This window comes from Bombina bombina, chromosome 1, assembly GCF_027579735.1.
Source record: "Bombina bombina isolate aBomBom1 chromosome 1, aBomBom1.pri, whole genome shotgun sequence".
NCBI lineage: Eukaryota > Metazoa > Chordata > Amphibia > Anura > Bombinatoridae > Bombina > Bombina bombina.
In genome coordinates, this window is record NC_069499.1 from 1,554,208,191 (window position 1) to 1,554,280,279 (window position 72,089).

Genomic DNA, 72,089 nt, shown 5'->3' on the forward strand with positions numbered 1-72,089 from the left:
GCAGCGTAGAAACGCCTCTTTCTTTGTCTGGATTGTTGACAATCTTGACAGATGAAATCTCTCTCTTGGAGGAGAGTATTTGAAGTCCAGAAGGTATCCCTGAGATATTATCTCTAGCGCCCAGGGATCCTGAACATCTCTTGCCCACGCCTGGGCGAAGAGAGAAAGTCTGCCCCCCACTAGATCCGATCCCGGATCGGGGGCCCTCAATTCATGCTGTTTTAGGGGCAGCAGCAGGTTTCCTAGTCTGCTTGCCCTTGTTCCAGGACTGGTTAGGTTTCCAGCCTTGTCTGTAGCGAACAACAGCTCCTTCCTGTTTTGGTGCAGAGGAAGTTGATGCTGCTCCTGCTTTGAAATTACGAAAGGAACGAAAATTAGACTGTCTAGTCTTGGCTTTGTCCTGAGGCAGGGCATGGCCTTTACCTCCTGTAATGTCAGCGATAATCTCTTTCAACCCGGGCCCGAATAAGGTCTGCCCTTTGAAAGGTATATTAAGCAATTTAGACTTAGAAGTAACATCAGCTGACCAGGATTTTAGCCACAGCGCCCTGCGTGCCTGAATGGCGAATCCTGAATTCTTCGCCGTAAGTTTAGTAAGATGTACTACGGCCTCCGAAATGAATGAATTAGCTAGTTTAAGGACTCTAAGCCTGTCCGTAATGTCGTCCAGAGTAGCTGAACCAATGTTCTCTTCCAGAGACTCAATCCAGAATGCCGCTGCAGCCGTGATCGGCGCAATGCATGCAAGGGGTTGCAATATAAAACCTTGTTGAACAAACATTTTCTTAAGGTAACCCTCTAATTTTTTATCCATTGGATATGAAAAAGCACAGCTATCCTCCACCGGGATAGTGGTACGCTTAGCTAAGGTAGAAACTGCTCCCTCCACCTTAGGGACCGTTTGCCATAAGTCCCTTGTTGTGGCGTCTATTGGAAACATTTTTCTAAATATCGGAGGGGGTGAGAACGGCACACCGGGTCTATCCCACTCCTTAGTAACAATTTCAGTAAGTCTCTTAGGTATAGGAAAAACCTCAGTACTCGTCGGTACCCGCAAAATATTTATCCAACCTACACATTTTCTCTGGTATTGCAACTGTGTTACAATCATTCAGAGCTGCTAACACCTCCCCTAGTAATACACGGAGGTTTTCCAGTTTAAATTTAAAATTTGAAATATCTGAATCCAGTCTGTTTGGATCAGAACCGTCACCCACAGAATGAAGCTCTCCGTCCTCATGTTCTGCCACCTGTGACGCAGTGTCTGACATGGCCCTAATATTATCAGCGCACTCTGTTCTCACCCCAGAGTGATCACGCTTACCTCTTAGCTCTGGTAATTTAGCCAAAACCTCAGTCATAACAGTAGCCATATCCTGTAATGTGATTTGTAATGGCCGCCCAGATGTACTCGGCGCTACAATATCACGCACCTCCCTCTGAGCGGGAGATGTAGGTACTGACACGTGAGGCGAGTTAGTCGGCATAACTCTCCCCTCGTTGTTTGGTGAAATTTGTTCAATTTGTACAGATTGACTTTTATTTAAAGTAGCATCAATACAGTTAGTACATAAATTTCTATTGGGCTCCACTTTGGCATTGCAACAAATGACACAGGTATCATCCTCTGAATCAGACATGTTTAACACACTAGCAAATAAACTTGTAACTTGGAAATACAATTCAATTAGAATAATATTAAAACGTACTGTGCCTTTAAGAAGCACAGAAGATCTATGACAGTTGAAAATTAATAAATTGAAACAGTTATAGCCTCAATCCTTGTAAATAACACAACTTTACCAAAAAAACGGCCCCTCCCCCTCACACACAGCAGTGAGGGAGAACAGAAACTGTCAGAAAACAGATTAAGCAACTGCCAAGTGGAAAAATAGTGCCCAAACATTTATTCACTCAGTACCTCAGTAAATGAAAACGATTTTACATTCCAGCAAAAACGTTAAACATAATCTCTAGTTATTAAACAGCTTTATGTATTTCTTACAGTGTAATTCTAGTGAAGTACCATTCCCCAGAATACTGAAGTGTAAAGTATACATACATGACATTATATCGGTATGGCAGGATTTTCTCATCAATTCCATTGTCAGAAAATAAAAACTGCTACATACCTCTATGCAGATTCATCTGCCCGCTGTCCCCTGATCTGAAGTTTACCTCTCCTCAGATGGCCGAGAAACAGCAATATGATCTTAACTACTCCGGCTAAAATCATAACAAAAACTCTGGTAGATTCTTCTTCAAACTCTGCCAGAGAGATAATAACACACTCCGGTGCTATTTTAAAATAACAAACTTTTGATTGAAGATATAAAACTAAGTATAATCACCATAGTCCTCTCACACATCCTATCTAGTCGTTGGGTGCAAGAGAATGACTGGGAGTGACGTAGAGGGGAGGAGCTATATGCAGCTCTGCTGGGTGAATCCTCTTGCACTTCCTGTTGGGGAGGAGTAATATCCCAGAAGTAATGATGACCCGTGGACTGATCACACTTAACAGAAGAAACTGCGGTCTCTCTGGTATGAAGAGCGGAAATCTGTTTTACCGGCAGCTAAGGACAGGAATACAAAACTGCAGTCTCTCTCTGGTATGGAGAGCGGAAATCTGTTTTACTGGCAGCAAAGGACAGGAATACAAAACTGCGGTCTCTCTGGTATGGAGAGCGGAAATCTGTTTTACTGGCAGCTAAGGACAGGAACACAAAACTGCGGTCTCTCTGGTATGGAGAGCGGAAATCTGTTTTACTGGCAGCTAAGGACAGGTACACAAAACTGCGGTCTCTCTCTGGTATGAAGAACGGAAATCTGTTTTACTGGCAGCTAAGGACAGGTACACAAAACTGCGGTCTCTCTCTGGTATGAAGAGCAGAAATCTGTTTTACTGGCAGCTAAGGACAGGAACACAAAACTGCGGTCTCTCTCTGGTATGAAGAGCAGAAATCTGTTTTACTGGCAGCTAAGGACAGGAATACAAAACTGCGGTCTCTCTCTGGTATGAAGAGCGGATATCTGTTTTACTGGCAGCTAAGGACAGGAATACAAAACTGCGGTCTCTCTCTGGTATGGAGAGCAGAAATCTGTTTTACTGGCAGCTAAGGACAGGAACACAAAACTGCGGTCTCTCTCTGGTATGAAGAGCGGAAATCTGTTTTACTGGCAGCTAAGGACAGGAACACAAAACTGCGGTCTCTCTGGTATGGAGAGCGGAAATCTGTTTTACTGGCAGCTAAGGACAGGAATACAAAACTGCGGTCTCTCTCTGGTATGAAGAGCGGAAATCTGTTTTACTGGCAGCTAAGGACAGGAATACAAAACTGCGGTCTCTCTCTGGTATGGAGAGCGGAAATCTGTTTTACTGGCAGCTAAGGACAGGAATACAAAACTGCGGTCTCTCTCTGGTATGAAGAGCGAAAATCTGTTTTACTGGCAGCTAAGGACAGGAATACAAAACTGCGGTCTCTCTCTGGTATGAAGAGCGGAAATCTGTTTTACTGGCAGCTAAGGACAGGAATACAAAACTGCGGTCTCTCTGGTATGGAGAGCGGAAATCTGTTTCACTGGCAGCTAAGGACAGGAACACAAAACTGCGGTCTCTCTGGTATGAAGAGCGGATATCTGTTTTACTGGCAGCTAAGGACAGGAATACAAAACTGCAGTCTCTCTCTGGTATGGAGAGCGGAAATCTGTTTTACTGGCAGCTAAGGACAGGAATACAAAACTGCGGTCTCTCTGGTATGGAGAGCGGAAATCTGTTTTACTGGCAGCTAAGGACAGGAACACAAAACTGCGGTCTCTCTGGTATGGAGAGCGGAAATCTGTTTTACTGGCAGCTAAGGACAGGAATACAAAACTGCGGTCTCTCTGGTATGAAGAGCGGAAATCTGTTTTACTGGCAGCTAAGGACAGGAATACAAAACTGCGGTCTCTCTGGTATGGAGAGCGGAAATCTGTTTTACTGGCAGCTAAGGACAGGAACACAAAACTGCGGTCTCTCTGGTATGGAGAGCGGAAATCTGTTTTACTGGCAGCTAAGGACAGGTACACAAAACAGCGGTTTCTCTCTGGTATGAAGAGCAGAAATCTGTTTTACTGGCAGCTAAGGACAGGAATACAAAACTGCGGTCTCTCTCTGGTATGGAGAGCGGAAATCTGTTTTACTGGCAGCTAAGGACAGGAATACAAAACTGCGGTCTCTCTCTGGTATGGAGAGCAGAAATCTGTTTTACTGGCAGCTAAGGACAGGAATACAAAACTGCGGTCTCTCTCTGGTATGGAGAGCGGAAATCTGTTTTTCTGGCAGCTAAGGACAGGAATACAAAACTGCGGTCTCTCTCTGGTATGGAGAGCGGAAATCTGTTTTACCAGCAGCTTTGAGGGAGGGAAAACATCCCTTGTGTATAGAACAAAAGTCATAATTATGGTTATGTGTTTTGGACAGGCAAGGGGGTAAAAAGAAACACTGGACCCATTTATGCTGGCAAAAAGTAATGAATTGCTCTGACTGAAATACTGACAGCCAAGGGGATGTTATCACTGCTCTGTGTGGTGCAGGCACAGGAGGGCGAAATTACTAATCAATGTGTTTTACCGACAGCTTAAGGGGTAAAACTACTAGTAGAAGCTTTAGTAAACCATTGCTGAAAAAAACAAAACTAAACCTAATCAGGCTAATGAGTTAAAGGGACATAAAACCCAAAATCTTTCTATCATTCAGACAGAGCATTCAAGTTTAAACACCTTTCCAATGTACTTCTATATAATTTGCTTTGTTCACTTGTTATCCTTTGTTGAAAAGCATACATGGGTAGCTTCAGCTGCAATATGCTATTGGGAGCTTCTAATTGGTGGCTGCACATATATGCTTCCTTTCATTGGCTGACCTGTGTTCAGCTAACTCCCACTACTGTACTGCTGTTTCTTTAACAAAGGATACCAAGAGGATGAAACAAATTTGAGAATAGAATTAAAATATAAAGTTGTTTTGTTAAAAATTGTATGCCCTGGCGGAGCCAGCAGTGCACAGAAGAGGTCGCAGATCTTTAGAGCTCCTGCATAGTTTCAGCTAAATATGATTTAAAGCCAGATCTTTGACACACCTGAGAACCTATATTATAATGGGACTATTTCCACAACTTTATTTGCTGATCGGAAGCCACTAAACTTTGCTATTCTGCTATCTGTTGTGGGTTACACTTGAAAATCCTACTATCTATCTATAGAGCCGGCGGCCATTTTACCACGCTTGCAGACACGCAATCACTATGGCTGATATCCACAGGATATTTCTTGAGATCACCAAACTCCTGACCCACCACCACGGCAAGCTCGCTGCCGTTTTGGATGGAGCTGGGGAATCGGAGGAGATTTGCAGGATTCCGGTGGAATTGTCTCCGGACTTAGCCGAGGTGGACACTGATTGGGGGGATGCTCTGGGGCCCCGGCATTCCTCGTATGTCTCTAGTCTCGCATCTACTGGGTCCGGGACATATCGGGAGACGGAGGAAATCAGCAATGAACTCTTGCTTTCCAGCACGGTCCTACAACACCGCATGGGAGAGGATCTCACTCGCATAGCTAGTTTGGTAACTACCGAAAGTCAGGGTTCTCAAGGAAACATAAAGGTCCTTGATGCGATTAGCACTAACTGCCATCCTGTCACTCATGGTGTCTTTCTAAGAGGCCTAAAAATAAACAGCACATCACAACAGCTCTCTCTTACATGGGAACAGCGTACCTTGCTTCGCTCCTTCTGGGTTAACACCCCTGAGGCGAATGGTGCACTGCTTCACTTCTGCCCTAGGAAAGCCGGAATAGGTTAAGTACATCTAATCTAACATCATGGTCTTCCCATCGTACACAAAACTTTCAACATTTAGTCCGATGAGTCGACACCATTTTTGACTGACAAGGTTAAACTGTATAAGGCACAGCACGATATTGTGGCCATAATGAACAACGGCAAATTTGACAATGCCGAAAATTTAATATACAAGCAGGTTTGGGAACTACATTCATCCCTCTAAAGTTCACAATGCATTTTTATTGAGATGAAGCTGTGGAAAGCCCTCCTAAATAGATAATGTAACTATGAAGGTGAACTAACATTAAGATACCGTGGGACTGCATTCTTTTATTCACCTCTTGAACAGAGTGCTTGTTTTATGGTTACAGGACGGACTATGTTCTTATGTTTTTATGCTATCTGTTAAGTGGCAGGTTAATGGGTTTTATATAGTAAATAGTTTTATATGTTCTGTCAACCCATGCAATGTTAGGTAATTATCACTTGGGGCTGCTTGCTAGACATGGTATATTTCACACTCATCAATGGGTTAATAAACTCTGTAACCCACTCAGTTTAGAGAGCCAGTCGGAGCAGATTTTATTAATTTAGATGTTTCAAACGATGACATTTATGATTTTAGGGTTTTTGTGGTCAGCAACGCTACTCTCCCTATATGTTAGCATTTATAAGCTGGTTATTACCCCATGCACTACATATTAATGTTGTAGTTTATACGCTCCAAATGACAACACCTATGGCTTTAGGATCCTCTGTGATCAATAACATTGTTCTATTGGTATGTTGCTGTGTGCAGGTTGACTAGTTAATCTTTAGATTTCTAAAATAACTTGCATGTTGTGAAATATAATGCTAGACTGTGTGCTACCATTCTCAGTGCGTCATTGCCATAGATGTCAGTTTATACCATTCTCTATGCATGTATGACCACCTCCCCTTCACTCCCCCCCCCCCCCCATTTTCATATAATGTACCTTCCTGCTTGGAAGGGCTAGTTATGCGGTCTGTCTTATTTGTACCGCAACCTTTATCATTGAAAGTATTAATGTGACATTTCTCTATTTCATTTATACTGTAATGCTAGTACTATGTGACTATGGAAAAGTCCACAAGATATAAGAGATTCTCAAAATATTTTTGTATTGTAAAGCTGATTATGCATGGCTGCAGGGTGTTTCCCCAAAGTTTACAAGTATTCATGCTATATTATATATGTTCACAGAATGTTTCATGATGTAGGGGGACCTTTTAATTCTCTATGTCATGAAACTAGGAGTGCATATCAGCAAAATGTTTTACAGCAAAACTAAATCTGGAAAAGTGAGGTATTTGTTTTGTACGGGTAAAACTCTTTATGATATAATGGTTATGACTATATCTTTGTAAGTATCACGGATATGATGTTGTTCTTGCCCCGTTGCTCTACCTATATGTTAATATCCCTTTTGCAATGTGACATGTATGTTGTAACCTACTTTTAACCTCAATAAAAATATTAAATATAAAAAAAAAAAAATTGTATGCCCTTACTGAATCATGAAGGTAATCTTTTGGGTATTATGTCCCTTTAAAGTCTAGGAGATGTACAAATAATCTGGGCTTCATAGGATACAGAGACAAATCTTAATTTTTTTTTAAAAATGAGATAAGTGCTTACAAAACACCATGTGAGTTAGTGTATAGCAGCCTCATCCATGCAGAAAAACTATAAATAATAAAAATGATATGGGGGGGAGGGGAATGGATATAAGGTCAGTTTGAAATTTCTCTTAAATGTCTACACTCATAGTATTTATACACTTTAGTTCTGACAAATGGTATTACTTTTAAACCATACTTACATAAAACCCAAAATGTTTATTTCCTGCTTCAGGTAGAACATACAATTTTAAACAACTTTCCAATTTACTTTTATTATCAAAATTTGCTTCATTCTCTTGGTATTCTTTATTAAAGGAGCAGCAACGCATTACTGGGAGCTAGCTGAACACATCAGGAAGCCAATGATAAGAGGTATATATGTGCAGCTACCAATCAGCAGCTAGCACCTGAGTCTACCCAGGTATGCTTTTCAGCAAAGGATATCAAGAGAGCAAAGCAAATTAGCTAATAGAAGTAAATTGGATTTACAGTTTTTGGGTTTAATGTCCCTTTTAAAGAACTAACTATAAATACTGGTTGAGATTGAATACATATAAAATGCATTATGACCTTTTTGCTACAACTGTTCCTCAATAGCCACGCTCCACCCACACACCTTATTTGGAGAAGCCAATCAGGGTTGCTACCTGAAGAAGACCGGCTTGCCAGAGTATTTAGATCTTATGTAATCACTGCTGAGACCGATTAGGGGACAGTTTGTCATCTGCTCTTTCAGTTCTCAAAATTGCAAAACTCTTAACTTTCAGATTTAAATTACAGAAAAAGGGGGGAAAACAAAAGCATATTGAATTTGTTTTCGTTTTCTTGCTTCACTCAATAACAAAAGAAAAAAAAAAAAAAGTTATATCACAAAACGTTTACTGTCCTGTTTGGAAATGTGACACTGAAATCATTGCAAGAGGTTGTTAGAGTCACAGGTGAGGCAACTCCCTTTCCCATCTCATGTAAAGCCGACTCCCTTTCATATCTATTTATATAAACTTCCTCTCTGACCTATTGTTGGAACAAGGAACAGATCGGTACGGCTGTGCGGTTTTACCACCTGGGTGTACACAAGGCAGCAGTTAGGAGCTGGGCCCCAGTGCAGCTACAGTGAGGTATGACAGGCTGGGAAATCAGACTAAATGGGTGTGGTCGTTCTGCCTCTGCTAACTCAACTCACTGCATCCCAATTCTTGCACTATTTTGGGCTTCATTAAAGTAAATTTAGTTTGGCTGTGCACACAAGCTGACTCACGGTAGCTTAAAAAGGGACATGAAACATTTATTTACTTTCATGATTCAGATAGAACATTCCATTTAAAACAACTTTCCAATTTACTTATTTTTTTCTAATTTGATTTATTCTCTTGGTATCCTTTGTTGAAGGAGCAGTAAAGCACTGCTGGGAGCTAGCCAAGAGCCAATGAGAAGAGGCATAGATGTGCAACCACCAATCAGCAGCTTCTGAGTCTAGCTAGGTATACTTTTCAACAAAGGATACAAAGAAAACTAAATAAATTAAATACAAAGTAAATTGGAAAGTTGTTTAAAATTGCATGCGTTATCTGAATAATGAAAGAAATAAAATTGTGTTTCATATCCCTTTAATACCTTCAGTCCTAAAATAAAGCTTTTAAAAAACACACACACACAAAACCACCTGATTTAGAAATTAATGTAAACCTTGAACATAATACTATGCAAAATGTGCCTTTTATTTTTGTGCAGCACACGCAGTTAAATTAATTGTAAATCATCATTATGAGGCATTATCTTTATAAGTGTGAGAAGATAATGTGGACCTCAGAACCAATCCTGCCATTTGGCTCTGTGTCTAGACACCTACATACTGGAATGAAGTTGTATTAGCGGTACCCTTGGAGCGTACTGTATGGCCTGTAGCAGTGATGGCGAACTTGGCACTCCAGATGTTTCAGAACTACATTTCCCTTGATGCTTATGCACTCTGAAGTCCAAAAGAGCATCATGGGAAATGTAGTTCTGAAACATCTGGAGTGCCATGATTTGCCATCACTGGCCTATGGCATTAAAATTGCTAGTTTTAGCTTTTTATTTTACATTAATAAATGTTATTCTAATTATGACTTTAAAAAGGGACACTAAACCCACATTTTTTCTGTAATGATTCAGAGCGAACATGCAATTTTAAGCAACTTTCTAATTTACTCCTACTATCAATTTTTATTTGTTCTCTTTCCATCTTTATTTAAAAAGCAGAATTTAGAGCTTAAGAGCCGGCCCATTTTAGGTTCAGCACCCTGGATAGTGCTTGCTTATTGGTGGCTACATTTAGCAAACCAATAAGCTAGCATAACCCAGGTTCTCAACCACAAATGGGCTGGCTCTTAAGCTTCACATTGCTGCTTTTTAAATAAAGATAGCGAGATAAATAAAAAAAAATGATAATAGGAGTAAATGGGAAAGTTGCTTAAAATTGGATGTTCTAACTGAATCATAAAAAAAAAGAAAAATGTGGGTTTCGTGTCCCTTTAAAAGGGACAGTGTATTAATATTCTGATTATGACTTTAAAAGGGACAGTAATATAAAATGTCCTGCCCTTTAATTTGTTAATATTATACATTTTACCTGCTGAGTGTTTTAAATTGTTAAAAAAAGACACAGCTATATTCAACACATCCATTAGTTGCACGATCTAGTAAGCCATTTATATCCATTCCTAATTGACCTTAGCAGAAAAGGTAACTTAAGTTACAATATGGTGGCACCCACTGCTTTATGGAAATTAACTTTACCTTTATTTTTTCAATATTTAGATAACTAATTTTTTTAAATACATGTACAAATTAATTTTGGGCTAATTTTCCCTCTAAATAGATCATTCAAGCAATGATTTATTTAGTGTTTAAAGTCTCTTTAAGTGTTTGATATAGAAAAGCTATGCAAACATTGCCAACAGAAGAAATTTCACTCCCAGTGGGAGAAAAGGTAATAAAATAATAACTCAATTATTCAGGCTAAGTATACAGACAGAGATAACGAAGCTATAGAAAGTGATAGTATAAGGATATCTGATTTCCCTGGAAGCTCAGCCCATTTTAATACACTTTGGTATATCCCATATACAAAAATAAACCCAAAGGATCAATTTGCCATACACATTTATACTCTGCTGCTGGTATAACAATTAATTGGAAACACATTAAAAGACATGTTGCACTTTGATGGAAGTAAATTGTTTTACAATTTTGTGCTCTATATGAATCATGAAATTTAAATTTGACTTTAGTGTTCCTTTTTATGGGACACTTTTTACAGTACACTGGCCCTTTAAACTATTATTACTATTACAAAATAATATTAAATGCTGCCAGTATGATGATCATTGTATTGTAAAAGCATAGCTTGAAATCTGCCACCTAAAAAGAGTAGGATTTGCACAAAGCTCCAATAGACATCTAGAACTAGTACAGATATGAGAACACCAAGCACTGACACAAGAGGATAAAACAGATATTTAAATGCAGACACCACATCAGGAGAAAATAACTTTATTAAAAAGGACTTGTATTAAGCATCTATAATCAAGCCCTTTTTATCACCAAATTTAATTGCAAATTCTCCCTTTATTTCAACAACGCTGTAAGACCATATAAATTAGGTGCAACATCCAGTTGGGAAAGAACTCCTTACAAAAGATAAGGAAAGGCCACTAAGCACGAATTCTCATTGAAGAGCCAAGTATATGCAAGGCCGATACAGGCTAAATAATTATTAGATATGTGCGGAGGTTTTGGATCCCTCAGGAGGAGGAGGCTGCTTCTGTTATTTTCTGAGCCAAATTTATTCTTGTGAAACTGCAAAACATTAGACGACTCTGGATTTGCACAGATCTTAGTGTGTTGCAGTTTCACAACAATAATTTTGGCTTTGAAAACAGCCAATCGCCATTTCCGCATTTGGAGGTATCCGAAACCTCCAAAGCCACATATCTAATAATTACCAATTTCATAGATGGGATTCCAGCAAAATATACATTCATTTCATGTATATGGTGAAAAAAATATTGTACAAAGGAGATTAAAAAAATAAAAAAAAAATCTGATTTTAAATTTTGTTTCACTAAAATGCGTTTTTTTTATTGTTGTTGTGCTGGGAACGTCCCCCCTTTGGATATATAAGGTATATAGCTGGCAGTTATTTCTACACTGCTGCTAGTAAGTAATGGTGTTCGATAATTTTTTTGTACAACAAGGATGGTAGCCAATAGAATCTGTAGCACAAATATAAATAGTACTGATCGCCTACAGCCGAGCCCACAGCTAATGTCTCACTGGGCAATATATGAATCACAGGGGGAGATGAATGGAGGACAATGCAACCACTGATTTGAAGTAAATTAGCTGCGGAACCCAAAAATCCCCTTGATATATCCAGTCAAGCCACTCTTTGCCTTCTGTTCTAGCTTGTCCTCCAAGGATGGCAGCGTTACATGATTAAAGGCCAAGTCAAAAAAGAGAGGCTTGCAGGGTATAGGCTGGAAGTCCGGAGGGAAGCGCACCAGGCTGGCATGTTTACTCACGAGAGTTGGGTCCAGAGAAAACGAATCCAGGCGTTCACAGAGAGGCTAAGAGTGGACACAAGAAAACACGAATACTGAGCCCATTATATGGAATCTGACATTTCTAAGTTACTTAGTTTGGATACATATCTCTCTACCCTATAATAGTTTTGTTGTACTCCCCCTTTGTTTATAGCGCTGCGGAATCTGTTGGCGCTCTACAAATAACCGATAATAATAATAATACATGTGATATCTAAGACATTCTCCATTTAAAGAGATTCAGCTTTGAACAAGTGCTTGACAAAAGCCATAATTCTCTATATGGAGACAAGATAGGGTTCTGTTTAATAAAACAAAACAAGACATAATATAAATAGGTGAGGCACAGGTTTATGTTCCAAGGCCTTAAAAGGGACAGTCTACACCAGAATTTGTATCGTTTAAAAAGATAGATAATCCCTTTATTACCCATCCCCCAGTTTAGCATAACCAGCACTGTTATATTAATATACGTTTTACCTCTTTGATTATCTTGTATCCAAGCCTCTGCAGTCTGCCGCCTTATCTCAGTGATTTTGACAGACATACAGTATAGCCATCAGTGCAGACTCCTAAATAACTCCATGGGAGTGAGCACAATGTTATCTATATGACACACATGAGCTAGTACTGTCTAACTGTGAAAAACTTTCAAAATGCTCTGAGCTAAGAGGCGGTTTTCAACGGTTTAGAAATCAGTTTGAGCCTACGTAGGTTTAACTTTTGAAAAATAAAACCAAGGGAACAAATGAAAAATCGCATGCCCTATCCGAATCATGAAACTTTAATTATGACTAGATTGTCCCTTTAAAGTCTCAAAACTAAACCTCATAGGCAGAAGTGACAGCATAAAAAAAAACAGAACAGTCTAGAACCCTAAAGCTTACAATATTAATCCGACTATATAGACTGAATATCAATTTTGCTTGGAAATAATCTTACAAATTGTGCAAGAGATAGATCCATAGCTGGATTATCACAAAATGTGCCATTTCAAAAAGATTAAGTGATTTTTAAAATGTCTTAATTTGTTTGTAACAACTAAGCAGTAAATGTAACCTCTTATTCTAGCAACCAATTCATTTCCAATATTAGGATTCTAAAGCAGCTATAAAGTTGTGTACCCTTTGCCTTTAAAGCCATTACCTTATTATCTTTGACCTGGGCAGGAGAAACCTCTTCTGGTGTATCTCTGGAATCTGTTTGAGAAATAACAGACTAAGCACTACTGCGGTACAATCAGTTGAAGTAAGAAAGATCAGAAAAAGTTATTTAGGATAGCAATTTAAAAAGGATCATGAAGGAAAGTGGAGTAGAATGAAACAGAAGACACTTTTGGGCAGTGTACGTAGGTATTTACATGATTGTCTACCAACTTGTAACACTCACCCAGGATGGCAGCAGCCTGCAATGAATATTTCTCTGCATTCACCTGCATGATCAATTCCTGAACATCTGGCAGCTCCTAAAGGTATTAAGCAAAACACAGAGGGATTTATTGGTGTGTTGCATCAATTGAAGAATTGTCTCTAATGTGAAAAAACAAACAATCCTATATGGAAATAAAATAAAAAAAAGCCAGAAAACAATAAGATTGTAAAGGAGATGGGGGGGTATTTTGTTTTTTTGCCAAAGAGCAAAGTATATGGTGTCAGAATTATATGAAACCTATGAGGAAGGTTATAGCTGAAAAGAAGAGCCCATTGTTCCACGTTGCCTTTTATTCTAATTCAGTGTTTCTGGTTTTAACCTCTTAAGGACATATGACGGAATTTGAGCAAACAGAAAGCTGTGTCCTTAAAGGGTTAAAAGCAGATTGAATAAAGTTGATCTGTAAACATAATGGTCAACTCCTTTTGCCGAAGTATGACAAAAAGAAAAATTTATGCTTACCTGATAAATTTATTTCTTTTCTGACATGATGAGTCCACGGATCATCTAATTACTATTGGGAATATCACTCCTGCCCTGCAGGAGGCAGCAAAGAGCACCACAGCAAAGCTGTTAAATATCACCTCCCTTCCCTCCCAACCCAGTCATTCGACCGAAGTAAAGGAGAGAAAGGAAGCAACAAGGTCCAGAGGTGTCTGAAGTTTATAAGAACCAACAACCTGTCTACTCAAAAAACAGGGCGGGCCGTGGACTCAATGTGTCAAAAAAGAAATAAATCTATCAGGTAAGCATAAATTCTCTTTTTAATGACACAATGAGTCCACGGATCATCTAATTACTATTGGGAATCAATACCCAAGCTAGAGTACACAGATGATACGGGAGGGACAAGACAGGGAACCTAAACGGAAGGCACCACTGCTTGAAGAACCTTTCTCCCAAAAGCGGCATCAGCCGAGGCAAAAGTGTCAAATTTGTAGAACTTTGAAAAAGTGTATAGAGGACCAAGTAGCAGCCTTGCAAATCTGTTCCACAGAAGCCTCATTCTTGAATGCCCATGAGGAAGCAACAGCCCTCGTGGAATGAGCCGTAACTCTCTCTGGAGGCTGCTGCCCAGCAGTCTCATATGAAAAACGTATGCTACTCTTCAGTCATAAAGAGAGAGAAGTAGCCGTAGCTTTCAGTCCCTTACGTTTTCCTGAAAAAACCCACAAACAAGGCAGAAGACTGATGAAATTCTTTAGTCGCCTGCAGGTAAAACTTTAAGGCACGAACCACGTCCAAAAGCCTTTCCTTCTGAGGGGTAGGATTAGGACACAATGAAGGAACAACAATCTCCTGAATAATGTTCCGATTAGAAACAACTTTAGGAAGAAATCCTAATTTAGTACGTAACACTACCTTATCTGAATGAAATAACTCATACTGCAAAGCCTAGAGCTCTGACACTCTGCGAGCAGAAGAAATAGCAACAAGAAATAAAACTTTCCAAGATAACAACTTAATATCTAAGGAATGCATAGGCTCAAATGGAGCCCCTTGAAGAATGTTAAGAACTAAATTAAGACTCCATGGAGGAGTAACTGGCTTGAACACAGGCCTGATCCTGACCAAGGCCTTACAAAAAGATTGTACATCTGGAACATCTGCCAGACGTTTGTGTAGCAAAATAGAAAAGGCAGAAATTTAACCCTTTAGGGAACTTGTCGATAATCCTTTCTCCAAACCCTTTTGGGAGAAAAAACAAAATTCTACTAATCCTGACTCTACTCCAGGAGTAGCCCTTGGATTCACACCAATAGAGATATTTACGCCATATCTTATGGTAAATCTTTCTAGTTACAGGTTTACGAGCCTGAATCATGGTCTCTATGACCGAGTCAGAAAAGCCCCGCTTGGATAAAATTAAGCGTTCAATCTCCAAGCAATCAGTTTCAGAGAAACTAGATTTGGATGAAGGAAGGGTTCTTGAATTAGAAGGTCCTTCTTCAATGGAAGTCTCCAAGGTGGCAGAGACGACATGTCCACCAGATCTGCATACCAAATCCTGTGAGGTCAAGCCGTTGCAATGAGGATCACCGAGGCCCTTTCCTGCTTGACTCAAGCAATGACCTGAGGAAGAAGAGCAAACAAAGGAAATAGGTATGCTAGACTGAAGGTCCAAGGTACCGCCAGGGCATCTATCAGTACCACCTGAGGGTCCCTGGACCTCGACCCATACCTCAGGAGCTTGGCATTCTGCCGAGATGCCATGAGATCTAATTCCGGCTGACCCCATTTGAGAATCAGGCTGGAGAACACTTCCGGATGGAGCTCCCACTACCCCGGATGAAAGGTCTGCCTGCTCAGAAAGTCTGCCTCACAGAGTCCCAGTTATCCACACCCCTGGGATGTGGATCGCCAACAGACAGCAAGAATGGGCTTTCGCCCACTGAATTATTTTGGTTACCTCTGTCATCGCTAAGGAACTCCTCGTTCCTCCCTGATGATTGATGTAAGCCACTGAAGTTATGTTGTCCGACTGGAACCTGATAAACTGGACCCAGGCCCAAAGAGCATTGAAGATTGCTCTCAGGTCCAGAATGTTTATAGGTAGAACAGACTGACTGAGTCCAAACTCCCTGAGCCTTTAGGGAGCCCCAGACTGCTCCCCATCCTAGAAGGCTGGCGTCTGTTGTCACAATCACCCAAGATGGTCTGCGAAAGCAGGTTCCCTGGGAGAGATGATCCAGAGACAACCACCATTGAATAGAATCCCTTGACTCCTGCTCCAGTAGTATTCGAGGAGACAAGTCCGCATAATCTCCGTTCCATTGCTTGAGCATGTTTAACTGCAGAGGCCTGAGATGGAACCGAGCAAACGGGATGTCCATTGCCGCCACCATCAGCCGGATTACCTCCATGCACTGAGCCACTGATGGCCGAGTAGTGGACTCTAGAGCTAGACAAGTATCGATAATCTTTGATTTCCTGACTTCTGTCAGAAAAATCTTCATTGATAAGGAATCTATTATTGTTCCTAAACAAGATACCCTTGTGTTTGGAACTAAGGAGCTCTTTTCCAAATTTACCTTCCAACCGTGAGATCGCAGTAAGGATAACAAAATTTCCGTGTGAGATCTTGCTTGTAGGGATGGCGCCTGGACCAGGATGTCGTCCAGAAAGGGCGCCACGGCAATGCCCCGTAAACGAAGCACCGCCAACAGCGAACCCAGAACCATTGAGAAAATTCTGGGAGCTGTGGCAAGACCAAGGGGGAAGAGCCACGAATTGGAAGTGTTTGTCTAGAAAGGCAAACCATAGAAACTTGCGATGATCCTTGTGAATAGGAACATGCAGGTACGCGTCCTTTAAATCCACTGTTGTCATGAATTGACCCTCTTGGACCAAAGGAAGAATGGAACGAATAGTTTCCATCTTGAAGGACGGTACTCTGAGGAAATTGTTTAGACTCTTGAGATCCAAAATTGGTCTGAAGGTTCCCTCTTTCTTGGGAATCACGAACAGATTGGAATAAAATCCCCGACCCTGTTCCTGTATCGGAACAAGAACTATGACTCCCAGGTCAGAGAGGTCTCTTACACAGTGTAAGAATGCCTCTCTTGTTGTCTGGTTTACAGATAATCTTGAAAGCAGAAACCTGCCTCGGAAGAAAACTTTTGAACTCTAATTTGTATCCCTGGGACACTATGTCTACAGCCCAGGGTCCGGAACATCTCAAGCCCAAGCCTGAGCGAAGAAGGAAAGTCTGCCCCCTACAAGATCCGGTCCCGGATCAGGGGCAGACCCTTCATGCTATCTTTGATTCAATAGCAGGCTTCTTTGATTGTTTTCCCTTATTCCAAAACTGATTGGGTCTCCATGATGGTTAAGACTGTTCCTGTTTGGAAGAGGAAGAATTTCCCTTGAAATTTCGAAAGGAACGAAAATTACTCTGACGTCCCTTCTGTTTGTTTCTCTTACCCTGCGGGAGAAGATGACCCTTACCTCCCGTAATATCAGAAATTATTTTTGTCAAGCCCGGTCCAAACAAGGTCTTCCCCTTGTAAGAAATCTCTAAAAGCTTAGACGATACATCCGCAGACCAAGGCTTTAAACCATAAGGCTCTGCGAGCTTATACAGAGAAACCTGAAATCTTTGCTCCCAGCTTGATAACTTGAAGGGAAGCATCGGTAATAAAGGAATTAGCCAATTTAAGAGCTTTTATCCTATCCTGGATCTCCTCCAGGGGAGTGTCTGTCCTTATAGCATCAGACAACACATCAAACCAATATGCTGCTGCACTGGTGACGGTAGCAATGCACACAGCTGGTTGCCACTGTAAACCCTGGTGTATATACATCTTTTTGAGTAACCCAATTTTTTGTCCATAGGATCTTTAAAAGCACAACTATCCTCTGGGTATAGTATTTCTCCCAGCCAGAGTGGAAACCGCTCCTTCCACCTTGGGGACTGTTTGCCAAGCCTCCTTGACAGAGTCTGCTATAGGGAACACCTTTTTAAATATAGGAGATGGAGAAAAAGGGATACCCGGCGGTCTCTCCCACTCCTTAGTAATGATCTCAAAAGCTTGGTCTGGAACAGAAAAAACATCTATTGAGTAAGGGAACTACACATATTTGTTAAGCTTACTGAATTTCTTAGGATAAAAACGACCGTGGAGTAGTCGTCCAATGTAGCTAAAACCTCCATAAGTAGTAGACGGAGGTGTTCTAGCTTAAACCTGAAAGATACCACTTCAGTATCAGTAAGAGGGATTACACTGTCAGAATCTGAAATTTCACCTTCAGATGCTACCACGGTATCCTACTCAGGCTTCTGGGAGGGGGCATCCGCAATAGCAATAACTGCGCCAGAAACCTCGCTTACTGAATGTCTGATTTTCCTCTTACGCTTTCCCTGCAACATTGGAAAAGCAGACAACGCATCTGAAACTGCAGAAGACATAAGAGAAGCGATGTCTTGTAAAGTAACCCCAGCCGGAGTTATAGAGGAAGCGCAGGGCACTGCATGTGAGGGCGGTAAAACTTGGGACGCTTGAGGAGAAAGCTGCAGCATAAATGGAGCATTATCATTAGACTCCTGAACAGCATCCTCCTTTGAAAATGATGGCTCAGCAAAAAGTCTATTCCTATAACTTAAAGACCTCTTGATACATGAGGGACAGAAAGGGATTGGTGGTTCCACATTGGCATCAAAGCATAAAGAACAAGTGACAGCTTGCAAAGACTCTTGGTCCATCTTAACTCACAACTGTTAACAAAAATAAAGAATTTTAAAGCAATTTTAGAACTGAACAAAAACGTTACTGTCTCTTTAAATGTTAAAAAACTAACTTTTTTCCTTTTTAGCGTATGTATATACAGAAATACAAAAAAGCCCTGCAGATCACCTCTACACCTCAGCAGTACTTTGCTGAGGTGCCTACCTGTCTGAGGAAATCGACCCTCACTGCTTAGACAGGAGCCGTTCCCACTAACAGAACCGGAACTCTGCAGTCGCTAGTTGGCACGCATTCAATTCACCAGAGATGCGCAGATGAATATGCTAACAAGCGCTTCTTCTACCGCCTAGATGCGCAGCATAAAATGCTAACAAGCTTCTTCTTCAGACTATCAGGAAGAGGAAGAAAGAAAGGGCGCACAATGCTTTCCCCTAGTACCGCCCTTAGTGGGTGTCGCCAAATCCTGTCATCTCCCGGTCGTGCATATTATTAAAAACGCCGGGAGATGAGAACCACTATAAGCATTCTACATCCAGCCCCAGTGCCTGCGCTGTTACTGTCCCACATATACCTCCTGACAACGTAGGAGCGTTGTGCCATAAATAAAGTGTCCCATATCCCATGAGTCTTTTTATTGTCCCTTGTTGACACCAAGAGCCTAACTTTTTCCTTGTCCCCCAGATAATAAGTCAGCACTTACCTCCTCATCTGCCCGACAGTAAGGCAGCTCCCATTTTTAAGAGATCCTCTCCCTCCCATGGACCTGTGACAAAAGGAAAATGACTGAGTAAGATCCCTCAGTTTTTCAGAGTTAGGGCAGCATCAGTATGGGAGGCGCAGTGAGAATTATGTCCCACAAGTTCCCATCGCTCTAAAGCCACCACTGCTCTACTGAAGAGACTGATATGGACTACGGCTACACCCCAGGACAAAGCAGCACAATCCTGTACTACTTTAAAAATAATAAACTCTTGATTGAAGATCTTTTTCTAACACCTAATTTACCACCTCCTTGCACTTAAAGTAGGCAAAGAGAATGACTGTGTTGGGAGGGAAGGGAGGTGATATTTAACAGCTTTGCTGTGGTGCTCTTTGCCGCCTCCTGCAGTGCAGGAGTAATATTCCCAATAGTAATTAGATGATCCGTGGACTCATCGTGTCATTAAAAAAAACATTTTTAGGGAAGCGTCATGTTTTGTGGAAGGTAAATTATGGCATCCAGTCGATAGATGGGAAATAATGCTAAACTGAAGCACTTGTACAGTTATAGAAGCTGGGATTAAAAGCAAACTCAGGAGGTGAATTAATTCAGAAATATGATAAAAAGAAATCAATATTCCATAGAGCTTAAAGGGATAGGAAAGTCAAAATTAAACTTGCATGACTCAGATAGAGCAGGTCATTTTAAGACACTTAAATTCACTTCTATTTTCAAAATGTGCTTCATTCTCTTAGTACCCCTTTTTTAAAAATGAATACGCACATATCATACACTAGTGGGAGCTGCTGCTAATTGGTGCCTGCACACATTTGTCTCTTGTGATTGGCTAAATAGATATTTTCAGCTTCCTGTCACAGTAGTGCAATGCTGTTCCTTCAGCAATGGATAACAAGAGAATAAAGAAAATTTGATAATAGAAGTAAATTGGAAAGTTGTTTAAAATTGTATGTTCTATCTGAATCCTAAAAGAAAATTTTGGGGACAGGCCTTCTTCTAAGAGGCAGAAGAAGGCCCGGACCTGCTAAACTACTTAAGAACATTAATACGTAAATGACCAGAGGGATCAGCAACAGATTCAACTTTAAGAACAGCTTAACACTATTTAGACAAGGGACAGAATAACACACAACCTTCAAACTGTTCTTGGAACCCTTGGACTTGGCCTGGACTTCCTTTGCGTACTTTAGCACTCGATCATAGAGGACCAGAGCTTCACTCCATTTCTTTACAAGGACATAGGACTGAGCAATGAAGAAGCACCTGTGAAGAAAGAGCAGATCTAGGTATTCTGACCTACGTGCCTCTGCTTAGCAAAGATGGGCTCATCTCTGCAATATACCTGTATGCCTTGTATACCAAAGTCTTCATAACTATCTCCTTCTGGAAACTTTGATCGTCTTCTAGCCCAGGCAACTGAGTCAGTTCTGCCAGATTCTGCAGGAAAAGCCAAAATTATTTTTCACAAAATCCAACGACAAATTTTCTTACATCCCTTATTCTCTGCTAAATACTAAAGTCACTTGAATTTAAAAGGCTGCAGATGTCAATAGACTGCACGTTTTGTTACATCAAGGAACATATAAGTCAATGAATTATAACTAGTAACAAAACAAATTCAGAAGTGGCAGTGTCTGCAAATGCAGCTTCCTCCTTCATAGCAATAAGTCCTCTCGTGTTCTCACCTGTAAGATAATGTCGTAGAGGCGGATCAGGTCTTGCGGCCGTGGGCCCCTCTTTCCATCTTCTTCAGCTTGTGGCTGCTCGAGAAGAGCCTTCTGCAAAGAAGTGGCCATACTCTCATTGCGCTTGATGGCCATGGAAAGCTTGATATACGACAGGTAACTGTGAGGATGAATAGCAAGAGACTGTCCCTTTATGAAGAACATTCTATATTCTTAAAACCTCTATTCCAGTAGCAAGGTTCAATCCACTCACATCAGTGGTACAATGTGACAGGTATGTACGTAGCAACTACTTACCTATGCAGGTACTGTAAGTTAGACACTCTCCCGATCTCTCCATCTATAGTTGAATCTCTCTGCCTCTGCAAGTAAAGGGAAGGATATCAGGAACTTGTCTGCCTAAGGGGGTCTGTAACAGAACACTAAGCCCCTGGGAATGGTGGGAGTGGGAAAAACACTGCAGCAGCACCAACTATGTCAACTGGTTCCTAATTCACAAATGCAACATGATCTCTGCAGCAGTTAGAGAGTTAAGAAAACAGTAATGTTACCTGCTCTGCTTTTAGCTCTTCGCGAACACCCTGGAGCGCATCTCTGCATTCACTCAGTACAGACTCAAACAAGCGTTCCTTGGTCTCTGCATTCTCAGCCTGAAGGGGAAAGAAAATCATCAGTCAGGTGAACTGTAAAATCTGTAGAGCAATAGAGAGAGAGCAGGAGAGGAGATAAAGGTAGAAGTTGTACATATTAAAAAAAGGGACACGGTACTCAAAAATGATCCAAACAAAAGCACAACAACAGTTTGAAATATTCTCTTTTAGACATAAGAGGGAATAATTGAGTATCATGTCCCTTTAATAAAGTAAAAAAACAACAAGAAATTACAGCTATTTAACTTTGTTACAAAAGCAAATAAGGAAGTGATAGGGTTAAAACAGGAATCACAAGCTTGCGGTTCCTATGTGTCAGATAGAGATGTCAAACCCAGGGGAGACAAAGTTAATGAAAAAAAAAAAAATTGTGGCTAAAAACAAAACAAAATTGCAGGGCGCACCGGGTGCAACCTAGGAGTGTGCAGTCTGATTGTGCCATCTGTCCACAGATTTTAAAGGGCAGTGTCAGTTTGATGTGAGCCATGTGGGTGTATGCCAGAAAGCACAGATTCTTAAATAGGTACCACACCCAGACCTGTGTTTAACCTTCCCCAGCTGTTTGTATCTGACTCAACAGGACATTTACACAACAAGGGGCAGGTGTGAAAAGTTTGGCAGGAGATGCAGCCCATAAGCAGGACAATGGGAGCTGTAGGACTCATCAGCCAGTTGTACACCGACCCTAAAAGGTTTGACTGATTATATAAAACACATGCGTGACTGAGAATGTACGCTTTCTCCTCAAAGACCAAAACCTTACTATATTACCGCAGTTGTACAACACCCTTCCCCAGGTTACAAGTACATTAAAGGGCATATTTCATGATTCAGATACAGCATACAACTTTAAACAATTTATCTATAACTACTGAAATGGCCTACAAATTGGCATACAACGCAAACTTGTAATGCATGCAAGTGGATTTCATTTTTGAAGAGAGGGATTTCCTGCAGTCTGTGCAACATACACCATTATGAGCAAAAAAATAACGGTTTGCTTTGATAGCTAAAACCTTATGTAGATAGAGGAAATCAGAGCAAAGCATTTATGACTGACATTGAAAAGACTGCAGGTTTTATCTAGTATATCAGGTTTGCTGAGATTTTATGAGTTTAATAAATAGACTCTTGGAAGTTACCCAAGAACAAAGTTAAATCAGATAAAAGGTTATTACAGTTCAAGAGCACCCCCTGCCTGTTACCTGTGCAATGGCAGCCTCAGTATCTGCCAGCCCAAGCAGGAAAATCCGTACACGGTCTATCTTGATAGGCATCGTACGTCCTCGCCACTCCACCTCGCTCATAGTAGCAGCCTGCTTGGCCCTCGTCTGGGTGATCAGAGCCTATGACACACAAGAGAGATGTTAAATGAAAAAGAAGGAAATCTCAAAGATTTAGAACATTTTTAAAAGCTTTAAATACAAATCTCTATGAATACACACAAGTGAAATTCTAATCCACATCTTAGGAAAGATTAAGGCCTTTCTGGGTTATGCTACTAAATTAAACATCTCACGAACTTGTTGTGGGTGAAGGGAGAAGAATAATTTCTTCCCCTAAAATTGCATTATCCCAGGGTCTTATGACCCCTAATATGAAAGCTTAGATTATCTCTTTTTAACAAGAGATGTTCTGTCCCGCTGTATGGCACACAGTTGCCAGATGTAAGCTCTTGCAGGATAGATCCTGCATCCTTCACACACACAGTTATATATTTACCTCTAGTTTTTCAGCCAGCAGCCCTTCTGTGCCGCCAGTGCGGAGTCTCATCTGCATTAGCTCGTTCATGGCAGACTGGTCACCTGACAAAAAAAAAAAAGAAAAAAAAGTTTACTACAAGGTTCCTTTAACCCATCATACTGCATAACGTAGACCCTCCATACTGCTGGATTGGTGCTCTGTTACCATATGAAGGCAGATTGTTACAGGGTGACAGTCTGTGTCACTGTCTGTAAAGGTGGGTGGTCCAGCAACAAAGGTGGGAGTGCGAGGGACTCTACATTCCAGAAAAAAAATTGAAGGGAGGAGGTGCTGCACTACGGAAAAGGGGTGACATGGCAATGTGGGGAAACCCTATATAGCGATCGCCGGGAGGCAGGAGACACCACTAAACTACAGAAAAAAAAAAAAAAGAATATTAAAAAAAATTAAATAATAATAAAAAAGCCCTAAACTGCATACTGGTAGGAGGGTTATACCTATATTACTATACCATTTCCCTTATCAGCTAACTAATTTCAGAAGTGTGGCGAACAACTGCAATTAGCAGCCTTCTAATCTAATCAAAAACACAAAAATAAAATAAAATGGCAAAGCCATGTCATGTATGCCTGCTATTTCCAAACAAAGGGGATCCCAACGAAGCTTTTACAATTAGTTGTGTCAGGATTGCATTTGGCGGGAAAATGGTGGCATGAAAAATACCAAATGGGCCTAAATCATTACCTTGGGTTTTCTACTTAAAGTGAATGTCAATTTTGATGCTAAAGTACCCGGTTTTTAAAAATTTAATTAAAAACAGGGGCACTTTAATTCATAAAAATTTACATTTCACTCCTGTTGTGAAAAAAACAAAAAAAACTTACTTTTTAATCTTCACAGCAGCTCCAGCTTCCTCCGGTCGTTGCAAGCCATTTCCCCGGGGGAATCAGTGTCTAGTTCAACTCCGTGATTGGAGGAAGCCGGATTCCTCATTTTAGACCCAGGAAGAGGTTTTGCGACGGGCGGAGGAAGCTGGGGCTGCTGTGAAGATTAAAAGGTACGTTTTTTTTTTCTCAACAGGAGTGAAATGTAAATTTTGATGAATCAAAGTGCCCGTTTTTAATTGAATTTTTAAAAACTGGGCACTTTAGCATCAAAATTGACATTCACTTTAAAGGGACAGTCGACAGTCTGTTTAAAAAGAAAGATAATACTTTTACAACCCATTCCCCAGTTTTGCACTGACAACATAGTTATATAAATATACTTTTTACCTCTGTGATTACCTTTTATCTAAGCCTCTGTAGACCGCCCCCTTATTTCAGTTCTTTTGACAGACTTGCATTTAGCCAATTAGTGCTGACTCCTAGGTAACTCCACATGCGCACAATGTTATCTATATGGCACACATTAACTAACACCCTCTAGATGTGAAAAAAAAATGTAAAAATGCATTCAGATAAGAGGCGGCCTTCAAGGGCTAAGACATTAGCATATGAGCCTACCTAGGTTTAACTTTTAACTAAGAATACCAATAGAAGAAAGCAAAATTGATGATAAAATTAAATTAGAAAGTTGTTTAAAATGACATGCTCTATCTGAATCTGAAGCTTATTTTTGACTATACTATCCCTTTAAAAAAAATATAGTTTTGATAAGTAAAAAAATAAATAAACATGAAATTCCTGGTAGAGAAGGGGTTAAAAATAGAGAGCTCTCTAACAGCTATGAAACTTGTTGTTAGTCAAACGGTTTGAACAAATTTCTATAAACATTACAGTAACATTCATTCAGATGTTTGCAGGAATCTTCTACTTACCAATGTTGTAGGCGCAGTAGCGGATGTTGGGTGAGATTTCTTCCACTCTCTGGTTGTACAGCACAGCCAGCTCCTCTGTAAATGCACTTGCAAGTTTCTCGTAGATAGTCCTACAAAAAAGAATAGAGCAGTTATGTCCATGCATTGGAAAGAACGTGCGAGTCTGATGGCGCATAGGCCGGCCCATAGAGATACTCACTTGCACTTGTTGAAGGCATTCATAGCATCTTCCCACTGCTGCTGCTCAAATTGTAGCATCCCACTGAGGTAAGCCATATACGCCTGCAGAGAACAGACAAGAGCAAACCATAATAAATAGATCAGAGTGGCACCTACAAGCGCCGTTCAGAAATTTAAAGGGACCGTGTACTTGAAAATGTTTAAAAAGATAGATAATCCCTTTATTTACCATTCCCCAGTTTTGCATAACCAACACTGTTATATTTATATATTTTTTACCTCTGTGATTACCTTGTATCTAAGCCTCTGCAGACTGCCCCCTAAGCATACAATTTTAAACAGCTTCACAATTTATGTATAGTATGACATTTGCAAAACACTGGCATACAGGTGGGTTGAATTGCATGCATCTCATACCATTTTTGAGACCAGGGAGAGAAAAGAAGGGGAGGGGAGAAAAGGGAGGGAAAGAAGTTTCTCACCAAAGCTTTCACTGCAAAAATGCTGGCAGCTCTAAATTAAGCAAAAGTTTAAAGGAGCACTGCCTTAAAGAGCGAGCTTAATCAGCACACGTGCCTTGTCTTTGTAAAAGCCTGCACTTTATCGCACACTGTACTGTGTGCTGGCTTTTAGAGAGAGGATGGGGCAGATGTGCTGCCCCTCCCAAATCTGCTACCCTAGGCACCGGCCTTGTTGGCCTAGGCCATAATACGCCCCTGGAGGCGTGCAATTCACCCACACTCCCAGGTTGAGGCAAAGGGTAGGTGAATGCATTGGTCTGTCTCCAAGTTACACCTTAGTGTGCTCCTAAATCACCAACCCAATTGTTTAAATACAAATGCCCTCACACTACCACAGATCACTATTACATTTTATTGTCCATTCATAAACAAACAAATCCGTTTTGTTACTTGTATTCTCTGTCAAATTCCAGCAGTCTGTTCTCAACTTTTAATTCCTGAATCTCTCACTATTAGACTCACAAGCCCAGAAACTTTCAGCTACTTCAGGAATAAAGACAGTAGACTTAGAATTAATTCCTCCTAACCAACCCCAATGCCAGTCCTCTGCATGTCCCCACTCTAACTGAAACATTCTGTCAATTATTCTACTTCAACCTCTAATGCCACGCGCCTGTCCCCTATTCCTTCAGTACTACTTCCTACTCTTGTGCCACATCTGCCACCTCTCTAACTTCAATACTACTTCCTCCTCTCGTTCCAGTCCTGCCACCTCTCTTCCTTCAGTAATTCCTCCTCTCATGCCACGCCTGCCACCTCCAGTCAGTACTTCAACTATCTTCCTTCACTATTGCTTCCACCTCTTGTACCACACCTGCCAGTAGGATAGCCTTATGCTTATCCCAGACAATATTTAGTATCTAGGGTAGTCTTATGCTTATCCCAGGCATTAATTAGTAAGTAGGATAGCATTATGTTTATCCCAGGCATTAATTGGTACTGTATATAGTAAAGCCTTATGCTTATCCCAGGCATTAATTAGTATATAGGATAGCATTATGCTTATCCCAGGCATTAATTAGTATATAGGATAGCCTTATGCTTATCCCAGGCATTAATTAGTATATAGGATAGCCTTATGCTTATCTGAGGCATTAATTAGTGGCATGCCTGCCCCCTCATTCCTTCAATACTATTTCCACCGCTAATAATTTATCTCCAACCATAACTCCTCCAGCTATCACCACCAGCACACTCCCTAATCCCTTATCTTATCGAACCTGTCTAATGACCTGAGCTCACTGTATATTATGGTTTGGAGGCAGGAGCGTAAGGTTACTGGATGATAAAGAATCTAATATCACTGAATACGTTCTCCATACAATACTTTATTTGATCTAATTCAATCAGGATTTCTCCCCAGAAATTACACTAAAAACGTGGATAATATAATTGCAGCTGAAACAAAAGATCATTCTTTAAATATTCTTCTAGACCCCTCTGCATCATTTGATGAGACAGACCATCATTGCCCATAGTACATTCTCTCTTTAAGGATGTGAGCTAAAACTTGTATGATCTGCATCCTACAAACCCACTGAATATTTCAGTGATATATCCTCTGGCTCTCTGTACAAGAGCGGCAAGGCTCAGTCTGAACCATGAAAGTTTATTTCTGATGTTTGTGTCATTTCTAGATTGCCAAGTTCCCTTTTAACATCGTCTTTTCATCACAAACCTATGTAATATATAAAATTGGTTCCGGAGAGTGATTGCATTTAATGTCCTAAGGGTGACTGCGTTTGTATTTTTTTTGTTTAATATGTGTATCCTTTTAAGATTAATAAAAAGTATATAATCAAAAATAAGGTAGACATGCATAAATCAAGCATTTTTGTCTCCCACTAAGATTTGTAGCCCTTCTTTTTCAGTGATAAAATAAGATCAATATGGGTGTATGTATTGTTTTGGGTAATGGAGTTAAAAGTAACCAATTTGGTGGACATTCTGCATCTGAGGAAGTGTGCCACGAGCATTTATTATATTAATTGAATAAAGGCATTGTGGGATTTTTCTTAATAAAACCAGGGAGGGAGTTTCTCATATCTGTCCCTTTAATACTCTGACATGCTGTACAAGTCACAGCTCATTAGCTCTGCAGAATATGGTGGTCATAGGACAGATATATGAACTTGTTGTGAGTGAACAATATCAGTTTGTACATATTTTTAAATGTTAGTGCTTCTTTGTAGAAAAATAAAAATGTAAAGTTATCTTTACTGAAACAAACATCTGCCTCTAAAGAAACACATTTTATAAATGGCTATAAAATAAAGAAGGTGTGATTATTAACCTAAGAAAATCAGTATAGTATAATATAAAATAAAGAAGGTGTGATTATTAACCTAAGAAAATCAGTATAGTATAATATAAAATAAAGAAGGTGTGATTATTAACCTAAGAAAATCAGTATAGTATAATATAAAATAAAGAAGGTGTGATTATTAACCTAAGAAAATCAGTATAGTATAATATAAAATAAAGGTGTGATTATTAACCTAAGAAAATCAGTATAGTATAATATAAAATAAAGAAAAAAATAAGCAGAAAAAAGCAGCAATAGGAAATAGAATTAAATGAAGAGGAAATATGAAAATATTAAAAGCAGAAGACTGCAGCAAGTGAAAAACACTATAGGACCTTTTATCAATTTGCTAGTGAAGGAGGAGAAAGAAAAAAGGAAAAACAGACTCAACCCGTCTGTGCTGACTTCTGCAGAAAGGGAGAGAATTCACTAATGGCATAAAAACGTCAAATTAGAAATTCAAGGTAAATTTAAATATTTCTTTTTTTTTTTTTAGGATCCTCTCCCACCCCCAGGAAATTGTATTTGATTTCCGGTGCAGCATGTGTAGTAATTTGGGATTTCACTTATTACTGGAAGGGTAACAGGCAAACATAAATTAATTCCATAACTCCTTAGAGTGAAGGTCCATTTTGACCTTTTAATCCTGGCAGCCGCTCCAGCACTTCCTCTTCCCGTCACAAGCCGTCTTTGCGGGTCCAAAATGACAAATCCGTCTTGCTCCAATCACAGCGTTGCATCAGGCCAAGATTCCCCTGGGGGGGAAGCTGTGATTGGAGGAAGCCCGATTTGTTATTTCTGACGTCTGCAGAGGCTTCCAACGGCCGGGGGAAATCACTGGAGCGGCATTCAGGATTAAAAGTTACGTTTTTGAAGAAAACAGTGAAATTTCTTTCCTTCCTTCTTTCACTCATTTCTTTCCCTCCCCACTTTTCTCTTCTCTCTCTCCCTTCTTTCCGCTTCCTCCCTCCCCCCCTCCCCCTTCTTTTCTCTCCCTTCTGTCAGGGATAAAATGGTATGAGACGCATGCAATTCAACCCACCTGTATGCAAGTGTTTTGCTAGCCCATTTTCTTTTGAATTGTTATGAAAATTCAAACAAAATACATTTTATACCCTGACCCAAAAAAATATTAAGGGGAAAAAAAGGCCTTTTTTTTGGGGGGGGGGGGAGCAGAATTTTGAGTGCCTAGGGCAGCACAAAACCTAAATACGCCACTGCAGAAGAGGTTTAGATACAAGGTAATCACAGAGGTAAAACATATTAATACAACTGTGTTGGTTATGAAAAACTGGGGAATGGGTAATAAAGGGGTTATCTATCTTTTTAAACAATAACAATTTTGGAGTAGACTGTCCCTTTTATTAGGTTTCCTCTTCAGATATCAGGAATAACTAAAATTTTAAAAGAAAGTTAAATAGAGGGCACATTTAATTCACTGTCATTCTCATTAGTTTTAAAATTACCACCAGCTTAAAGGAACATGCATGTGGTGCATTACATATTATTAAACAAAAAAAAAAAAAGACGCAATCTATTTCCCTAGGCAATATGACTCAAGCAATATAGCAGCGGGATGTACTGTCCATATTTTACTTTGGAAAATAAAATTATAGCCCAGCACAACTGAACTGCAAAGGAAATATTTTTGTTTCTCCAAAATAAATGTGTTGATTAACATTGTTAACGCTCCAGATACATTTGAAGTGATGCATTCGACTGAATATCTCACTTGTCCCTATTTAGACAGATTTGTATAGCACATAGCAATTACCTGAGCTTCCAGCTTAGTCTTGGCATCCACACGGTCACTATCACACAGCTTCTCTAGATCCTCTGCATGTTTTACCGCCTTACGCAGACGACTGAGCAGGTGGAAGCGCTTACGAGGCTCAGTGTTGGCCTCCTGTTTGAGTTGCATTGCATAGCTCCAGGCTCTCTCTGCGTCCATCAAGATCACCAGCAGGTACCTAGTTAAATGGGACACAACATTATTGGAACGTGCATATATGTGAAATAATTGAAGTAAATTAAATAGAGGGCTTGACAAAAAATAAAAATAAAAAAAAAAATCCCAAAATTTAGGAGACAGCAATTTTGGCAGCTAGATGGCGTGTTTGTCACTGCATTACTTTACCTATTTGGGTAATCATAGGAGTTCAAATTGATGCATGGATAGAACATCAATTTAACCCTTTTATTACCCAGAATGCAGGTTAAAGAGACAGTCTAGTCAAAATTAAATTTTAAGATTCAGATAGGGCATGTAATTTTAAACAACATTCAAATATACTTTTATCATCAAATTTGATTTGTTCTCTTGGTATTCTTTGCTGAACGCTAATTTCTAAGCACTTGAAGCTGTCTCTTATCTCACTGCATTGTGACAGCTAGACATATTCATGTGTGCCATATAAATAACATTGTGCTGACTCCCATGGAGTTGATTATAAATATGCACCGATTGGTTAAAATGCAAGTCTGGCAAAAGCACTGATATAAGGGGGCAGTCTGCAGAGGCTTGGATACAAGGTAATTACAGAGGTAAATAATAATAATAATAATAATACAATAATCTTCTATGTCAGAGATCTCAAAGTTGAAAGTACATAAAGGCCTCAGTAGCAGCACCCTCTGCAGCCAACCTCTGTGCCAACAAAACCCATCAACCAATAGGCAAGCACCTAAACCCTGTTATAAAATAGATGCAAATGGTAGCACACAGCAGACACCTCAGGAAGCCAGAACATTAGCGTGAGAGAGGGGTGGCGCAGCAGTATCTGTTGGCAGGGCACTGGGGTGGTAGCTCTGTGTGAGCGACTGAGGTAAACATCACACAGCGGCCTCAGAGTCTACAAAATACAGCCTCTCCCCCCACAACAGAAAGGGATGGGCATAAGCGCAGGCGCCAGGTACATTTTGTAAGGATCAATTAGAAACTAGGTCCCTGAGATTCTTGAGCCCTGCTACACATTAAAGGGACCGTCAACTCCAGCATTTTTGTTGTTTTAAAAAGATAGATAATCCCTTAAAGGGACACTGAACACAATTTGTTTCTTTCATGATTAAGATAGAGCAACAATTTTAAGCAACTTTCTAATTTACTCCTATTATCAATTTTTCTTTTTTCTTGCTATCTTTATTTGAAAAAGAAAGCATCTAAGCTTCTTTTTTGGTTCAGGACTCAGGTTAGCACTTTTTTTATTGGTGGCTAAATTTAGCCACCAATCCGCAAGAACAACCCAGGTTGTTCAGCAAAAATGAGCCGGCATCTAAACTTAGATTCTTGCATTTCAAATAAAGATACTAAGAGAATGAAGAAAATGTGATAATAGGAGAAAATTAGAAAATTGCTTAAAATGTCATGCTCTGACTCACGAAAGAAAAAATTTGAGTTCAGTGTCCCTTTAATTACCCATTACCCAGTTTTGCATAACCAACAGTTATATTAATATACTTTTTACCTCTGTAATTACCTTGTATCTAAGCCTCTGCAGACTGGCCCCTTATTTCAGTTCATTTGACAGACTTGCATTTTAGCCAATCAATGCTCAATCCACGGTAAATTCACATGCGTGAGCTCAATGTTATCTATATGAAACACATGAACGTCCTCTAGTGGTGAAAAACTGTCAAAATGCATTTGGATTAGAGGCGGCCTTCAAGGTCTAAGAAATTAGCATATGAACCTCCTAGGTTTAGCTTTCAACTAAGAATACCAAATGAACAAAGCAAAATTGGTGATAAAAGGAAATTGGAAAGTTGTTTAAATTACATGCCCTATCTGAATCATGAAAGCTTATTTTGGACTTGACTGTCCCTTTAACAACCGACGACGTACAGGGTACGTCCTACAAAAAACGGTGGTTAACAACCAACAACGTACCCTGTACGTCGTCAAGGGTTTCAAGCTGTGGAAGCGATCCGATATTGAGACATCACTGCAATACCTTTTTTCACACACCAATGCAGAGAGAGCCACTCTGTGGCCCTCTCTGCATCAGCCAGCGATGGTGCCGACCGTTGGTGGGAGCCATTGCTGGGAGGCGGCCTATCGCTGGCGAACTTCCGGCCAGCAGTGTGTAATTACTCTCGGGTGCGCGTGTGCGATCTGCCCATATAAACACCTATGAAGTGGTGCGAGAGGGTGGTGGGAGAGGGAGGGGGGAAAGCTACACTACAGAAAAAGTGGGAATAACTTAAAAAAAAAAAAGCCCAATTTTATTGCAAAGTGGGTACTGGCAGACAGCTGCTAGTACCAAAAATGGTGGGATCTTACACTGCAGAAAATATCATTTAAAAAACAAAAAAAACTTTTTTTTTTATACTGGCAGACTTTCTGCCAGTACTAAGGATGGCGGTGACAATTGTGATGTGGGGAAGGGATGAGAGCTGTTTGAGAGTGGTCAGGGAGGAATCAAGGGGTGGGATGTGTCAGGTGGGAGGCTAATCTCTACATTAAAGCAAAATTAACCCTTCAAGCTTCCTACAAGTTACCTAATTAACCCCTTCACTGCTGGGCATAATATAAGAGTGGTACGCAGGAGCATTTAGCGGCCTTCTAATACCAAAAAGCAACGCCAAAGCCATATATGTCTGCTATTTCTGAACAAAGGGGATCCCAGAGAAGCATTTACAACCATTTGTGCCATAATTGCACAAGCTGTTTGTAAATAATTTCATTGAGAAACAAAAAGTTTGTGAAAAAGTTAGTAAAATTTTTTTTTTTTTTATTTCATCACATTTGGCGGTGAAATTGTGGCATGAAATATACCAAAATGGGCCTAGATCAATACTTTGGTTTGTCTACTAGAAAAAATATATACATATCAAGGGATATTCAGGGATTCCTGACAGATATCAGTGTTCCAATGTAACTAGCGCTAATTTTGAAAAAAAGTGGTTTGGAAATAGCAAAGTGCTACTTGTATTTATTGCCCTATAACTTGCAAAAAAAGCAAAGAACATGTAAACATTGGGTATTTCTAAACTCAGGACAAAATTTAGAAACTATTTAGCATGGGTGTTTTTTGGTGGTTGTAGATGTGCAACAGATTTTGGAGGTCAAAGTTAGAAAAAGTGTGGATTTTCTCATCATATTTTATAATGTTTTTATAGTAAATTATAAGATATGATGAAAATAATGGTATCTTTAGACAGTCCATTTAATAGCGAGAAAAACGGTATATAATGTGTGGGTACAGTAAATGAGTAAGAGGAAAATTACAGCTAAACACAAACACAGCAGAAATGTAAAAATAGTCCCAAACAGTCAGAAAATTGGAAAGTGCTGTGGTCCTTAAGGAGTTAAGTATTATTAAAAATGCACCTCTTAGAACAAAAATAGAACATTTGGGGATATAAAAATGAGCTTCTCTGAAAAATAAATGTAATTATTTAAAAAGGTAGAATATATAAACTTAATAAAACTGTATAATACAAATGGCTTCAATAGATCTCACCTGTTATCAGACAACATCTCCACCGTTATTTTTTTCCCAGTAAACTTATGCCTATTTCCCATCTTAAAATTCAATGTTTTTCTTAAACGTCTCATGCGGCGTGAGCAATATCCCCTGTTGGCAAAGAAGAAATGTAACAAAAAATTAATTCAATTAATCAAAATAAAAACAAACATTCATAAAATTTCTATATGAAGAAATGTCAAACAGCCAATATATTATCAGGCATCACTTTCAATTTTCTAAGAGCTCGGTTACCTTAGCTCTCCACATATCTATTGTGGGAATATCCTTTGCCCTCCAATGTCTAGCTATCAACATTTTTACGCTATTTGCAAGTATGCGGAATAGAGGGAGTAGGGATCTAAGCGGTAGCTTGATAGACCTGTTTAACAGCCAGATTAGGGGGTCTGGTGGTAAAGTCGTGTGTAGTATTTTTCCAGCTTCATCTATGATCTTGTACCAGAACTGATTTAATAGTGAGCACCACCACCACATATGGCCCATGCCGCTCCCCACATGTCCGCATCTCCAGCATTTATTATCAGTGTTGGGGTATAATCGGTGCATTTTCCTTGGGGTTAAGTACCAGCAGTGCAAAATTTTATAGTTAGTTTCTAGAACAGATGCTGAAACAGATTTCTTAGTGTTTAGAAACATATTAGCTGCCATTTGTGGAAGAATAATTGTACCTAGCTCTCTTTCCCACATCTCTATAGAATATGGGAGGTTTCCGGGCATAGGTTGAGTTAGGATTTTATATATGGCAGAGAGAGAGTGGCTTATTGGTGAATTTAGAAGATATAGTTTCTCAATTTTGGTTGGGGTGCGAGTCATATTATTCTTATTTTTGTGTGTGGATATGTAGTTATGTAGTAAGTAAACCAGTTGTTTGCCCAGTCATAACCTTTGTCTATCAGCTGGGCCTGGGTGCATATAGAGCCATTTGCAATGACATTGTATAGTAGTATGTCCTCAGTGGTCGGGGTGTTAGGTTTTAGTTTCGTTAGGGAATCTAGTGAGAAGTCTGTTATGTCTAAGTGAAGTCAAGGGGCTGGCGTTTGAGGACAAGCAAGGATGATGGCGAAGGGCCATGTCCCATTGGTTAAGGGTCTCTTTTGTAATTGCATTGGAGAGCATTTTAATTCTTTCAGTGAAGCTAGGATTCCAGCATACAGTAGCTAGCGGGAGTTCTGAATTTATCTGCTCTTCAAGCTGGACCCATCTCCTCCGCCCCCCGGCCGTCCTCCAGTCCAAAATTCTTTGCAGGAATATAGACATTCTGTATCTCTCCAAGTCAGGCAATCCTAAACCGCCATGCTCACGCGGTAATGTCATGGTGTTTTTGTTTATTCTTGGGGGTTTCTTTTGCCACACAAAAGTGTTAATTAATTTTTGTACTTGGAGGAGGTAGCCAGGAGGTAAGGGCACCGGTACTGTCCCCATAATATAGAGGAGTCTCGGGAAGATGTTCATTTTTATGGTATTAATTCTGCCCCACCAAGAGAGTGTTTTTGTGCCCCAGGATGAGAGATCTCGCATTATTGCTGTTTTGATAGGTAGATAATTAGCCTGAAATAAGTTGTCGGTAGATTTAGGGAGATAGACCCCCAGATACTTGTGCTTTTGGACACCATTTAAGGGGGCAGTGATTTTTAATTAGGTTTATGGAGCTTTCAGGGAGACCAAGGGCTAGAATTTCAGACATTCTGGTTAACTAGGAAATCTGTCATTTTATTAAACATGGAGAGTTCGAGTAATAATGGGGGAATAGATGTTACAGGGTCAGTCAATGTGAACAGGATGTCATCAGCAAATAGCGACACCTTGTACTCGTCCCCCCCCACCTCGACACCTTGAATTGCCGACGTTTTTCGAATCTTTGCTGCAAGGGTTTCAATAAATAGGGCAAACAACAAGGGAGAGAGGGGGCAGCCCTGGCGAGTACCGTTTTTGATTTCAATCGGAGAAGATAGTGTACCATTTACAAGTATACAGGCACTGGGTGCGGCATACAGGGCAAATATCCGTTTTAAGGTAATGGAGCTAAAACCAAAGGCCTCAAGGGAAGCTCTTAGGTAGGACCAATTAAAGGCAACCTCGACACTCCTCATTAAATGTTCCTGCAATTTAGTTTATATCGGAGAGACCACCCGAATGTTACGTGACAGGATCCGAGAACATTTATGTAACATTGATAAAGGCAACCTCGACACTCATTTATACAAGCATTTTAGGGAAACCCATAACAATAACCTACAACATTTTAAGTTTTGGGGGATCTGTATAGTCAAGGGAGACTGGAGGGGGGGGGATTTTGAGGCTAAACTCCTCAAAAAAGAATCGGAATTAATATACAAATTGGACACCCTCTATCCTAGAGGTTTAAATTCAGAGTTAGATATATCCCCCTTTTTAGTAGTATAATCCGTTAGAATTTACTTTACTATTCATTTGTAATATAGAGCACTGAAAAAACCTTGTAATAAATAATAGATCCATTTTAAGGCAATAATTAAAAGTAACAATGGAACAATAAGAAGCTTACTATATCAGTATAAGAGATAAATTATATACAAACTACAGTCTTAACTATAGTAAGATAGAATTTAGTACAGAATAGCAGTATTTCCTTGGAATATGGCGACTAGTATCTTGTTTTTGTTTATGTCATCTGTTCTAAAATAAATGGAATACCACCCTTTGGAATTACCACCCTGAGACAATAACAATTTTTATCTATTTTTTATAATCTACAATAATATTTAATTGATTTTTAAAAGACTTTTGTAAACTTATCAATCCTTAATCTTATTATCGCCAATGAAATATAATGAGAAGAGACGAAAATATGATTTATATAAGAATAAAATAATACATTACTGTGATTCCACCTTAAGAGACATTCACCTGAGAAATTCACCTTAAGAAATAATTACCAAACAACAGATTAACCAATGAGAAGTAAGCAACGACTTTTTAAATCGAAGTTCTGGCAGCAACTGATATCTTGAAAAAGCCCACATACACGGGTGAAACGCGTAGAAGTAAGAAGTTGCTTGTTTATCAGAACAAAACTCACTAGGTACCTAGTAATTGCCTGCGCGTATATCACGCTAAGAGCGGGTGCTCATTCCACCTCCAGTATTGCCTCTGGTTGCGATACCACTGACGAAGATCCAGACAATTCACAAGCAGGGAGCTGTGAGTATTGGAAGCCGTAGACAACAGTCAGTCAGGTTACCCACACGCAGGGAGCGGCGTGCCTTAGCCGGTCACTTCCCCACGGAGGGAGTGGTGAATCCTGTGCCGGAGATTAGGAGCTGCACCATACAAGGCTGCCCACACGTAAGGAGCGTGTTGCGATAAAAGACCACAGAATCTTGGACGGATCACAGCAGCATTTGGTTACAGCTGCTGCAACTATCTGTGAGTTAAAGCTACAAACATAACAAAGTATCTATAATAAGAAACATTTTGTCGTTTTACCCATTTTATTGATGTAATCACGGAGACAAGTCTCATACGTAATATACCCTAACAAATTAAAGGGATTCCATCTGCTGAAGATTTAATATGGACTATAGAGACGGTCTTTTATATCTGGAATAAATTGATTAAGGTTTTAAGCAATCAATTTTATTTTTAGGCACTTGTTATTATTATTTTTTATCAGGGTGGTATTCCATAAAGTAGAAGTTTTAGGAATCGTGCTTAATATTTTTTATGTGTCAGAAATTGTTTTTATGAATTTATGTATTGCACCGAATAGGGAATATTCCCACCAGTAAATGATTGATAAAATTTACACTGCCTTTGATGAATTTTTTCCTTTGATATAATCTAAATCAATTAGGTGTGTTAAGTATACCCAGCTTATAGCGCCCTCTCATTTACCTTATTGTAGGACCAATTAACACGGTCGAATGCCTTCTCGGCATCTGTAGAGATAAACGTGGTGGGGATATTTTTGTTCGTTACGTGCCAGATTAAGTGTATGTTACGTACCGTGTTGTCTCTCGCTTCTCGTCCCGGGACAAAACCGACCTGGTCGTTGTGAATGAGGGTGGGAAGAATTCGATTAAGACGGATCGTGATTATTTTCGCAAAAATCTTAAGGTCTGTATTGATAAGTGATATGGGATGATAATTAGTAACTAGGTCTGGGGATTTGTTCGGTTTGGAGATCACCGTTATATGTGCCTGGAGTGATGACGGTGGGAAAGCTCCAACGTCATCTATGCATTGGTAGTATTGAAGTAAATATGGGGACAGTATTTCTTTAAATTTTGTGAAGTAGGAGTTCCCAAATCCATCTGGGCCAGGGGATTTACCAGAGGGGAGAGATGAGATAGCAGCCAGTATCTCCTCTTTCGAGAATGGAGCGTCGAGCTCATCCTGTTGTTCTACAGATAGTTTAGGGAGAATGATATCGTTAAGGTAGGTTGCTATGTCTGTAAGGTGGGGGTCGCTAGAGTCTCGTCTAATATTGTATAAGGTATCGTAGTAGTCCCTAAAAGCCTGAATAATGTCTTTAGAAGTGGACTTCCTAGCTCCATTTGTGTCACGAATTTCCATTATGTATTGTTTATTGGTTCGTTTCTTAAGCTGACGGGCTAGCATTCTGCCTTGCTTATTTGCTCCTTCATAATAGATTTTCCTAAGGTATAAGGCTTTATTCTTGGCCTCTGAGCCCAGAAATACTCTAAGTTGGTCTCTTTTATGGGCTATACTGTCTGTCAGGGATGTATTTGTGGGGTGTATTTTGTGTAGGTCTTGCAGTTTGGCAATGTCTGTTAATAGAGAGTCGAGGTATATGTTCTGTTGTTTCCTTTTTGCGGCTTTAAGCGCTATTAGTTCCCCCTGAATAACGCATTTATGAGCGTTCCATATATGTTTTATATCTATATCAGGGGTGTCGTTCCTTTGGAAATAGTCAATAAGTGTCTTTTGTATCTGTATGAATGACTGGGGGTCTCTAAGGAGAGATTCATCAAATCTCCATTGTGTAGTGGAGGGGTCAGAGGGACGCCATTGAAATTGGCAACTAATAATAGCATGGTCTGACCACGTTATGGGATTTATTTTAGTTTGGGTGATGGAAGACAAACTAGATATGTCCGCAAAGAAATAGTCAATCCTTGTGTATAGTTGGTGAGGGAAGACAAACTAGATATGTCCGCAAATAAATAGTCAATCCTTGTGTATAGTTGGTGAGGGTTGGAGTAAAACGTAAAGTCTCTGTTATTTGGATGTTGTAGACGCCATGTGTTGTGAATTGCAAGGTGTGAGAGAGAGCGTTTAATTTGCTTTAATGTTTTGTTGGGGGTGGAGGATGAGCCTGTTGAGCAATCTAGTGTTGGGTCGAATGCTAGATTAAAGTCGCCCCCTAGAATTAAGACGCCTCTGGATACCTCTAGGATTTTATTGGTAAGCTGATTAAAAAATGGGGCTGGGTTCACATTTGGGGCGTATAAGCTCACTAATGTTATAGGTCTATGATAGAGGTATCCTACCAGGATCAAATATCTCCCTTCTCCATCCTTATGGGAGGAAAGATTGAAAGGTAAACCTCTCTTGATCAGTATCCCCACTCCACTATGTTTAGTAGTGTGAGAGGAGAAGTAGCTCTGCCCAAATTTTTGGAAACTAGACTTGGGTTCATGGCCTCTTTTAAAGTGGGTCTCTTGGATAAAGAGAATGTCTCCCCTGTGTCTCTTATAGTCCCGTAGTGCTAGTGATCTTTTTTGGGGACTATTGAGGCCTTTAGCATTGTGGGAGATGAACTTTATCTCAGTAAATGGGCTATTCATTAGTTTGGGAGCTAGGGATAGTAGCTAATATGTGAAGTTTAGTAGAGTTTTTCCCCCAATATGGAGATGGGGTTCCCGAGACTGGACATAGGGGTAGGAAATGAAAAAACACAACACCACCAATAACTGTTGCAGTAAGTGTACAAACCATGTTGTGGTACACCTTACAAAGGAGGGAGAATATCGCCTACCATACTCTTAGGGTATTTGGGAAAGCATATCACTCACACAAATTATTAAAGCAATTAATGTAAAATTATACAGTTAACTTGTGCTTTGGGTAGCTTAAAGGGACATAAAACCCAATTTTTTTTCTTTCATGATTTAGAAAGAACATAACATTTTAAACAACTAAAAAGATAGATAATAACTTTATTACCCAGTCCCCAGTTTTGCATAACCAACACTAACATTGTATTCATGCCTGTGGAGTTACTTACGAGAGGACACTGATTGACTAAAATGTAAGTCTGTCAAAAGAACTGAAATATGGGGCAGTTTGCAGAGGCTTAGATACAAGGTAATCACAGAGGTAAAAAGTATATTATAACTGTTGGTTATGGAGAACTGGGGAATGGTAAATAAAGAGAGATTATCTATATTTTTAAATAATAACAATTCTGGAGTTGACTGTCCCTTAAATGTATGTCATACAAGCCAATGCTGACCCTCTGAGAAGGTGTGGCGTTTAAATACCAGTGCACAGGCTATGTGCATATGCCGCAGAAGAACAGTAATACCAATTTACTAGAAGCATTTTTGCTAATGGAAATATACTGCAGAATGCTTCTATTTAAATCTAAAATTCACTCATGCACATTCTAATTTTGACCGTTCTATCCCTTTATAGAGTTTCGGGGGAAATGGGGGTCCAGATAAAATGCACTGAAGGGCTGTTCTGTGGCTCAGGTTATATAGGTGAGACGCACAGCAAAAAGCAGTAGTGTTGTGTGTAAGTTTTAACTTCCCCACATTTTATGGAGATGATAGTTATGTGTACACACAGAATACAGTGTGCAATAGTATTCTTATTCTCAATCAGAACTTATTTGATGCATAGATAGACCAATTTAATCCTTTGATTACCCAGAATGCAGGTTAAAGGGACAGTCTAGTCAAAATTAAAAATTTCATGATTCAGATAGGGCATGTAATTTTAAACAACTTTCCAATCTACCTTTATCATCAAATTTGCTTTGTTCTCTTGGTATTCTTTGCTGAACACTAATTTCTAAGCACTTGAAGTCGCCTCTTATCTTACTGCATTTTGACAATTTCACAGCTAGACATGTTCATGTGTGCCAAATAAATAACATTGTGCTGACCCCTGTGGAGTTACTTATAAATCTGCACTAATTGGTTAAAATGCAAGTCTGGCAAAAGCACTGATATAATGGGGCAGTCTGCAGAGTCTTAGATACAAGGTAATTAGAGAGGTAAAAAGTGTATTAAAGGGACAGTCTACACAAGAATTTTTATTGTTTTAAAAGATAGATAATCCCTTTATTACCCATTTCCCAGTTTTGCATAACCAACACAGTTATAATATACTTTTAACCTCTGTGATTATCTTGTACCTCTGCAAACTGCCTCTTTATTCCAGTTCTTTTGACAGACTTGAAGTCTAGCCAATCAGTGCCTGCTCCCAGATAACTTCACGTGCACGAGCACAGTGTTATCTATATGAAATACGTGAACTAACACCCTCTAGTGGTGAAAAACTGTTAAAATGCATTCTGAAAAGAGGTGGCCTTCAAGGTCTAAGAAATTAGCATATGAACCTCCTAGGTTAAGCTTTCAACTAAGAATACCAAGAGAACAAAGCAAAATTGGTGATAAAAGTAAATTGGAAAATTGTTTAAAATAACATGCTCTATCTGAATCATGAAAGTTTATTTTGGCCTAGACTGTCCCTTTAACATAACCATGTTGGTTATGCAGAACTTGGGAATGGATAATAAAGGGGTTATCTATCTTTTAAAAAAATAATACAGTGTGCAATAGTATTTTTATTCTCAATCTTAAATTATTTATGTAAAAAATTGTTTTGATTTTTTTAAACTTTGGACCATATTTGTACTGCAGATTTCTTTTATTCGTTCGGACTGTGGAGGAAAAGGGAAACGCGCAATATTCTTAAGATCAGTATATCCACCTGTTATGGATTTAAAGGTGGTAATGAGCTCATGTGAATGAGTTTACAGAAATTGTTAAATATAAGGAGAAAGGCTTTCTGCTACAGCTGGTCAACAATCAGGAGAGGCAGTTGCACAACTAGTTGCAATGATTTTAGCAGCCCGTTACTTAGGTAAAGAATGGAGTTAAATACGTAGTTATCTGTGGTAAGTAATGTACAAATGACATACTCTAAAAAAAAAAAAATTAGACCATGTACTTTTTCCTTTAGAATGTCTCTTTAAGATAAGAGGAAAGAGATGAAAGGGTTAGCTGCTATTTATTTGTACAGATTAATATGTCAAAAATAAAAATGTAGAATTGTTATTGTAAACAATTAAAGGAAAAAGAGCAAATGAGCCAATCGGCAGTGGCAGTCGCACACAACCCTGCCAATCACCAGCTATGTTCACCTCAGAAGCCACAAGCATTCCTTGCAGGAATTTACCTATGGGTTTAATCTCTTTGTGGGTTAAACAGAGTTCCAGAGAAAGCAGTGCCAAAACAAATTAAAGCATGCAATTATTCCACTGTCCCTTTAAATGAGTCCTCATCCATAAAGGGAATATATTCTTACCTGTACCGTTGGAAATCACCATGACGCAGTCCATGTTGCTGCTGAGATTCCTTAATAATCTGTAGTACTGAAGTTCAAGTTAAAGAAAAATGGCAAGCAGAGAATCTAAAATCTAACAGTACTTTTGTCTTATTTCTACAGTTATAACATCATTTCTACAGCTATAACAGCTGTCTAATCACTTGAATGCTACTTTGCAATATACAGACATTTCCCCCCCAAAAATATAAAAAAATGCTGTTTTACACCCCCCCCGAAGGCAGATTCCACATGTGACCAGAAGTACTCTGTGGGTACCAAGCAGAACCTGCCGTTGATCCAATCAGCAGCGCTAGAAACACAACTCAGATGTGCAAATAGTGCTGCTGACTGGATAAGCAGTGCTATCCACTCGCGATCAGCAGTGCTCTTTGCGGTGATTACAATAGTGTAGGGTTGATAGTCTTGAAATTACATGCTTACACATTAGAGCATGTATTTTTTTTTACTATTATGGCCCTTTAAATATTTTTAGGGATAAGCTAATAAAAACAACTAAATACTAAGCTATAGGCCCATTATATGCCACTATCCTTTTGTGTTTCATCCACTACAATCTAAAACATAACTAAAATAATAGGATTTACTGGATTAATTATTCCACTGCAATGGACTTTGCGGCTTTCTTTTTATAAGTCACTTTTATAAGTTAAGTCTTCATTTCCCCAGGCACCTATGCCCTGAAAAGTTATTGTTTATACAGGGGATTGTACAGTTATCAGCTTAAATGTTTAAATATATATATATATATATATATATATATATATATATATATATATATATATATATATATATATATATATATATATATATATATATATATATATATATATATATATATATACACACACACACACACATACATACACACATACATAGTGGATATAAAAAGTCTACACACCCCTGTTAAAATGTCAGGTTTCTGTGATGTAAAAAAATGAGACAAAGATAAATCATTTCAGAACTTTTTCATAAACTGTACAACTCAATTGAAAAACAAATCTTTTAAGTAAAGGGAAATAAACTAAAATAATATGGTTGCATAAGTGTGAACACCCTTAAACTAATACTTTATTGAAGCACCTTTTGATTTTATTACAGCACTCAGTCTTTTTGGGTATGGGTTTTTCAGCATGGCACATCTTGACTTGGCAAGTTTTGCCCACTCTTTGCAAAAACACTCTAAATCTGTTAGAATGCGAGGGCATCTCCTGTGCACAGCCCTCTTCAGATCACCCCACAGATTTTGAATTGGATTCTGGTCTGGGCCATCCCAAAATCTAAAAATGTAATCTTCTTCTGGTGAAGCCATTCCTTTGTTGATTTGGATGTATGCTTTGGGTCGTTGTCATGCTGAAAGATGAAGTTCCTCTTCATGTTCAGCTTTCTAGCAGAGGCCTAAAGGTTTTGTGCCAATATTGTCTGGTAATTGGAACTGTTCATTATTCCCTCTACCTTGACTAAGGCCCCAGTTCCAGCTGAAGAAAAACAGCCCCAAAACATGATGCTGACACCACCATGTTTCACTGTGGGTATGGTGTTCTTTTGGTGATAAGCAGTGTTATTTTTTCGCCAAACATATCTTTTGGAATTATGGCCAAAAAGTTCAACTTTGGTTTCATCAGACCAGAACACCTTTTGCAACATGCTTTTGGGAAACGTCAGATGTGTTTTGGCAAAATTTAGCCGGGCTTGGATGTTTTTTTTGTAAGAAAAGGCTTCCGTCTTGCCACTCTACCCCATAGCCCAGACATATGAAGAATACGGGCGATTGTTGTCACATGTACCACACAACCAGTACTTTCCAGATATTCCTGCAGCTCCTTTAATGATGCTGTAGGCCTATTGGCAGCCTCCCAGACCAGTTTTCTTCTCGTCTCTTCATCAATTTTGGAGGGACATCCAGTTCTTGGTAAAGTCACTGTTGCACCATATTTTCTTCACTTGATGACTGTCTTCACTGTGTTCCATGGTATATCTAATGCCTTGGAAATTCTTTTGTACCGTTCTCCTGACTGATACCTTTTAACAATGAGATCCATCTGATGCTTTAGAAGCTCTCTGCGGACCATGGCTTTTGCTGTAGGATGCGACTAACAAAATGTCAGTAAAGCCCTACTAGAACAGCTGAACTTTATTTGGGGTTAATCAGAGGCACTTTAAATGATGACAGGTGTGTACTGACTCCTATTTAACATGATTTTGAATTAATTGCTTAATTCTGAACACAGCTACATCCCCAGTTATAAAAGGGTGTTCACACTTATGCAACCATATTATTTTATTTTTTTATTATGTCCCTTTACCTAAAAGATTTCAGTTTGTTTTTCAATTGAGTTGTACAGTTTATAGGTCACATTAAAGGTGGAAAAAGTTCTGAAATGATTTATCTTTGTCTCATTTTTTTACATCACAGAAACCTGACATTTTAACAGGGGTGTGTAGACTTTTTATATCCAAAATATATATATATATATATATATATATATATATATATATATATATATATATATATATATATATATATATATATATATATATATATATATATATATATATAATAAAAACACCCATGTGTATTCTTACTGTAACTTCAGAAACACTGTTGATCTAAGATCACTCTTCTTTAGTCTCCAATAGATCTTCCTTCACTCCCTGGTGCCCTGGGCAGGGATGTACTAAAAGGAATGACAAGGGTGAATGACAAAATGGAATGCCCATAGACTTTAATGGGATGTAAAATTAAAAGTGTTGAAGCAACAAAACTATGATACATATCAACTAGATATTTACCAGATGATATGTTCCCCAGGTACAGTAGCATATTCTGAAAGTGAGATTACATCAGATTATAGCTGCTTTCTATGGAATGACAAAATGGAATGCCCATAGACTATAATGGGATTACATTTAAAAGTGCTATAGAAACTAAACTATGATACATATCAACTAGATATTTACCAGATATGTTCCCCATGTACAGTAGCATATTCTGAAAGTGAGATTACTTCAGATTATAGCTGCTTTCTATGGAATGACAAGGGTGAATGACAAAATGGAATGCCCATAGACTATAATGGGATTACATTTAAAAGTGCTATAGAAACTAAACTATGATACATATCAACTAGATATTTACCAGATATGTTCCCCATGTACAGTAGCATATTCTGAAAGTGAGATTACTTCAGATTATAGCTGCTTTCTATGGAATGACAAGGGTGAATGACATAATGGAATGCCCATAGACTATAATGGGATTACATTTAAAAGTGCTATAGAAACTAAACTATGATACATATCAAATAGATATTTACCAGATATGTTCCCCAGATACAGTATCATATTCTGAAAGTGAGGTTACTTCAGATTATAGCTGCTTTCTATGGAATGACAAGGGTGAATGACAAAATGGAATGCCCATAGACTTTAATGGGATGTACAATTAAAAGTGTTGAAGCAACAAAACTATGAGACATATCAAATAGATATTTACCCGATATGTTCCCTAGAACCAGTAACCTATTCTGAAAGTGAGATTACATCAGATTATAGCTGCTTTCTATGGAATGACAAGGGTGAATGACAAAATGGAATGCCCATAGACTATAATGGGATTACATTTAAAAGTGCTATAGAAACTAAACTATGATACATATAAAATAGATATTTACCAGATATGTTCCCCAGGTACAGTAGCATATTCTGAAAGTGAGATTACTTCAGATTATAGCTGCTTTCTATGGAATGACAAGGATGAATGACAACATGGAATGCCCATAGACTATAATGGGATTACATTTAAAAGTGCTATAGAAACTAAACTATGATAAATATCAACTAGATATTTACCAGATATGTTCCCCAGGTACAGTAGCATATTATGAAAGTGAGATTACTTCAGATTATAGTTGCTTTCTATGGAATGACAAGGGTGAATGACAAAATGGAATGCCCATAGACTTTAATGGGATTTAAAATTAAAAGTGTTGAAGCAACAAAACTATGAGACATATCAAATAGATATTTACCCGATATGTTCCCCAGAACCAGTAACCTATTCTGAAAGTGAGATTACATCAGATTATAGCTGCTTTCTATGGAATGACAAGGGTGAATGACAAAATGGAATGCCCATAGACTTTAATAGGATTACATTTAAAAGTGCTATAACATCAAAACTATGAGACATATCAAGTACATATATAAGAGATATGTTCCCCAGGTACAGTAGCATATTCTGAAAGTGAGATTACACAAGGTAATAGCTGCTTTCTATGGAATGACAAGGGTTAATGACAAAATGGAATGCCCATATACTTTAATGGGATTAAATTTAAAAGTGCTATAGCAACAAAAGTATGAGACATATCTATAAAATATTTACCAGATATGTTCCCCAGGTACAGTAGCATATTCTGAAAGTGAGAATATGTGAGATTATAGCTGCTTTATATGGAATGACAAGGGTTAATGAGAAAATGGAATGCCTATATACTTTAATGGGATGTAAAGTTCAAAGTGATATAGCAACAAATCTATGAGACATATCAAATAGATATTTACCAGATATGTTCCCCAGATACAGTAGCATATTCTGAAAGTGAGATAACGTGAGATTATTGCGGCTTTCTATGAAATGACAAGTGTGAATGACTACATGGAATGCCCCTAGTCTTTAATAGGATGTAATGTTTCAAATGCTATAGCAGCAAAACTATGACACATATTACATAGATATTATTATTATTATTATTTATTATTATTATCGGTTATTTGTAGAGCGCCAACAGATTCCGCAGCACTATTAACAAAGACGGAGTACAACAAAACAATTATAGGGATCAAATGGGTAGAGGGCCCTGCCAAGAGTTTCACTGTTGTAGTCATCTCTTGAGAAGGTGATCAACAAACAGCTGGACTCTTAAGCTTACATGCTAAGGGTGTTAAGGGGATAGCAATGGAGGAGAGAAACTGGTATAAAGAAAGGTTACCGTAGGTCGTATGCATCCCTGAACAGTAGAGTCTTTAGGGAGCACTTGAAGCTCTTAAAACTAGAAGAGAGTCTTGTGGAGTGAGGCAGAGAGTTCCACAAGATGGGAGCCAGTCTGGAGAAGTCCTGTAAACGGGAGTGTGATGAGGTGACAATAGAGGAGGAGAGTAGGAGGTCATGAGCAGAGCGAAGGGGATGGAGGGAGAGTATTTGGAGACAAGGTCTGAGATATAGGGGGGAGCAGTGCAGTTGATAGCTTTGTATGTCAAAGTGAGAATTTTGTGTTTAATCCTGGAGGCAAGAGGAAGTCAGTGATGGGATTGGCAGAGAGGTGAAGTAGATGAAGAGCAGTGTGTAAGGAAGATGAGCCTGGCTGAGGCATTCATTATGGATTTCAAAAAGAGTTAGGCGGTAGCTAGGGAGACCAGAGAGGACTGAATTGCAGTAGTCGAGGCGGGAAAGGATGAGAGAGTGGATTAAAATCTTAGTTGTGTCTTGTGTAAAGAAATGTCTAATTTTAGAGATGTTTTTAAGGTTGGGGCGGCAGGATTTAGCCAATGACTGAATGTGAGTAGTGAAAGAAAGATCGGAGTCAAGTGCGACCACAAGACAGCAGGCATGTAGGGTAGGTGTCTTATCGTATTGTTTCTCCACTGTACTGTTATCCTTGTACCCATGGGCAGCGCTGCGGAATCTGTCAGCGCTTTATAAATAAAGAATAATAATAATAATAGGGGTAATGATGGAGCTGTCGACAGTTAGAGAGATTAGGGGTGGAGATTTTGGAAGAAGGGGTGAAAATAAGGACCCCAGTTTTGGAGGGATTTAGTTTGAGGTAGTGAGAGGACTTCGGGTTAGCAAGGAAAGAGATAGGTCTGGTGCAGAGAAGTAGATTTGGGTGTCGTCGGCATACAAATGATATTGGAACCCGTTCATTCACCCTTGTCATTCCATAGAAAGCAGCTATAATCTGAAGTAATCGCACTTTCAGAATATGCTACTGTACCTGGGGAACATATCTGGTAAATATCTATTTGATATGTATCATAGTTTAGTTTCTATAGCACTTTTAAATGTAATCCCATTATAGTCTATGGGCATTCCATTTTGTCATTCACCCTTGTCATTCCATAGAAAGCAGCTATAATCTGAAGTAATCTCACTTTCAGAATATGCTACTGTACCTGGGGAACATATCTGGTAAATATCTAGTAGATATGTATCATAGTTTAGTTTCTATAGCACTTTTAAATGTAATCCCATTATAGTCTATGGGCATTCCATTTTGTCATTCACCCTTGTCATTCCATAGAAAGCAGCTATAATCTGAAGTAATCTCACTTTCAGAATATGATACTGTACCTGGGGAACATATCTGGTAAATATCTATTTGATATGTATCATAGTTTAGTTTCTATAGCACTTTTAAATGTAATCCCATTATAGTCTATGGGCATTCCATAGAAAGCAGCTATATTCTGATGTAATCTCACTGTCAGAATATGCTACTGTACCTGGGGAACATATCTGGTAAATATCTAGTTGATATCTATCATATTGTTGTTGCTATAGCACTTTTAAATGTATTCCCATTATAGTCTATGGGCATTCCATTTTGTCATTCACCCTTGTCATTCCATAGAAAGCAGCTATAATCTGAAGTAATCTCACTTTCAGAATATGCTACTGTACCTGGGGAACATATCTGGTAAATATCTAGTAGATATGTATCATAGTTTAGTTTCTATAGCACTTTTAAATGTAATCCCATTATAGTCTATGGGCATTCCATTTTGTCATTCATCCTTGTCATTCCATAGAAAGCAGCTATAATCTGAAGTAATCTCACTTTCAGAATATGCTACTGTACCTGGGGAACATATCTGGTAAATATATATTTGATATGTATCATAGTTTAGTTTCTATAGCACTTTTAAATGTAATCCCATTATAGTCTATGGGCATTCCATTTTGTCATTCATCCTTGTCATTCCATAGAAAGCAGCTATAATCTGACGTAATCTCACTTTTAGAATATGCTACTGTACATGGGGAACATATCTGGTAAATATCTAGTTGATATGTATCATAGTTTAGTTTCTATAGCACTTTTAAATTTAATCCCATTATAGTCTATGGGCATTCCATTATGTCATTCACCCTTGTCATTCCATAGAAAGCAGCTATAATCTGAAGTAATCTCACTTTCAGAATATGCTACTGTATCTGGGGAACATATCTGGTAAATATCTAGTTGATATGTATCATAGTTTAGTTTCTATAGCACTTTTAAATGTAGTCCCATTATAGTCTATGGACATTTCATTTTGTCATTCACCCTTGTCATTCCATAGAAAGCAGCTATAATCTGATGTAATCTCACTTTCAGAATATGCTACTGTACCTGGGGAACATATCTGGTAAATATCTAGTTGATATGTATCATAGTTTAGTTTCTATAGCACTTTTAAATGTAATCCCATTATAGTCTATGGGCATTCCATGTTGTCATTCATCCTTGTCATTCCATAGAAAGCAGCTATAATCTGACGTAATCTCACTTTCAGAATATGCTACTGTACCTGGGGAACATATCTGGTAAATATCTAGTTGATATGTATCATAGTTTAGTTTCTATAGCACTTTTAAATGTAATCCCATTATAGTCTATGGGCATTCCATTTTGTCATTCACCCTTGTCATTCCATAGAAAGCAGCTATAATGTGACGTAATCTCACTTTCAGAATATGCTACTGTACATGGGGAACATATCTGGTAAATATCTATTTGATATGCATCATAGTTTAGTTTCTATAGCACTTTTAAATGTAATCCCATTATAGTCTATGGGCATTCCATTTTGTCATTCACCCTTGTCATTCCATAGAAAGCAGCTATAATCTGAAGTAATCTCACTTTCAGAATATGCTACTGTACCTGGGGAACATATCTGGTAAATATCTAGTTGATATGTATCATAGTTTAGTTTCTATAGCACTTTTAAATGTAATCCCATTATAGTCTATGGGCATTCCATGTTGTCATTCATCCTTGTCATTCCATAGAAAGCAGCTATAATCTGACGTAATCTCACTTTCAGAATATGCTACTGTACCTGGGGAACATATCTGGTAAATATCTAGTTGATATGTATCATAGTTTTGTTGCTTCAACACTTTTAATTTTACATCCCATTAAAGTCTATGGGCATTCCATTTTGTCATTCACCCTTGTCATTCCTTTTAGTACATCCCCCTGGGCATCCCTAAATGTAATTTCCCTCTTCTCTCAATTCTGCCACCAGGTCACAAGGCACTGTAGATTGTAAGCTATTTTGATCAGGGCCCTCCTACTGTAATAGTTTTCTTTAGACGTATGTACTTGTATCTAACTATAAAACATTTTCATTGTATACCTCTACCTTTGTACCCAGAACTACAGAATTGTGCGATGCTAAACAAATAATCCCCTATTGAAAGCCACCTGTAATCCCAGACAAAGCCACTTTCTATTGCCCTCTCCCTCTGTGACATCAGGTGCTCCTACTTTTATGTTGCCCCTTCCTACTCAACTGATGTAGGAACCCATCCCTTGCTCAGTCTCTCCCCATCTCTGTCACCCCTGGCATCCCCCAACTCCTTCTGCATTCAATTTAAACAGCATTAATGTCAGTACAGACATCAGGACATTTAAAGTATAGAAAGAATTACAATAATGAACACAACAGGAGGGTACACTGACTAACGTTAGGAGTATTGCGCTTTCGCTAATGAGACTCCCTCAAACCTTCTGATTCACAGTTCTCGGTAACTGACACGTCAGCCCTAACCCAGGCTTTCCCCACTGTCTCCTTGAATTTGAACCCATCCCTTCCCCCTCTGCAGTTCTCAGGATACTTTCCAGCCCTAAGCTATCACCCAGCGCGCCCTTCTTTCCTCCTGCAACCGGACGCTCGTTCTCCTTATTCTCATCCATCCCGGTTCCCAGCTGTCGCTCCGCCGCCATGTTGTCAGCGCAAAGGCTTATGGGGACCAAAAAGAGAGGAAGTTGTGTAGATCGGCTGTGCACTTTCCATTGCACACTGGGATACCAAAGCAAAGCATGATGGGATACTGGAGGTCTCTGATAAAGAGCGGGAATCACGTCAAACCAAACAGTCAGCAAAATGACATGAGAAACAAGTATGGCTGTGCGTGCAGACTGTAAGGGAAATTAAACCTAGCACCATTAAAGGACTTAATACGAAGTATATGGACCTCGGTCTGTACTGTAATATAGATAATTATGATAAAGGCAGGCGCAGCTAACTAATCAAGCATTCTGCCACTGGCAGACTTTAGTGGATCTGTCAGCTCTTCAGTAAAACGAGTATCTTCTAATCGTAGTTGACAACATTTCAAAAACAAATTCCAGGGACACTTTACAATTGTGGTTTGCATTGCTCTGCCCACTCCAATCCCCACCAAAACAATCACATAGATATTAATAGTATCATTTAGCTATAATAATAGGAAAGTTAATGAAACTATCATGATTCAGATAAAGCATACACTTTTTAAATTAGCTTAAATTATCTAATTGACCTACAATGCACTACTGGGAGCTAACTTGATTGGTGGCTACGCACATTTGTCTTTTGTCATTGGCTCACACAATGTGTTTAGGTAGCTCCCAGAAGTGCATTGCCGCTCAGAAGAACTACCTTTAAAGGAACAGTCTAGTCAAAATTAAACATTCATGATGATTCAGATTGGACATGTCATTTTTAACCCCTTAAGGACCACAACACACAATTTTCTTACCGTTTGGTACCATATATACCGTTTTTCTCGCCGCTAAATGAACTTTCTTAAGATACCATTATTTTCATCATATCGTATAATTTACTTAACAATTTTTTTAAAATATGGAAAAAAACACAAAACACTTTTTTCTAACTTTGACCCCCAAAATCTGTTACACATCTACAACCACCAAAAAACACCCATGCTAAATAGTTTATAAATTTTGTCCTGAGTTTAGAAATACCCAATGTTTACATGTTCTTTGCTTTTTTTGTAAGTTATAGGGAAATAAATACAAGTAGCACTTTGCTATTTCCAAACCGCTTTTTTTTCCAAAATTTGCATGTTACATTTTAACACTGATATCTGTCAGGAATCCCTGAATATCCATTGACATGTACATATTTTTTTTAGTAGACAACCTAAAGTATTGATCTAGGCCCATTTTGGTATATTTCATGCCACCATTTCACCGCCAAATGCGATCAAATAAAAAAAAAATAGTTAAAAAATAGCAGACATTTATGGCTTTGGCATTACTTTTTGGTAATTAGAAGGCTGCTAAATGCCGCTGCGCACCACGCTTGTATTATGCCCAGCAGTGAAGGTGTTAATTAGGTAGCTTGAAGGGTAAATTTTAGTGTAGTGTAGTAGAGAACCTAAAGTATTGATCTAGGCCCATTTTGGTATATAGTATGCCACCATTTCACCGCCAAATGCAATTAGATAAAAAATATTGTTCACTTTTTCACTAACTTTAGGTTTCTCACTGAAATTATTTACAAACAGCATGTGCAATTTTGGCACACATGGTTGTAAATGCTTCTTTGGGATTCCCTTTGTTCAGAAATAGCAGACATATATGGCTTTGGCATTTCTTTTTGGCAATTAGAAGGCCACTAAATGGCGCTGCGCACCATACTTGTATTATGCCCATCAGTAAAGGGGTTAATTAGGTAGCTTGTAGGGAGCTTGAAGGGTTAATTTTACCTTTAGTGTAGAGATCAGCCTCCCACCTGACACATCCCACCCTCTGATCCCTCCCTGACCACTCTCAAACAGCTCTCTTCCCTCACCCACATCACTATTGTCACCACCATCTTTAGTACTGGCAGAAAGTCTGCCAGTATAAAAATAAAAAGTTTTTTTTTTTTTTTTTTTTAAATTTATATATTTTCTGCAGTGTAGGATCCCCCCCCTTACCACACAACCTTCCTGAGCCCCCACCAAACAGCTCTCTAACCATCCCCCCTCTAACTATTTGCCATCATTTTGGGTACTAGCAGCTGTCTGCCAGTACCCACTTTGCAATAAAAAATTTTTTTTATAAATCCCACTTTTTCTGTAGTGTAGCTGCCCCCTCAATATCCTACCCCCACTCCCTCCCAGAACATTCTCGCCACCCTCTCCCACCACTTCTTGTTTAGTGATTGCACGCACCCTCCCGCGCGCACCCGCAAATGAGATCCCCCCCACTGGCCGGAGGTTCTCCAACGATGGGCCGTTCACCCGCCTCCCTGCAATGGCTCCCATCCACCAACTATCAGCACCATCGCTGGCCGATGCAGAGAGGGCCACAGAGTGTTACAGTGATGTTTCCTTTTTTCTGACCATTTTAAAAGGAAACATAACTGTAACCCTAAGGATATTATTAGTTATTTAGGCATACAAAGCAGAGGTGGAGATAAAGTGGATTTTTGACCTGAAAACTTTAATTCCACACTGTTTGAGTAAAGATTTTGAACTCTATCACTTCCTTTAGGGGAGTCACATCTCATGATTTAAAATACCAATAACGTAAGCAGTGCTGGTATTGGAGTGCGGTAATGAGCAAAATTTTGCTCAACGCTCACTTCTTGTCTGGTTTGTCAAAACTCGTAATACCAGCGCTGTCTGTAAGTGAGCGGTGAGCATAAACTGCTCGTTAGCACTGCATAGCCTCTAACGCAAAACTCGTAATCTAGCCGTTAGGTAGTTAACTTTTACAATTTTCATCTAGTAAACAATTTTTGTACATACAAAAAATAATTTCAAAATAATTTATAATACCTAAGGAAAATGTATTTTTTTTATTATTTTTTCAATGGAACAGAGTCATCTTATAAAGGGCAAGATTACAAGTCGCGTGGCAAATCAGTTGCAAAAAACACTGCGCCTGTTCTGACTTTTTCGCATTTCGGTTGCGCAGCTATTAAAAGTTTAGAAATTACTTATTTTGCGCACGCTTTAAGCCCCGTAATGCAAACTGCAAAATCGAGTGCACGTTCACATATTCACCATAAAAGTCAATGGAGAAGACAAATAGAAACCCCCCCACACACACACAAAAACCCTAATCTGTTGCACAAAACCCATGACGTGTTCTCAAAAAGTGTACATGAAAGTGAGAATATTTCATATCGCGAAAATGTTTTTGCAACGGAATATGTTCTATTTAATTCTAAATAAATATTTCTCTATATATTTGATAATTTCTGGACAGATATACTGTATCAATTTTTAGCGAGATATGTATATGAATATATATATGTCTAGATATCTCAATTTTATATCTATATTTCTGGCACTAAGTGAGACCTTTACATCATCACTGTTTGAAATGATATTAAAAGGATTTTAAAATGATAAATATTAAATTGCTAAGATATCATTCAGTTATTACCAATAGTCATGGCTTTTAAATTACATTTCCATTAGCTCCATCTGTGTACTTGAATTATCTGTGCGAGATTATGCGAAAACATATAATAATTGATAGTGTAAGTCATACACAGGACATATGTGATGACGTTATACTTTAGTGTAAATGACAATTTATTACATTTTTTGCAAATCTCGCACAGAATTCGACATTAGCTTGACCACAACATCTCCCGTTTTATGTTAATGAAACTAATATCTCGCTAGTGGCGACACGTAACCAGTGTGATACAGATTACCACATAGAATTTCCCATTGACACAATGCATCTTTGACAGTCTTGGTTTAAATTAGCATTACATATATATATGAAAGTCCTTTTTTACATGAGGAAATACGGTAATAAAATAGTACAGGAGGTGTGTCTGCGTTTAACCAATAGGGATCAGATCAACCCTTTTTAAACTTTGGATGATGGTCACTAAATTATGCTATGACTACGGCGTGGGGAGCCGAAACGCGCCAGCATTAGTGACCACCATCCTTCGCTATTTCATAGTGTGCTGAATACAGAGATTTGATGCAGTGTTTGTACATGCTTTTATCATTATTATTTGGAAACCAATAAAGAAATTTTACCTACAGCATGGAGTGCTGGACTATCCTTCACTATTCCTTGTCTAGATATCTCAAGATCTATATGCGAATATCTCTTTGAAAATACATCTGAGATATTGTTTAATGTGCATAAGATTGTAATGGGAAATATTTTCATTTTCTCCATAGTTAAACATATCTCTATACATATAAATCCATGTTTCTCTATGAATGTCAATGTAAAATCCCTGTGTCTGCTATTTTTTTCTAACACCTGACATTTTGTATCTTTAAACCCTTATAACTTTTGTGTGCAATATTTTTTTAAAATCATTTTTATTAGACAGTGTTAAAAATAGTGTAACTGTACTTTGTAATGTATTTTTGAAGTGTTTATTTAAACCTTTTTGTTGCGCAAAGCTGTTAACTACAGCTCTTCAAGTGCGGAAAGGATTGTTGTATTAAAGGAGAATGCGCATGCGCAATTGCCTTTTTTCAACACTTGTAATACCTGCGTAATGTAAATTGATTGCGAAAAGACGACAGAGCATGCGGAAAAGTCATAACGTGCTACTTGTAATTTTGCCCAAAAATTATTATTATTTGTTTGGACTATAGCGACAAATTTATATTACATTCTTAATTGTTGAAATGGTCCTGTGGACTTATAGACTAAAAGGCTAGTTTTATACATATTTTATACCAGTGTTCGACAAATCTGTGTGAAATTAACCCCTGGAGCCCAGAATTTGATCCCCCAAAGTGTCTTGCCACTCTCCTCACTTACCGCTATTAGCCGTTATAAGCCGCATCCAAATTTAGCATTGGGATAGAAATTAGCTTTATTTGTGCACAATGCAATATGAAACTGGGCTACTTTGGAACACTACTAGCAGTGGTAACCTTCTCCTGAGTCCTACACAATGAGATGCTTTTTCAAATAAAGCCACAGCTAGACAGTGACCAGTACGGAGTGAATGGGAACTCATGATTTTTACATTCTCTAAAGCAACAGATTCTTAAAATATTTTTCAATAATTTAACAATCTTTGCTACTGAGCACAAACTGCAATAAGAAGGGGTTAAGAGGCAATGCAATGATTGGAGAGTTTAATATTGAAAAGCTTGTGCTCACACTGCTGTCCCTGCTAATATTTCACGCAGCTACTAAGAAATTGCTATTTTTTTTCAGAACTTACATAGAAAAGTGCTACAAGAGTCATTTCAGACTCCTGTTTGAGAACGCTACAGTATTTGGCTACATTTGTTGCAATTGTGCTCTGGGCAGACAGCCAAAGAATGCTGCTGATTTTTTTTTCTTCATAAATGGAAAGAGTCCACAGCTGCATTCATTACTTTTGGGAAATAAGAACCTGGCCACCAGGAGGAGTCAAAGACACCCCAGCCAAAAGCTTAAATACTCCTCCCACTTCCCTCATCCCCCAGTCATTCTTTGCCTTTCGTCCCAGGATGTTGGCAGAGAAGTGTCAGAAGTTTGTTTTCGTCTCTTATGGAGGGTAGTACTCTTCGACATGGGACGGGAGTTTTAAGTAATCCTGTCAGTCTCTCAGTGAGGGCTTGTGTTAGGTGTTTTCCCAGGGGGGGAAGTGTCAGGTCAGGCCGAAGCCTCTGGGCCGCTGTACCACCTGAGGCAGATGTAGATTATCTGATAAGGATCCCTTAGAATGACTCAGACCACGCAGCAATATGATCTAAAGCCAATCATCTTTATTGAACAGTGCAAGCATGTCTTATAGTGTACAGTAACAGCATATAGGGTTAAGGGGATGACACGTTTGAACCACGTCGTCTCATACCATATTTCATGAACAAAAGAAGCTTTCAAAAATACATGAGAAAAAGAAGAGTATGAAGGAGTGTTTCTTATGACAGTAGCAAAAATATATCTGTGCGCATATTTCAGCCTAAAGCAAGGTCATTTGGCCATCTTACCTAGATAACAGACTTCCAGGCGCCTTGCCAGAAACCTTTGCAAGGCCAGTAATACTAATACAATTTTACTAACATCAGCATATTGCTCACTACATAATAACCCAGTATAATAAAGTCTAATTATTACAAAATGGATGCTAATCATCACAAGATGGCTGCGGGGAACAAGATGGCTGCAGTCAGGTTCATATTATCCCTAACATACCATCCTTTTATTCTAACAGAATAACATAAAAAAATAGACAGGCATAGAAAATTAGTAAAGCCTTATATTATGGTAACAGAACTCTATGTGAGAATACTAAAGAGAAAAATATTCCTATGTCGTGATATACTTCCATAGGCTAATTGTCACTGCATATAGGTACAGCCCCTTCAATACCTTCCATTTATCTTCCAGCCCTCCCAAAACTACCGGTCTACCGGCACAGAGACCCAACCAGCCCCCCATCTACCCCCAAACAACGCTGCATCGTTTATTTCTCCACCTGCATTGCTAGCACCCCCCAATATGTCCAACAGTTCCTTCTCCAAAGTAAAGCATGACATAGCAACAGCACAACTGTCTCTAGGTGGCCTCTGATCACTTTAAGAACAGTCTTTGTCCATTGAGAGCGCTTCACCTTGGCACTTTGCTATAATACAATTCTCCAACAGTTCATTTGCAACAGGGGTGCTTATCCAGTGTTCTTCCGCAGGGAGATGCTGGAAATCTGATGGTTTGTTCATGGGGTAGACAAGGCAACCAGTGGATACCCATGGCAAGCAAACACTCGAGTCACAGGGAGTCTAGGAAGCAAACAGAAACAGTACAAGATGAGTACACACCGCAATACAATCACAATTATGTCCAAATAAAACGTCACTTTCATCCTATGTCATTTAAAACCAAACAAAACATTGTTGATATATAATACAAACTAAATACATTGATATTTCTCAGAGAATAATTTACAACTTCTCTATACACTTTTAAATGATACTTCATGAATACCAAGCAAGTGAAAACCTGCCAGACTTCATCAAGGGCCTGAATGGTTATGCTAAAACTTATGCTAAGGCCTGCCCTGTAGCAACAATGAAAAAAAAGAAAACAGTCAATAAAAATAAATGAATTTCTTTACAGTGTCACTTTGAACTTCTAAAAATTAAAAGACCCTCGTGTTGCTTTATTCTGCATGGCTGCTATCTATAATGTTTATAATTCTCCAACCATGATCCTAATATTCAACAATCTCATCTGATATAAACACTACTAGTTTCCTAATTATTTTATGCAACCTAAATTCTCTCACACTCCTGTATGAGGAAAGCATACAAACAGAACATCATTTAAAACTACAAACTCTTTTAAAGGTAAACACATCTTTATGGTAAGAATTACTCTCTTTGACAAACATCAGGAATGACCAAATTCACTTTGGAGATACCATACCAATTAATAAAAGGGAAAAATACATTTGCTTTCATAAACTATAATTATGCTATTCCCTAAACAAATATTTCTCCGTATATTTAATATAAACTCCTAGCTGAGACGTGTCCTCCTTATGTTCTAGAGGGTGAAGGGTCTAAAATATTATGATATATTGCAGCATTTTCCTTAAACATATTTTTATACTCAGTGGGCCATTCAATAGGGTACAATACTGCGAAGTTCACAGTTACATTTATCTAAAGGGTTACTTTGTTAAGCACATAAACTACAATGTGCACTAATACCAATGAAGCATATGATCTCATACCAAATATGATCAATAAAAATAAAACAAATACAAGAGAATACAAAACAAGCAATATAAGGAATGGAGTTAAAACAATACTCCCCTAATTCAATTGGTTGACCCTGTAACAGCATAACAGGTCCTCCATATCGAGCGGCAAGGCACAGTCCAGAGAAGGATAGTTTTTATGTCCTGAAGACACACATCAGAGGAAACAGTCATGGATTACCCAGAGTCCAGTTCTGGGGCTGGTACCAGCATGCAAAGCAAAGAATGGATCCAAAGATAGTTCAGCAACTTTTACTGCAGTATGGTGGTTAAAACAAGCTTGACAAAAGGTCTTTCATCTTTTCTTTCTTTAAAGGTTTACTTGCTTTCAATCTTTAATCTTTTGAAGCGTGCACTTATGGAATTTTGCCTGTACAGATTTTACCTAAATATGGAAACTCAAAAATAATTCAATTAGTGTCTTTTAATCTCTGAATACAGCTGCATACTCTCATCCTGCAAATACAAATATAGTGTTAAGAACCAAATAGAAAAATAAAAATTTTTAGGCATCTGAAATATGAGAGCAAAATACAACACAGAGAGACAATGAAGAGATCTAATCCACCACGGAGGGAAAAAAAAGGGGTGGGGTTTGGGTATACAGGCTACGACCGGGGTGGCCATCAAGGTAGATGATGTCAGATGATGTCCGTGGCCAGATTCCCAATGAAGGAAAGTTCTAGACAATCCTAGGGACGTAGTGCATCCTGCATAGGGTTAAGACAAGGAAATTTAGGGCACAGCTGGTGTTTAGGCAATAACATTTTAAGAGGAGATTCAAAACGTTTTAGGTTCACCTCCTAAAAACAATCACCCCCATTACATAAAGATACTCATCAATACTTCCCCCTTGTTTGCGTGAAACATCTCATGTGACACGCAAACACAAGATAACAAGAAACGAAACGACAAATCATGCACTCCACTCATGCAGAGACAATTCTCAAATAGCAAGCAAAATCAAATACACTTCACAATTCAATATGCTGTCCATACAGCACGCTTCCACACGTAGTCACAAAAGAGAAAAACATAACAAACAAACATGGAAAACCAATTGTTCTTGTCTTTCACCAAACAAAACATTAGCTGCTGACACAAATTTCAAACAACCACAATTAACCTAAAATGCAACACATATTGTGACATTCACTGAAATGCAACACTCGCAAAACACTACACACAATTAAAAACATCCACTATGTACAAAACTTTGATATCACACAAAGAAAGCAATCACAGCAGATGCCCAAGAAACTTCAGTTGCATATTGTACAAATAAAATTGCACTTATTTGGGAACAATCAGATAACCATGGTACAGCCACAGTTCTCCTGCCGCATGCACCAAGCAAATCCACTGTTAAAGGGACATACTAGTATACATGAAAATTTCATTATTCAGATAGGACTTTTAATTTTAACCAACTTTCCTAGATTAAACCAAACATAGGTAGGCTCAGATGCTAATTTTTAAGCCTTTGAAGGATGCCTCTTATCACAGGCTGTTTAAATCTCTTTGCAACATCAAGAGACAAATAGCCATATAAATAAAACTAAAACTATAATCAGATAAAGTAGCAAGTTATATAAATGCAGTGGAATCAGAGAAATTGTGCATCATTTGTTTGCCATCCCCTATTGCCGTAATATAGGGATGTTTATTGTAGACACATTATAGACCACGGCTTAGCTGTTAAGCAGCAATGAAACTGAATACAGTTATAGTTGTTGACTGGCTAGTAGCCAAATAACTATATATATTTTAAAGTGTCACGGAAATCACTTCATTAAATAATATCTCATTTATTTATTGAACGCAGTGGGGGTTATTTTAAATAAAAAAGAGTTCTGTAATATCTGTGAGATACAGTTTGACAGCCACAGAAATACAATTATCATTTTTAAGCTATATTCTGTGACAGAATATAATATAAATACTGGTTTCTTTGTAGTGGGCAATTTATATTTATCATTTTTTAGAACATAGAACCCCAGTACTGCCTCTTTAAATGTAAAGTACAAATCTTTCTCTCTGCGACAAAGCCAAACACAAGAGAGAAACTTCTTTTTTTTTTTTTTTTTTTTAAAGAAAAGCAAAACATGCACAGTGTTATCATTCTTCTCAAGGATAGTGAGGCAAGCTCAAAGTTTCATTTTTACTTAAAGGAAAAAACACTGTTTACTGCTTAAGAATATAAAATTCACACGAAAACTTGATAAATGCTAATTAGTTTAATCACAACAAAATTATTGGATTTAACGTTGTGTATAATTTGATATTCACCATTCTGCAGTTCTCTAGCCAACTATAATCAATTGTATATAACACAAAAATAAGCTTTCTACAAAAGAATAATACAATTTCCCCTTTAAATTATTCCCAATGATCCTTATAATAAAAAAATGTATACTGACGTTCATTAAATAGCCTAAGCAAGCATAAGCATCATAAGAACGCACTCACAGCGGGATGCAGGCTAGTTAAAGGGACATTTTACCCAAACTAAAAAATAATCTTTAATTGAAACTGCTAACACAGTGAAATATACTAGTGTTAGGCTTACAGTAAACCTCATTGTCTTTTATGTAAATATTCCCCCTAAATTCTCAGATGTTATATCAGTTTGCCTGTATCCCTTTAAATATTTTCACTCCTCTGTTTTTTCTCGTTTTTTTTTTTTTGCTAGTCTCACAGATCGCTACACTAAAATTGTAGACAACTTATCACTTCAGTTTGCATTACAGAGAGAATTAAGTTATACTGCAAAAAGAAATATCTGCTATCTAAACGGCAGATTTAAAATAAATATATACAAAGAAAGGTCTCTTAAAATATATTTTGCAAACTACTAATACAGTGTAACTGATCCTTTAAATAATAAAATGACAATTTTCTATTGCTCCGTCTACGCACTGAGCTCTGATTTAACAGACAAATATAAGATAAGGATTATCCGAAATTCAACCCATTACAAATTACATCAGCTATCCACAGACTAACAAATGCAACTTCTCCTACATTTTATACTATGCAGCTTGTATAACAAGTCATTGAAAATACACAAATATAAAAACAATTGTACAGTGGACTGTCCCTTTAAGGACTAACCATTCATCACGTAAATCTCATATATATATCCCAACCATAATTTAGGCTGCTTGTATGATTTACCACACAAATTTCACCTCTGTACTGTAGCATGACCTGCAGATTAATTTACTTGCAACAAAAACGGACGTACTTTTAGATAAACTTTCAATTAAGCCTATAACTATATTATATTTCACCAACTCCGTGCACAGACCTTACAAATACAACATACGTTAACCCATTAATCATACCAGAAACAGTTTCATATTTACCAGAGCGTGACAAAAAATCACACACACCATCGCACTTTCAAAGCTACTTTCAAAGCCGTTACTTCACTTGCAAAAACAATATCATATCTTTACATGCCGAAAAACAATTATCACTTAAAACTAAAACTGCATATGAATACCACATACTTAAAACATGCTGGTGACTTTAAAATACAGGTATATAAAATAACATTACAAAATATTTTCTAAAAACGTCTGATTCCCCAGCAGAGAAACAGAATGAAACATTTTTACAGCGATACAGACACAGACACACAAGCTCATTTCATCTCGCATACCAGAGATTCAATCCCTTTTTTCATTTCTCAGAAAACATCTATTTCATAGCGTACCACATACATATAAAAAAAACCCCACAAGATTAACTTGTCACCAAGTTCAAAATGTATTTTTCCTTTCCAAATCCCCCGCAAAATGGCCATTTTTGCACGGATTGGGACAATCATTTTCAAATAATACATTCTGTTTTTGGTTTAAAGTAAATCTGCTACACGCTTACCACAGTGAGAACCGACAGACCATCACACATTATGCATCTCAATATACAAAATTTCCTTTTCATTACTGCAAGCAAACAAAAAGTCTTACAAACGGAGCTGCTATAACAGGATTCTTTCGTATTTTTTTCTCTTCTGATCTATGTGCGCGCTTAGTGGTGGCCCCCCTTCTTTGCCTGCTACATTTTTTTAACACAGAGATTTCTCTATTTACCACACATCATTGCTCACTGACAGTGTTTTACAAAAAAATAAATATTTCTGTCTTTTGCAGAAACTATTAACTCTTTTTTTTTTCCGACCTTATACATGTAATTTTCGCTGTGCATTATTATCTATAAGCAGATCCCATTTCTCAACACAATAATAGCCACAATAATAACATGCATAGCCACTTAATATTTTCTAAGCAATTATATAGCAGCAACACAAACAAAACAAAGCAAGCATCAGATATCAACATGAGCTTCAGGTGGGTAACAAAACTCTATTATGGGAATGAATATGGGAAACTTTAACACACGTGAGACTCACTCACTGCCAACTTGTCCGGGGGAGTTTAGCTTAAAAACTCGCCGTCAACTGGCATTCATATATTTCTTGCGCGCTTATCACAGACAGGACTCACAATACCTGTTGTATCCCAGCACAGGACTCTTCACCTGTCTGGAGGGGTATCACAACTGCCGGCAGGACTATAACCTCCGCAAACCTGTGCTTCAACCACAGGAACCCCTTTAACCCTTTATCATATATTATCAACACCTATTACCAGACTAAATTTAGGTTCAGATTCACAGAAGGAAAGCATGGTAAAAGCACTCATACTCACTCACTGCGAATCCCACATAACTGACACCATAATTGTTAGGTGTTTTCCCAGGGGGGGAAGTGTCAGGTCAGGCCGAAGCCTCTGGGCCGCTGTACCACCTGAGGCAGATGTAGATTATCTGATAAGGATCCCTTAGAATGACTCAGACCATGCAGCAATATGATCTAAAGCCAATCATCTTTATTGAACAGTGCAAGCATGTCTTATAGTGTACAGTAACAGCATATAGGGTTAAGGGGATGACACGTTTGAACCACGTCATCTCATACCATATTTCATGAACAAAAGAAGCTTACAAAAATACATGAGAAAAAGAGGAGTATGAAGGAGTGTTTCTTATGACAGTAGCAAAAATATATCTGTGCGCATATTTCAGCCTAAAGCAAGGTCATTTGGCCATCTTACCTAGATAACAGACTTCCAGGCGCCTTGCCAGAAACCTTTGCAAGGCCAGTAATACTAATACAATTTTACTAACATCAGCATATTTCTCACTACATAATAACCCAGTATAATAAAGTCTAATTATTACAAAATGGATGCTAATCATCACAAGATGGCTGCGGGGAACAAGATGGCTGCAGTCAGGTTCATATTATCCCTAACAGCTTGGATGAAAGTTAGAGTCCGAAAATGCAGGAAGAGTCTTTCTGCAAAACCATCCCTACTCTTTTTAACAGCTCCACAAGCAGTCGTCATTGTCGAACTTCGCTTCAATGCCTGCTTTCTTCTCTGAAGTCCATGGCGGAGGCGCGGCTACTATCCGTCACACTTGAAGGGCCGTGTTCCTATTCCGCGGTGTAGATTCTGGTAAGATCCTTTTATTTTACTTCTTCGTGATTGTACTGTAACTCATTTGTTCCTACGAACTCACATAAAAAAATACAGGGTCTCAGTGGGACTCCTTTAGTATCTTGGAATCAAGGGTTAATATCTCCTGAGGGGGATTATTGAACGGGGGGGGGGGGGTTTAATCATGTTTATGTAATTCAATCTGCTTATGTGTAGTGTTAACTGGGCTCATGGCTTAGAACATAACGGCCTTTCAAAGTGACGCAACCTTACGGTTGGGCACACTTTTGTTGGACTGTACGGTTCACCTTGTGACCGAGCGTGTTTACGTTCTGGTCTCCCATATCTGCATTCCTGACTGTGTGGCGCTGGAAATTTCTAGTCCACTGGTGTCTGGTACATAGGAGGTGGTGAGTACCCCAGCTATTGTGGGTGTCAGGTGCCGTTTAAATTGTTTTATATATAGTCCATTTTTGGGTATCTTTGATCCAGTTATGGAGGATACTGATGTTGAGTTTGGTCAACTTTCTGATTCAGATTATTCGTTCTGTGAAGAATGCAAATTGGTCCTATTGACTCAGGTCAGTTAGTTATGTTCTTTAGGCCGTTCTAGAGCACCTTGTTCCTCGGGCTCGGGGATTCAAGAGACTGCTGAGCTATCTGCCTCAGAGGGCCCTGTCCTCTGGGAGGCAAGTTCCCTACCACTCCCTACTACTATACATGCGGGTAACCCAGGTTTGGATTGTTCCCCCCGGAGGTTGTGGCACGTTTTTGCTATTACACACTTTTGGCGCTTGCACGTCTATAAGGTCTAGATGTTTATTTGTGATTGTGTTCGTGCCCGGTTGCCCCAGGTCTCTCGGCCACAGGAGGGCATGTACAGTTCCCTGCGGGTGTAGCTGTTCCTGAGTGTTGTGCCTTTCTTTACAGGCTGGCCTGCCTTCGTGTTCTATTCAGACACGTTTTTTAGCTGTTTGGGGACCCTACCCTTCTCGGTTACGGGACTCATCAGTCTCCTCCTTCGAATGGCTCACCTCGTTAGACATGAGCGGATGCAGTAATCTCCTTTAAGTCTTGTTATCGAGATCCTTTCCAGTTTTGTTGGAAGAACAGGGTTTCCGTTAGGCTGGTCAGTTTGCCTGTATCCCTTTAAATATTTTCACTCCTCTGTTTTTTCTCGTTTTTTTTTTTTTTGCTAGTCTCACAGATCGCTACACTAAAATTGTAGACAACTTATCACTTCAGTTTGCATTACAGAGAGAATTAAGTTATACTGCAAAAAGAAATATCTGCTATCTAAACGGCAGATTTAAAATAAATATATACAAAGAAAGGTCTCTTAAAATATATTTTGCAAACTACTAATACAGTGTAACTGATCCTTTAAATAATAAAATGACAATTTTCTATTGCTCCGTCTACGCACTGAGCTCTGATTTAACAGACAAATATAAGATAAGGATTATCCGAAATTCAACCCATTACAAATTACATCAGCTATCCACAGACTAACAAATGCAACTTCTCCTACATTTTATACTATGCAGCTTGTATAACAAGTCATTGAAAATACACAAATATAAAAACAATTGTACAGTGGACTGTCCCTTTAAGGACTAACCATTCATCACGTAAATCTCATATATATATCCCAACCATAATTTAGGCTGCTTGTATGATTTACCACACAAATTTCACCTCTGTACTGTAGCATGACCTGCAGATTAATTTACTTGCAACAAAAACGGACGTACTTTTAGATAAACTTTCAATTAAGCCTATAACTATATTATATTTCACCAACTCCGTGCACAGACCTTACAAATACAACATACGTTAACCCATTAATCATACCAGAAACAGTTTCATATTTACCAGAGCGTGACAAAAAATCACACACACCATCGCACTTTCAAAGCTACTTTCAAAGCCGTTACTTCACTTGCAAAAACAATATCATATCTTTACATGCCGAAAAACAATTATCACTTAAAACTAAAACTGCATATGAATACCACATACTTAAAACATGCTGGTGACTTTAAAATACAGGTATATAAAATAACATTACAAAATATTTTCTAAAAACGTCTGATTCCCCAGCAGAGAAACAGAATGAAACATTTTTACAGCGATACAGACACAGACACACAAGCTCATTTCATCTCGCATACCAGAGATTCAATCCCTTTTTTCATTTCTCAGAAAACATCTATTTCATAGCGTACCACATACATATAAAAAAAACCCCACAAGATTAACTTGTCACCAAGTTCAAAATGTATTTTTCCTTTCCAAATCCCCCGCAAAATGGCCATTTTTGCACGGATTGGGACAATCATTTTCAAATAATACATTCTGTTTTTGGTTTAAAGTAAATCTGCTACACGCTTACCACAGTGAGAACCGACAGACCATCACACATTATGCATCTCAATATACAAAATTTCCTTTTCATTACTGCAAGCAAACAAAAAGTCTTACAAACGGAGCTGCTATAACAGGATTCTTTCGTATTTTTTTCTCTTCTGATCTATGTGCGCGCTTAGTGGTGGCCCCCCTTCTTTGCCTGCTACATTTTTTTAACACAGAGATTTCTCTATTTACCACACATCATTGCTCACTGACAGTGTTTTACAAAAAAATAAATATTTCTGTCTTTTGCAGAAACTATTAACTCTTTTTTTTTTCCGACCTTATACATGTAATTTTCGCTGTGCATTATTATCTATAAGCAGATCCCATTTCTCAACACAATAATAGCCACAATAATAACATGCATAGCCACTTAATATTTTCTAAGCAATTATATAGCAGCAACACAAACAAAACAAAGCAAGCATCAGATATCAACATGAGCTTCAGGTGGGTAACAAAACTCTATTATGGGAATGAATATGGGAAACTTTAACACACGTGAGACTCACTCACTGCCAACTTGTCCGGGGGAGTTTAGCTTAAAAACTCGCCGTCAACTGGCATTCATATATTTCTTGCGCGCTTATCACAGACAGGACTCACAATACCTGTTGTATCCCAGCACAGGACTCTTCACCTGTCTGGAGGGGTATCACAACTGCCGGCAGGACTATAACCTCCGCAAACCTGTGCTTCAACCACAGGAACCCCTTTAACCCTTTATCATATATTATCAACACCTATTACCAGACTAAATTTAGGTTCAGATTCACAGAAGGAAAGCATGGTAAAAGCACTCATACTCACTCACTGCGAATCCCACATAACTGACACCATAATTGTTAGGTGTTTTCCCAGGGGGGGAAGTGTCAGGTCAGGCCGAAGCCTCTGGGCCGCTGTACCACCTGAGGCAGATGTAGATTATCTGATAAGGATCCCTTAGAATGACTCAGACCATGCAGCAATATGATCTAAAGCCAATCATCTTTATTGAACAGTGCAAGCATGTCTTATAGTGTACAGTAACAGCATATAGGGTTAAGGGGATGACACGTTTGAACCACGTCATCTCATACCATATTTCATGAACAAAAGAAGCTTACAAAAATACATGAGAAAAAGAGGAGTATGAAGGAGTGTTTCTTATGACAGTAGCAAAAATATATCTGTGCGCATATTTCAGCCTAAAGCAAGGTCATTTGGCCATCTTACCTAGATAACAGACTTCCAGGCGCCTTGCCAGAAACCTTTGCAAGGCCAGTAATACTAATACAATTTTACTAACATCAGCATATTTCTCACTACATAATAACCCAGTATAATAAAGTCTAATTATTACAAAATGGATGCTAATCATCACAAGATGGCTGCGGGGAACAAGATGGCTGCAGTCAGGTTCATATTATCCCTAACAGCTTGGATGAAAGTTAGAGTCCGAAAATGCAGGAAGAGTCTTTCTGCAAAACCATCCCTACTCTTTTTAACAGCTCCACAAGCAGTCGTCATTGTCGAACTTCGCTTCAATGCCTGCTTTCTTCTCTGAAGTCCATGGCGGAGGCGCGGCTACTATCCGTCACACTTGAAGGGCCGTGTTCCTATTCCGCGGTGTAGATTCTGGTAAGATCCTTTTATTTTACTTCTTCGTGATTGTACTGTAACTCATTTGTTCCTACGAACTCACATAAAAAAATACAGGGTCTCAGTGGGACTCCTTTAGTATCTTGGAATCAAGGGTTAATATCTCCTGAGGGGGATTATTGAACGGGGGGGGGGGGGTTTAATCATGTTTATGTAATTCAATCTGCTTATGTGTAGTGTTAACTGGGCTCATGGCTTAGAACATAACGGCCTTTCAAAGTGACGCAACCTTACGGTTGGGCACACTTTTGTTGGACTGTACGGTTCACCTTGTGACCGAGCGTGTTTACGTTCTGGTCTCCCATATCTGCATTCCTGACTGTGTGGCGCTGGAAATTTCTAGTCCACTGGTGTCTGGTACATAGGAGGTGGTGAGTACCCCAGCTATTGTGGGTGTCAGGTGCCGTTTAAATTGTTTTATATATAGTCCATTTTTGGGTATCTTTGATCCAGTTATGGAGGATACTGATGTTGAGTTTGGTCAACTTTCTGATTCAGATTATTCGTTCTGTGAAGAATGCAAATTGGTCCTATTGACTCAGGTCAGTTAGTTATGTTCTTTAGGCCGTTCTAGAGCACCTTGTTCCTCGGGCTCGGGGATTCAAGAGACTGCTGAGCTATCTGCCTCAGAGGGCCCTGTCCTCTGGGAGGCAAGTTCCCTACCACTCCCTACTACTATACATGCGGGTAACCCAGGTTTGGATTGTTCCCCCCGGAGGTTGTGGCACGTTTTTGCTATTACACACTTTTGGCGCTTGCACGTCTATAAGGTCTAGATGTTTATTTGTGATTGTGTTCGTGCCCGGTTGCCCCAGGTCTCTCGGCCACAGGAGGGCATGTACAGTTCCCTGCGGGTGTAGCTGTTCCTGAGTGTTGTGCCTTTCTTTACAGGCTGGCCTGCCTTCGTGTTCTATTCAGACACGTTTTTTAGCTGTTTGGGGACCCTACCCTTCTCGGTTACGGGACTCATCAGTCTCCTCCTTCGAATGGCTCACCTCGTTAGACATGAGCGGATGCAGTAATCTCCTTTAAGTCTTGTTATCGAGATCCTTTCCAGTTTTGTTGGAAGAACAGGGTTTCCGTTAGGCTGGTCCTGCTGATCTTTCTGTTCTTCTTGGGCATTAACCCTCGGGTTGCCTGTCATTTTATTTTATCCGGTTAGGATGAATTTTATTTGTATTTATATTTCCTGCAGGAACTTCTCTGGGATCGATACTCGCTGTTTGCTTCTACGGAAGTTGTTCAGGACACATTAGTCCCATGTTTGTCTGTTTTTCTTCCTCACTCTCTGAGGGCAGACTTAGCCAGCTTGGCGGTTTTGACCCTGGTTGCAGGCTGGTCCTGCTTGGGTTCAGATCTTCTGTCTTGCGGCTTATTCAGACACGTGGCGCCTAATGTACCTTGCTGGTCAGGTTGGGGTGCTGAGTGTTCTTAACATTATTTATGTTTCTTGTTACTTGCGGGTCTGTGCGGCTCTCGGGATTGTTTCAGTCCTAAATAGCCATTTCTCTGGTGACTGGGTCAGTGAATTTTGCTGCGTCACTCTTTGTTTCCGATACCCTTGGAACCTAGAGTATTACTTTCCACGTAGTGGGAAAATTAGAGGGTTTTAGCGCCTCTTTTCCGCTGGTTGGGGCGGTGTTGCTTTAGGAAATTGTCCTTTTTGGACTTGTTCCTTTAGTGGTTCTCTTCTTCATTGAGACCTCTTGGATTGTCAGTTTCTCCTTGTGGATGGGTCGCCTTAGGGGAACTTGGATTCCATTTTTAGACAGTGAGGTCTTTTTGTTCTCCGGTTAGGGCCCTTCGCCGGTATTGGGAATGCTCTGCATCACCTTCTTGGGATAGAAGAGGTCCTAGTGGTTTTCCACTCATATGGTTCAGGTATTGCCATCCCGGTGGCATCCAAACCCATGTTTTACTGTCCTCTGACTTCGAATCTGAGGTGATGTGGAGGGTTGATGTTGCTCTGTTTGGGTGACTTGTCCTCTCTGTTCCCCTTGTGTCTGGAGCTCATAGCTAGCTGGACAGCTAGCTCAGCATACTAATGCTCTGTGGCTACTCTGTACTGTAGCAAACCGAGGGTTGCTAGTTCGATCCCCAGCGAGGTCTACTTAGCCTTTCCCCCTTTCTAGGTTAATAAAATGAGCAGCACCTTGTGTCCCTTAGGGGGATTAGCTGCACTTTTCAAGCATAATCATGTTAATGATGCTTGGATGCCTGTTAGCTCTAGTGTCCTTTTATGGCCCTGGCTCTTTGGAGTGTTGGGCTCCTGCAAGGGGTGGTCTCTTCCCTTTGGATCAGGACTTGCAAGGGCTTCTTGCTCTTGTTATCCGGTTTATTCTGGATTTTTCCCTGGGAAGCCTGTTTTTTTATATCAGACAGGGAATTTATGTGCCTGGAAGATTGTTTAATCCAAACATTTGTGTGGCCCGGGCTTCTTGTCCTGATCTTCTGGTTGTCGTGGGTTTTACTCAGCGTTTTCTCTTTGGGGATCCTGCCGTGGGATGTTACCGGACCTTATGATCCTAGGACTGGCCTTGGGGTTTCCAGTTTCCGGGGTACTTGGGCTTTGCCCTTGTTCTGGCTGTTCTGTTTTACAACTTGGCTAGATTTATTGAGAGCCGGGGCTCCTTGGGCCGTGTCTTGTGCCGGACGATACAATTCCCCTGGGACAGCCAACTAACGTGACCTGATGGAGGGCTTTCCTGCCTAGCAAACGGAAGGTTTGCGGTTGCTCAGCTGTCACTTTTGCGCCTGTTATGTGTGCTAGCACAATGGTGTTTTAAGGGGTTCTTCCGTGTTCGTCAGTGACGTGGCCTTGTGTCCTCTCGGTTCTTCCTACGACTTCCTGTCTTATGGGCAGGTGTTTATCGGTGCTCTCCTCTTCAGGGGGCTCTTTTTCCTCCTTACGTAGGTGTGGTTCCCTTTTTGGGGGCCTCTCCCGTGTTCGGGAGGTTGGAACAGATGTTTATCTGGTTCGGGGATTGGTCTGCTCTTTGAGTTGTTCCTTTCTATCTGGGGAGCTGCTGGCTCCGTATTGAGACTTAATTGGTGGCCTTGCTAGATCTCCCTGGGTCTAACGCCTGCTCGTTTGTCTTTAGATTGAGGTGGCTGTGTCCATTTTTCCGCCCTTTTGGGGGCCGGTCTTGGGGCTCCTGGAGGAGTGTTGGCTCAGTGAGTCTGCTTGCGGTCTCTAGTTAGGCTTTCGGACTATCTGCGGGTCAGTGTCCTTGGGGCCTTTTCCTTCTAGTTCTTTTGCCTGGCTCTGACGAAGCGGGGTTTGGTTAGGTTGTGGTTTTTTCAGGCCTGGTGTCCTCAGAATGGGCCGCCTATTGTACCCTCCCGTTTTTGCATTCAGTGTCCTCTATAGCTTGGGTATTGTTTTCCCAAAAGTAATGAATGCAGCTGTGGACTCTTTCCATTTATGATGAAAAACTTTAATTATGCTTACCTGATAATTTTCA

The 72,089-nt window shown here is 39.1% G+C and overlaps 1 protein-coding gene across 1 annotated transcript; it reads right to left on the reverse strand.

Moving 5' to 3' along the window:
- Positions 1-10,986: 10,986 nt before the first annotated feature.
- SRP68 (signal recognition particle 68) lies at positions 10,987-51,360 on the reverse strand. Its single transcript, XM_053709220.1, has 16 exons — positions 51,210-51,360; positions 42,281-42,347; positions 33,716-33,829; positions 30,028-30,223; positions 25,447-25,529; positions 25,248-25,357; positions 23,447-23,529; positions 22,930-23,070; positions 21,626-21,724; positions 21,372-21,436; positions 21,075-21,234; positions 20,732-20,826; positions 20,523-20,652; positions 13,444-13,519; positions 13,201-13,253; positions 10,987-12,078 (listed from the first exon to the last, which is right to left on the reverse strand). The coding sequence occupies exons 1-16, from the start codon at positions 51,316-51,318 to the stop codon at positions 11,851-11,853; spliced, it is 1,809 nt and encodes a 602-aa protein (XP_053565195.1). The 5' UTR covers positions 51,319-51,360; the 3' UTR covers positions 10,987-11,850.
- Positions 51,361-72,089: the final 20,729 nt, after the last annotated feature.

Coding starts and splice junctions, on each gene's coding strand:
- SRP68 (XM_053709220.1), bottom strand. CDS start 51,318: ATGGCGGCGGAGCGACAGCTGGGAACCGGGATGGATGAGAATAAGGAG. Junction 23,530..25,247: donor CTACTGCGCCTACAACATTG/GTAAGTAGAAGA, acceptor TTTTTTTGTCAG/GTGACCAGTCTGCCATGAAC. Junction 20,827..21,074: donor TCTACGACATTATCTTACAG/GTGAGAACACGA, acceptor CTTTTCCTGCAG/AATCTGGCAGAACTGACTCA.